General features: G+C 43.9%; 1 protein-coding gene across 3 annotated transcripts; it reads right to left on the bottom strand.

Annotated features, from left to right (window-relative positions):
• Positions 1-27,756: 27,756 nt before the first annotated feature.
• Positions 27,757-54,142, bottom strand: LOC105485062 (iduronate 2-sulfatase). 3 transcript variants are annotated; one of them, XM_011747243.3, is made up of 9 exons: positions 53,863-54,140; positions 53,009-53,145; positions 52,165-52,342; positions 49,760-49,848; positions 46,953-47,153; positions 45,190-45,360; positions 39,259-39,385; positions 35,928-36,101; positions 27,757-32,218 (listed from the first exon to the last, which is right to left on the bottom strand). In XM_011747243.3, the coding sequence occupies exons 1-9, from the start codon at positions 53,963-53,965 to the stop codon at positions 31,746-31,748; spliced, it is 1,653 nt and encodes a 550-aa protein (XP_011745545.2). In that variant the 5' UTR covers positions 53,966-54,140; the 3' UTR covers positions 27,757-31,745. The 3 variants fall into 3 exon arrangements, with proteins under 3 accessions (XP_011745545.2, XP_011745546.2, XP_011745547.2); XM_011747244.3 differs by lacking the exon at positions 35,928-36,101 and having other exon boundaries at positions 53,863-54,142; XM_011747245.3 differs by lacking the exon at positions 46,953-47,153 and having other exon boundaries at positions 53,863-54,142.
• Between the last annotated feature and the right edge of the window lie 17,947 nt (positions 54,143-72,089).

The raw sequence follows: 72,089 nt of genomic DNA, 5'->3' as shown, positions 1-72,089 counted from the left end.
GATGGCAGCCTGCCCCTTCCCCTGGAAGCTTCATCCCAGCGGGGATGAAGGAGGTGGCTGGAGACCCTGGTTGGGAGGTCTCAGCCATTCAGGAGGAATGGGATCAGGCATCTGCTTAAAGAAGTAGTCTGGCTGCTTTTTGGTAGAGCAGCTCTGTTGTGTTGGAGATCCCTTCGGTCCTTGAATTGGGCTTTCCAAGGCCCACAGGTTGGAGCAGCTGAGAAGCTCAAATGGTCAAGGTAGTGGCCTGCTCTGCCCTCAACCACTCCGTCCCAGGGAGGACACTAGCCGAGGTAACCGGTGGCCCCCACTAGGAGGGCCCCCCCACCCGCCCCACAAGGAGGAGTGAAATGGGGATCCCACTTAAAGAAGCAGTCTGGCCATGCCTCCACGAAACAGCTGCATCGTGGTGGGGAACCACCTCTGCCCCTATTGGCTTGGACTCTCCAAAGCCTGCAGGCTGGAACGGCTGAGTTGTCCAACCAGCCCAGGTGGCAGCCCTCCCCTTCCCCAGGCAGTCCGTTCCATCTATTTAATAAATATTTATCAGATGCCTATTGTGTGGCAAGCACTCTGATAGGCTCTAGGGATACATGCTATCTTAGTCTGTTTGTGCTGCTACAACAGTGCACTACAGACAGTAATTTATAAAGAACAGAAATTTTATTTTCTCACAGGCCAAGAAGTCCAAGATCAAGGTGCCAGCATCTGGCACAAGAACACAAACTTCTCTTCATGGTATTTACATTCTAGTGCAGCAGATATATCAAACATATAAATACACAAATAAATACTGTTTAAAATTACCGACTTAAGTACTTTGAAGAAATATTACAGGTTTACTACTACAGTACAAAATGGGCTACTGATTTGTTGGGAGGGTGAGAGTGATAGGCAGAACATACAGAAAGTATTAAAAGTTATTTTCCAAATTTTAAAAGTGGTTGTTATTTTAATATGATAATTAATGATTATTAGTGATTCTTCCTTTTTATCATTTTTGCTATATTTTCCAAAATTTTAACAATTAACATATGCTATGGTTTAAATGTGTCTCCCACAATTTATGTGTTAGAAACTTATTCCTCAATGCAACAATGTCTGAATATGAGACCCAATGGAAGATATTTAAGTCATGAGGGCTCTGCCCTCATGAATAGATCAATGCCATTATTAAAGGGCAAGTTTGGCTCCCTTTTGCCTCTTTGCCCTTCTACCACATGAGTACACAGTGTTATGGAGCATACAGCAGGGAGATTCTCAAAAGATGCCAGCACCTTGATCTTGGACTTTCTAGCCTCCAGAATTGTGAGAAAATACGTTTCTTTTCTTTATAAATTACGCAGTCTGTGGTACTCTGGCACAAACAGATTAAGACAACATGTATTACTTTTATAATCTTAGAAATAAACAGTAAATGTAAAAGAAGAACATAACAAAAATAAAGTAGATATTTCAAATATTACTGAATAGTTTGCCAAGGCCCCAAAAGTCATACTGTCTAACAAGGCCAAGCTGACCTTTGGGTCCTTGAGTACACTCACCCTAGTGGCCTGATGAAGTGGCCACCAACATGAAGGAACACCTAAACAATAGCCTCGTCCAAATTATTCTTCAAGTTCTCTTGTAAAGTTGATGTCAAGACATAAATACTTTCATCACTGATTTACCTCAAATGCAAAAATAAAGTCTATTTTGAATATAATAGGAACCTGTTAAAAACAAAAATTTTAAAACATAATTGAAATACTATGACATAGACCAAAAGGAAAATTCAGTTATATTATACACCTGAAATCATCTTTGGAGTAACCTCCAATTGGATGAAAAAGATATTGGGATGATTTTTGTACACCAGTATCTTCCTATGTTTATAGAACATAGATTCAAAAGAGAAATGTGACAGATGCTAGATAGAAAGAAGTCTGGTTCAAATCACGTGTGATTCTTAAAGATCAATTAATGCCATGAGACAAAAATATATTGTAGCCCAGGCAATGCAAAAGTATGGTGTAGGACCATTTATCATAATCTGAAATTGAAAAATCCACAGTGAACAAAGGACCAGAAATCAGATGGCTTTTAATCAACTGATCTAGTTGCAGAAATCAGATGGCTTTTAATCAACTGATCTAGTTGCTGCAGTAACTAGGGGTAGGCCCATATATTGTGGTTCTCCTGCTGGATGCACATATAGAATTGAAATTTCCTAGCCCATTTAGAAAAATTAACTTTAATCTTCCAATTTGGATTGATCAAGTCCTTGCTTTGGCCAATGAAATGTGTGAGGAGGTGAGGAGTTGCCAGTGCCATTGTGATCATGGAAGCCTGGGTAGGGATGGAGGCTCCCACAATGAGTCATCACAATGAGCAGAGTTCCCGTGACCTGAGTCAGGCATGCTGCATGGGCAAAACATACGGTTTTTTGTTGTTGTTATTTTCTGCTTTTTTTTTTTTCTTTTTTGGTAAGCCATTGAGATTTAGGGGTTATTTGTAACTACAGCAAAACCTAACCCACACTGTTATTAATGCAAACCACCAGCTGTCCTTGATCAAAATTATTTAAACCTTTATTTCTAGTGATAGGAAGTTTAGTAGCTGGTATCCAGCTAGTTGCAAAAGACAGACTGTTCCAAGTTTCACAGGACAGTGAGAAAGAATAACTCATATAGAATAGCACAGGCTTTGAAGTCAGAAAAAAAATTTAAAAAAGAAAAGAAAACTGTGTTCATGTGCTGGCTACCACCACCTCGGTGCAGGGACATGTCATTAACCTCTCTGAGCACCAATCCTTTTTCATCTGTAGACAGTATAATATTGGCAAGTATTTATCAGGGTCATTGTAAAAATAAACTAAGACAATGCATTTGGCACATTAGTTGGAAGATAGCAAGTGGTCAATACATGACTATCAATATCATTATTATTATTATTACTTCTCAGTATGTATTTATAACCTTACTTTTTAAGATACCATAAGGCCAATAACTTGTTAACTTTATGGCTCTCCACATGGTAGGGATACACATTTTTGCATACAAATATATATTTCTTGATTCCTCTGTCCCTCCTCAATGGAAGAAAATAGTGTTGGTAGAAACAAAATATCAGCCTCAATTTGTACATATACTCAAGTTCATGTAAGTCATTACAATGTGTTTTTGAGAGTTGCCACTTCACTGCTCTATAAAAAGCTTCCTGGAAAAAGTATTAACAGATGGCCTCTTACTCTCCGAGACTGTTAGTAGCACACCAGATGGCAACCCAAATGAGAAGATTCAACTTAAATTCTCCAAACTGGAGGAAATGTGACACTAGCTTTTTAATAGGTGTGCAGCATTAGAGGTAGCAAAGAAATTATCGGTTAAAATAGAAACTCATTTTCTTGCCTTATTTCAAGAATCCAGGCTGGAATCCAGCCTTCATTGTCTTATCAGTTTGCCAGATAGTTCATGTGAAACACTGGAAATAGTTTTCACAACATAAACAGAAATTTTATTTGAAATGACTGAGAGATTTATGAGGTGTAAGGCTAGTCTAAAGAATGAGAATGCAAGGCAGTGCCCCAGCGATGAGTGCTCTATGCTGTGGACACTCCTTTCTCTCCAGGATCAGTCATTAGTTTGTAACATTTTGCTATTATTGTTAGAAATATTAGGTTTCAGCTCAACTGTCAAACTTTTGACAGGGAAGTAATAACTGTTCTAAGATACTTATCATCCTTCCAGATGTCCAACTCACCCACTGATGAATAAAAGCCTGGACTGGATGTGGGTCCCTTCCCAGGCATTGGTACAATACAAATTCTACCAGATGCCTTTGCATTCTGAAATAATCTTGCCCCATTAGGGTTTAAGAAAGGCCAACAGTTTTCATATTAGGGTAGAGATGTGTCCTTCTGCCATATGTGATGTGTCCTTCTGCCATATTAGATTACACGAGCCAATGAGGATGTTTTGGCCATCAGAGAACTCCTAAATATAAACATTTTAAGAGGATTATGAACCAACTTTGGGGACAAAGTTGACATTCAAGTATTCCATTCAAACCCCCTTGGATCTTCAGACATTTACACCAACGGGGGCACATTGTAAAGAGAGTTTTTTGGCAAAGAGGCTGGAAATATGGTCTAATACATGAATACACAACCTTAAAATATGCATATATACTCTGAACCAATCTTTTGGGAAATGTAAATCACAGCCTCCCTGACTACACAAAACTTTAACCGGGAGTTAAACCTGGGAATTCTTCAGCCTGGACCACTGCTGCCTTCTCCTGTCCAAGTTCTAGCTCAGGGCTGAGGTAGACACAAACAAAACATGACTGCCACAAACCACATCAAATTTACAGGAACTCCTTCAACTTTTCATGTGAGTTCCTGGTACAACTAGAGTCAATGAAAAGCACAGATTGAGTCCATCTCTGTTCTAATGAATCCTCCTTACCTCTGGAGCTAAGATTGTGGGCATCTTAAAATTAGAAGAAACACACATGGCTCTAGAGCTTAAGGGAACAGGTACTGTCTAAAGAAAGAACATATCGATCGAGGGGGCTAACCAGCATGGAAAACTGAATTCAAAGAAGCACAAGTTGCCATGTGTATATCCAGTACTGTCTAAGGGAGAGAGATCCTGGATCTGGAGGCCCCTGAGGAGAGGATCTTTATTCTAGGACAGGGACAGGTCACTGAGTTCCCTCATTGATGGAGTAAAAAGTTCACCCTCAGGCCACTCACCTCTGCAAGTAATATTTGGCTAAATGATTCTATTTCCCATATCTCTGGATATTGAGAAGTGAACACAAAAGCATTCTGGTTATTGAAAAGAGGGAAGCCCTGTTATAAATTATTTTGTCTTATTCATTACTGTCTGGCATTTCAGTTAGCATGAGTCATCCTCATTTCTGGCACCCCAAGACAGTTTAAAACTAAGAACCAGGCCTGAGAACTGGAGTTTTTAACCTGGAGTTCATGGTCCTTTAGGACAAGTCTTTGGAAGCTCAGTGGACCCCCCGGAAATTATATGTATAAATGTGTGTAGATGAGCATATAAGCATGTGGGAGTGTGGGGCAAACCATAGGATTCTCAAATTTCCAAATTGGTCCAAGACTCAAGAAAGATTAAACCTACTTCTCTAGAACGTGGTGACCTAACCAAGAAGGTTACTCAAGAAAGGTTAAACCCACATTCTCTAGAATGTGTTGATCTAACCAAGAAGCTGCTCTTAAGAAACCTTTCTTACCACCAACCATAACCCTTAGATGGCACCTAGGTGTCTAAATGGCATCATCATTGCATGCCCCAAATTGCAACAATGCAGTACCTAAACCAAGCCAGTCATTATAATTTCGATCATATCTAAACATTGTCATAAAAGATTTTACCACTTTCCTCAGTTATTCATCCTCAAAGTCAAATAATTATCCTTTTATATGCTACCAATTCCTCACCTTACAGATGAGTTTGTGGGTTTTGTACTGCGAAGTCTTGGTATAATTGGCTGATATTTCAGGAATTAGAAGAGAGGTCTGGTGGCAGGCTAGTTCTGTTCAACCCAAAAATGTCTGAGTTTTATTTGTCATGTGATGAATTAGGGCTTAAAAAGAGGTTACATTAATCTCATAGTAATTAAATAAAAACATGATTGCCAATTAACAGCATAGGATAATGTATAAACATGCAAACGGATGTCCTCTTAGACAAAGAAAGCATTTCATTAGAGCCAAATATACTGATGGCAACATCACGTGCTTACCATGGTGGTCGATGCAGGCAACATCCCACAGAGACAGCCTTCCTCTTGGCTTCAACATTGGCTGCCGTCCAAAATTCACAGACCATAAACAATAAAAAAATATTTCCATAGAGAAAAGTTAGGGACAGAACTCACTTGGGGTCCCCAACTTTCTGAGGAAGTGCTCATGCCATAACTCAAAGCAACATTTTCATCAGCCCAAGGTGGCAGGCAGGATAAATGACCTGGCCGTGAATGCACACGTTGAGAGGGAACAGTGAAAAGGGCCCTCAGGAAATACCTGTCGAATCCTGACTCCTACCCCAACAGGGCTGGGCTGGAGAGGAAGGCCCCATTGAAGGTGTTAAACCACAGTGGGAAGCTTAGCTCCTCCAATCCTGTCTCACTCCAATGAAACACAACGGCTTCATTGTTGACTTTCTGTTGAAACAAGTCTCTGGTTTTACCAGCAGCCTAGTTCGGGGAATGTGCTGGCTGGAATTTTATGTTATATAGAACTAAGATGGTTGAGGATGGCCCTAAGTCAGGTCCTAGGCACTAAAGCCTAATGCTGGTCTAGTCCAGGGGATTACAATTTTCTCTGTGATTACTGCTGCTTCAGGTGAGCAGATGTCCACATATTTTGCACCATATTTTTCTGAGGTGTTGATATTTTCTAGCTTTTGAAGATGTAAATTTGTGATGTGTGAAATGAAAAGTACAGTACCAGCTTCTTTGAAAACCTGAAAAAAAAAATCTTTTAAAAAATTCTTTCCTCTTGAGGTCACTGGGTTGAATCCACCTCAGTCTGGTTGTTACCAAACCGCATTACTAAGGTTTAATTTCTAAATACCAAAGTTTCAGGGCATCGAGAGAAGAGAGGAGAAAGTGGTACTGAGGCACTGAATGGAGACTGAGGGGAGATGGGTTGACCAGAACTCTCAGCAGTTAGGCCAATTGGGGTCTAGATTCCAAAGAAAGCGGTCCATTACTGCTGGGAGGCCCAGAATTATTGTCCCAAATCCACTAGAAGCTTGTGGGAATGAACACCCTTTATTCTTTTATTAAGCTGCGAAATAGCTGCAGTGTGTTCTTGGGATAAAGAAGGAGAAAGAGTCACCTCCTCCTACCCAGTGAATCAGTCACATCCTGCGCAAGAGCCTATTCACAGGTCTGGTCTCTGGGAGCAGAGTGGAGAGTGGAGAGTTAGAGGTAATGATGGGAACCTATTCGTAGAGTTAGGGATTAAAGTAGACTATACATAATACAAATCTCCCCATGAAACGAAGTATTTCTGGAAAATTTCATGGGCACTTTTGGATCCCAAATTAGTGCTTCTTCTGTGGCAGTGATGGATGGAGATCAAAACCACATGAACCTGAAGATACTGGGTATTGGACTATAGACTTCTTCCCACACACCAACCTCCCAGTGCCTCCATCAGTTACAAATGGCTACATGTTATTAAACAGTCACTGAAACCACATATTAAATAAATACATATGCAAAGAACAAAGGGCTACTGAATATGTAAAGTGGCTGGCACAGTATAAAGAGTCAACACATGGTTGATCGATATTGCTATTATTGCATAGTTGATTGAAACTGTGAACGCGTTCTAACACTGCACTGAGCTCCCTGAGAGCAGAAACCTCTTGGTATCTCCTACAGTACAGAGCACAGTTCCTGAAAGATCGCATTAATATTGTCACTGTTCAGTGAATGTATTACAGTGAATACATGGATCGACAAGAAAGAATGAATAAATGAATAAAAGAAAAAACACTGCACCAGCATAACATGAAAAGAACATTCATCTCCCTTATTGAATCAATGTTGTTGATTTTACCTCCTGAAATTTTAAAAGACATTCTTCCACTTTTCTCTAACATCACTGCCACCATCTTATCATCAAGTCTAGCCTGGCCTCTTCAAAAATTTCTTAACTGGTCTCTCTTCCACCTGTCTCAATTATCCTTCCAAATTATGCCCCACTCTGAAGCTGAAGAGATATATTTAAAATTTATCTGATCATCCTGTCACCCTCATTCTTAAAACACCACAATAAGTCCATTGCACTTGGGACAAATACAAAACTCTTTATCATGGTGTGACAGAATAAAGATGGATGCAAGTTCTTTGCAACCCCACCCCCACCCAACCTCATTGAGAGGTGAAATCTACTTTCCCTCCCCTTGAATCTGGCCTGGACTTATTGACTTGCTGAATTAATAGAATGTGGCAGAAGTGATGTTCTGGGACTTCTGAAGCTGTGTCACTGTCTGCCCAGCTTTCTTAGAGAGCTCACTCTGGAGAAAGCCAACTGTCATATAAAAAGCCCGAATGTCCTGAGATGGCCACCACAGGGTAAAATGCAGTGTGGAGAGAGAGGTCAAAGAATCCTGAAATTTCAGATATGTGAGTAAAGAAGCCAACTGAAAAGTGGATTCTCCAGCCCTATCCACCACAAGGTGATGCCATGTGGGTCACAGGCAAACAAACCAGCCACTCTTCCCAGATTTCTGACTCATAAAATTATGAGCAAAATAAAATGGCTGCTTTAAGCCACCAAGTTTGGGGGTAGTTTTTTATGCAGTGATAGATAACTAGAACAAATGTCTTAAAAGATCACACATGACCCAGCCCCTGTTCTTTTTCCCCAGACTTGTTGCACGCCATTATTCCCTCACTCCGCATCCACCCATACTGGTTATCCATGATATCTTCTGTTGCAAGGCTTTGCACACACAATGTCTCACTGCCACATAACCACCGTTGGCCTCCACCATTTGTCTGACTTTTTCTTCCAGGTCTTAATATTATTTCAGGGAAGCCCTCCCTAAACCCCAAGACTATGTCAGGTCCCACTGTTCTACCCCCATAATAGCACCTGCCACACTATCTTGTCATCATTTATAGGTCTGCCTTCCTCTCTCAGATGAAAGTTCTTCAAGAACAAAAATTGTCTTCTTCATTAACCCAGCACTGAGCATATTGCCTAACACACATAGCTGCTCAACAAATGTTGATTAGTTAGCTGATTTGAGGAATGAATTAACGTATAGATGCATGATGTAATTCCTGGAGAAACAGAGGAACAAATGCCAGAAAATGCCAGAATCTAATCTGAGCTCAGTGATCCCTTTCTCACGGACCTGTGGGAAATTATAAGCCTCTTCATGTGCACAGCACTTTAATGTTTGTAAGTCACTATTCCATCCATCATTTAATTTCCTTTAAATTAGCCTCTTTGGCCTGTTTATCTCTCAAATGGAAATAATATTTACAAATTATCTGTCATATGGGAGGAATGTTATAGAATAGGCATCAGAATGAAGATTATGAAAATGACCATGATTTTCTTTAAAAATACAATATTTTCTAATGGATGTGAAATATCTCCACAGATATATCCCATAGGCACCTCAAACTCAATGTATCCAAAACATCATCTTCCCACTAAACCTCCTCCTTCTTTCTCCTCTGTCTCAGAGATTGGCCCCACCATGTACCTAGTCACCTGAACCAAAAAGATGAGCATAATCTTAGAATCTTCTCCCTATTCTTCAGGCTGGGAAAAATCAATAAACTGCATCCATAATTGAAAAACTCCAGCAGATAGCTCTCCATAATGGGATCTATACAAAGGCATATCATCTAAGGTTGAAGTCTTTGTTGTATTTGAATCGTAAGCAAAATGTACTTTGAAGATTCACCTATTCTAAAAGTTCTCTAGAGCAGGCAGAATTTGTAGTGTCTCCATGAGCAAAGTCTGGCTATCAAAGGTTTTTTTGTTTGTTGGTTGGTTGGTTTGTTTTTGTAAATATCAGGCCAACCCCTAGAAGACTAGGACTACAGAGACTTTCCAAGATCAGCCGGTGCAACCCCTTCTCCATTTTACATATGGCAAATGAGGGCCAAAGAGGTGGAATGACTCGTTCAGGATCATTGCACAAGTCAGTGGCTGCCAATCCAGTGGCTTTCTTCCCATTGCACTAACATAGAAACAATAGCATTAAGCTACCACTTTAGTCGTTTAAAATGGGAGTCTGGCCGAACAAGAGAAGGCAAAGGTGTATTTAGCAGAAACAGGATAATAAAGCATATTGAAGGGGAGAAATGGATCATCTAGGAATGTTATTAGTCCTTCGTCCTTAAAAAGGGACTCACTGGCCATCTCTTCTAGAGAGTCAGTCACCTGAAGGCAGGCCCTCACTGGATGAACACTGATATGCCTTCTATCTATGTGATTTTAGTGAAGACTTGGAATACCTGAGTCGTCAGTGCCAAGTCTCCCTTCTCACAAGAAGTAAACCAACTAATGTTTCCAAATGTGTAATACAATTTGGGGTCTGTTTTTCAGGTTCTGTTTCTGTGGTTGTTCTGGAATCTGATATCTGTATGTGGGGTGGCGGTGGGTCTGAGGGGTGAACAGTTGTTGGCAGGGCAGGGAACCATCCTCCTCATCTGTGCGATGCTGGTGTCATTTGCTTAAATAAGGGCTGAGAAGTGTCCATTGTATATTGTGACAAGGTCATTTGGAGTGGAGCAGAGTGCAGTGATAGGAGTTGATGGCAATGGTCCAAAGGCTGAGTCTCAGCTGTGGGGAAGTAGAACACCGGCATAGCCACATGAGAGACAACCCAGGCAGTTGCTGCTGAAGAAGGCCACACTCCACTCAGACATTGAGAATCCCTGTGGCTAAGACAGAGCGGAATACAGCATTATAATACATTTTGGACTTTAATTTCTTTGGACATAGAAATTCTAAGCTTTTGACTTTCACTTACAAGGAGAAGATATTTCGGTTTTGGACCTTAACATCTTTAGGTCTTAACTCTAAAAAATAGGAAGATTTAATTGTAAGCTTTAATTTCCCTCCATGAACTAGATCTTGGGGGAGGAGGATTGCATCCAAATTCAGGACCTCTCAATGTTGCCAGCACTTCATTGTTACAGAATCTTTACTTTGCCCTTTGACATCAATAAAGAATCTCTAAAGAGCTCTCCTAGATAAGATGAATGAACATAATTTGTAATGGAAAATAGGGAGTTAATTTTCATCCTTGACTATCCAGCAGTCTTGAAGTGAAGTTAATCTGCCTATTGTTCTGACCCATTCCAGAGCCTTCTGAAAGCAAAAATCTGCATTGCTCCCCAAGAATCGTAGGAGGTTACTCAAAGGACCAATGGTTGTTACTGGGGGAGTGTGAGCTCAGGACTGCTGAGAGACTACTAATCTGCCCTTCCTGACTGAGGAGGACAGCTGCACCTCATACGACCTCAACAATAACACACACTTGTTAAAAGAGCAAAAGCCAGGAAGGATTAACCGGGAATAAGAAGGAGTAAGAAACGGCGACAAGTAACTCAGTCTGTCAAGGAGATGAAACTGAGGGTTAAGGAATCATCAAGAGGTGAGAAAGGGCAGTTATTATCCTAGTTTCTCCTGCTTTGCAACGTCTGTAACAGTCCCTCTCTCCTTCCTACCTCCAGACACCCCATGCACTGGAATACTCTTTGTAACAGACAAGACTTGGGGATAGTGGAAGGGAATTACTGCACAGAACAGAAAAGGGAACAATGCAGAATTGAAGATTAGACATCTCAGAGCTCCTTGGTTTACCTACCACAATATTTGTCTTTGGGTATCTTTCTTCTTAGACTCCAATCTCCTCTCTTGTTGCTTGTGTCTGTTCTCTCCATAGAAATCGTTTTCCTACCTCTCCTCTTGTACAAATTTCAGAGCCCCATCTCATCCACTCTCTAGGACATTTGTCAGCAAACTTTTTCTGTAAAGGGCAAAGGAGTAAATATTTTATGTTTTGCACACCACAAGATCTTTGTCATCACTGCTGAACTCTGCTTTTATGGAGCAAAAGCAGCCAAAGATAATGCATAAATGAATTGACATGGCTGTGTTCCAATAAAGCTTCATTTACAAAAGCAAGTGGTGGGCTACATTTGGCCCTTGGGCCATAGTTTACCAACCCGTGCTCCAGGAGAAAATTGAAAATTGAAAATTCTCCTCAAGTTCCACAGTTCCTTTATTACATGTAGTGATCGAACTCTTCTTTATCTCAACTCCTCTCATTACGTTCTTCCTTCTGGGGCCTCCCTGTGCATACTACAGGGGAGTATTAAAAGCTTTCCTAGACCAAAGATCCTTTTATTTTTCGTTGAGGTGCCATCATTCCTTAGTGTGTTGGTCAGCTTTTCTGCAGTAACAAACAACCCCAAAACCTCAGTGGCTTACAAAGCAAACATTTATTTCTCATATACAGTATAGGTCACTGGTTAGGGTCAATTCTGCTCCATGTGTATTCTCATTCCAGGACCCAGCCTGAATGATGCAGTCTGCCTTTGGGAGATGATGTTCTTATTTCTGGCAGAGGGAAAGAGAAAGAATTCTGGCAGAAACCCACAATGGCTCTTAAAGCTTCTACTGGGATGTAGTGGGTTATATTCACTCACATTCTTTAGCTAAAGGAATGCATATGGCAGGTTAAACCTCCATGGGACAGGAGTTTATGGTCCTTCCATGTGGGGAGGAGTTTACTGCAGGTAACATGACAACCACAGATGATGTTTCATCCTCTTACAAGTAATTAAGAAGAGAGAATAATACAGTGTCTCCTAATACCAGAGGTGTGTTAGAGTGTATTATTCTCTCAATTACCTGTAAAAGGATGAAATGCAGAAGTTGCTTCACTCGTTCCATTTATAAAATAATTTTTTTAATATAATGAGGCACTGAGGAAAAACTCTTGTCACCCTCATTATACCCAGTGCTTTCTGAAACCTTTATCTGCAGCACATTTACAGGTCCTGTGAGAGGATGGGACACTTCTGCAGATGGCTCAGTTCCTCCAACATGCGTCGATTCTTATGACCTCTACTTACAGCAAGAGATCTTATCTCTGATTGGGAGACTCTGATATACTGATGAAATCAGCCAAACCTCATTTGTGTATATTCTATGATTTTGGAGCTTGTGATATAAGACACAGCCTAGCCTGGAATTTACCTTTGGAGTCTATGCCATTAAGGCTATTTACTAAATATTTCTGGTACTCCTTCTGGGAACCTGACCTCCAGAAGTTAAGTATGGATAATAGCATGACCATATCACTTTCTGGCAGAAACTTGAAAAGGCAGCACATAATTCTCCATGTTCCTTGTTCCCACCATGGTGATTGTGCAAGCCAATTTTGACAAGAGGGCCTCTACCAGCCTGAATTCCTGAATGAGTATGAGGAATGAAGCCCCCTGCTGATCTGCTTTGGAGAAATCATGTGAATAAGAAGTAGAACTTTGTCATGTTACACCACTAAGATGTGTAGGGTTGTTTGTTACCACAGCATAATGTAACTCATACCAACTAATAGACTATGATGAAAGGGTTTCCCACTGAAATTAGTAGTATAAACATAATTTCAGGGGTCAGACAATCTACTTAAGAAAGTACTTTTCCTCAAGTGCTTTAAAAGCACCAATTTACTTATGAATAATTGCCATATTGATAAAAAGTCATTCTTTTCTCTTCATTAAGGCACTTAGTTTCCTAAAGATACTTTCTGATTGTAGTATGAGTCATGTTTTGAATTTATTTTACAGTAGTAAGTAATTCATTATGGATTTCAAGAAAGGTTTCCTGCCACATTTCTTTAATTTTTTAATCAAATATTTATTGAGCACCTACTATGTTCTAGGTACTCTGCTAGGTGTTGGGGAATTATTAATAAACAAGAAATATATAGTCATTTCCTTCAGAGAGCTGGGAAATGTTCTGAAGGAAAATAAAAGAACAGGGGGCTTTGAGAAAATAAAAGAACACCAGTCTAGATGTTACCGTGAAAGTTTGAGAGAGTATAACATAGAACCTGACATGGCTAGAGGTGACAGAGAAAGCTTCCTGGAAAATATGACATCCTCACTAAGATTGGAAAGATGAATAGAAATTAGCCTCACATGGCATTTGTCAGCAAAATCTTGATTAAATGGAATATTCATGAAATAGGGTATTTTTGTTAATTTGAAATTCTAGCTTTTGAAATAGTCTTTTTTACTTAAATGGTTAATATCTCATTTATAAAAAGTAAAATTCCAGTATTTTCACGTCTATTTTTCTCATCTTACTGTTAGAAATCAAATACTCAATAAGGAAGTTTGAGAATACATGTTTTTCTCTATTTTGTAGACACTTTCTGTGTCCCACCCATGTCCCTTAGCCCTTGCCATTTCCATATACATTGGCCCAATTTCTGACTGTCAGTATGTGAGTCTCTGCCTAGACACTGTCTCTGATCACTAGTGTTGGCTTCACCTGCTCACATAGCATCCCTGTAGGATGAGGAATTGACCTCCACACTGTAAGCAGCTCTGGAACACTGAGTAATGGAACTTAGTGGATTAATGGCCCAATTCCTTCATACTGTGGGCAGGGTGACTCTGAGGCATGTATTCTACCCTGGTATTGTATTTGTCCATTTTCATGCTGCTGATAAAGACATACCCGAGACTGGGCAACTTACAAAAGAAAGAGGTTTATTGGACTTACAGTTCCATGTGGAACAATTCCCTCCCCTGTAATTCAATCACCTCCCACTGGGTTCCTCCCATGACATGTGGGAATTGTCGGAATTACAATTCAAGATGAGATTTGGGTGGGGAAACAGCCAAATTATATCAGGTATCCAGAGTTCTCCACAAGGATTCAGCTCTATTTGTCCACAGTGATAACTCACTTGACAACACACCCTTTATTGTCTACTTTCCCTTCCCTGTATCACTTCTTCATTCTTCTACCAGTGTTTCCTGAGGTCACCTCTGTAAGGGTTGTTTTTATGTTTCAACTTGGTTAGGCAAACACCAGTATAGATGCTTTTGGTCAAACACCAGTCTAGATGTTACCGTGAAAATTTATTTTGAATGCAATTAACATTTAAATCAGTAGGCTTTCTTTGAGTAAAGCAGATTCCCCTCAATAATGTAGGTGAGCCTCATCCAATCAAAGGCCTTAAGAGAAAAAGACTGAGGTCCCCCAAGAAAGTAGGAATTCTGCCTCCTAGCTGCCTTTGGACTTGAGCTGCAACATCATTTCTTCTCTGGGTTTCCAGCTGACCTGCACTTCAGATTTTCGACTTTCCAGCCCCAAAACCTGGCATAAGTTAATTCCTTAAAATAAATCTCATACTCTCTCTCTCTCACATATACACACATGTATATACATATACATATATACACACACACATATATACACACATATATGTATGTGTGTGTATGTGCGTGTGTATAGATATAGTTGTATATATACCATGTGGTGTGTATGATTGTGTGTGCATATATAGATGCACACACACAGTTTACTCTCGAATAACATGGGTTTCGAGTGCACAGGTCCACTTATATAAGGATAAATTGACACCAATAAAATTTACATCAATAAAATTTACACCAAGTGTGCCTGCCTCCCTTTCCACCTTTTCTACCTCTTTTGCCCCTGAGACAGCAAAGTCAACTCTTCCTCTTCCTCCTCTTTCTCAGCCTACTCAGCATGAAGACAATAAGGATGAAAATCTTTGACAATTCACTTCCACTTAATGAATAGTAAATTAATTTTATCTTCCATATGATTTCCTTAATAAGATTTTCTTTTCTCTAGCTTACTTTGTTGTAAGAATACAGTATATAATATATATAACATATAAAGTATGTGTTAATTGACTGTTTATGTTACCCATAAAGCTTCCAGTTAACAGTAGGCTATTGGTAGTTAAGTTGTTGAGGAGTCAAAAGTTATACATGGATTTCTGACTGTATGCAAGGTCAGTGCCCCTAACTGCATCATTGTTCAAAGGTCAACTATATATACATATATATAGTGTATATATATACATACACATATATGTTTGTGTGTTTATATATATTTTTTTCCTATTGGTTCTGTTTCTCTGGAGAATCCTGACTAATAAAACCTCCCAAATAAACTGCTTGTATCTGAATCCTTGTTTCAGGGTCTGCTGCTAGGGGAGCTGAACTAAGACATCATCTTATAGATAAAGATTCATATTCCACAGCAGAGAACAGGTAGGTGACTTGCTAAGGTCACAAGACTACTTAGATGTAAATTTCAGACTAGAAACCCTATCTCTTGACCTGCACTGCTTCCACCTATAAAGATTAGGCCAACACTTGCCTACCAATCCCCCACCGGGGTCCATGACAGCCTTTGTGGAGTGGCCTTTTTCTCTGGACCCAGTTGCATCCTCTGAATACACTCTCAGCAGCCGTTTCCAGTCAACAGGGCTTGGCATGCAAGTAGAAATCTATTTGCCATCCCACTTCTGGACTGTATTCCAGTCCAGACTGAATTCAATTATGCTTTCCAAGTCTGCTCCACCTTACCCTACCCCACACACACTTACGTGCTGATTGAAGCCTATTCCATTTCCTGATAGAGGCCCCCCTCCCCCACCCCATCAAAAAAAAAAAAAAAAAAAAAAAAAACCTACACACACCAAAGGGACTGGAGCTTGAAATTAAGTATCACTCCAAGGGCCCAGATCTGATGATCCATTCACAGCTGAGGATCTTGCCCCAGGCTCCTTTGAAGCCTTTCAGCCCAGCGTGTGCATGGCCAAGAGTAGGTGGTACTCTGTGTTGATAGATTAAGAAAAAGAGCAAATGAATTAATGTACACCTTTAGGTAAAGTGAATTATTTTGAAGTCTCTTATTCCAGTAGCCTTTAGGGGAACTGGCCAAGAAAGAACAAAAAAATCACAATATTGGTTATTCCTGAGTCCTCACACGTGAACTCCGAGCTCATTCAAATATTTGCCAAAGTGCTTACAGATGCTGCAACTTCTCTTGTTACAGAATCTAACTAAAGCCATTGATTTAGGAAAGTGGATTGGCAAGATAAACTTGGCAAAGATGGCAAACCCTAGCAGGTTAGTAGCAGCAAAACTAGCTGGTGCAGGGACCTCTGGCCCAGCCAGGTTTCTTTGGACTGTCTCCTGGGACAAAGCTGTCTACATTGGTCTGGGCACCTCCTAGAAGAGAGAGCCTTGGACAGGGTCTGCATTTAGCCTTAGCAAAAGTGGACCCCATCCCCATGAATGCTGCAGGTCTTCAGCATACACAGCTGCAGCCCATCAAGAGAAGGATGAAAACCAAAGGGGCCTGGGCTGCATGTTGAGTGGGAAATGATGAAAGAGACAGTGGAGCCTTCAACAGAGGAAATGTTTTAGCAAACAAGTCTTGGCCTCTGCTCCCTCACCCCCACCTTTGACCCATCATCCTGTGAGAAGAGTGGCTCAGGGCCAGCTGGGAAAGCAAGGATGCTGGGAACTAGGAAATCTAAGTCCAGTTTTTCTTCTACATGAGTACAGTTTGCCAAGGTCACTCAGATGGGGTCATTAACTGTGAATCAAAAGTCGTCTGGGCCAGGGATGAGGGGACCAGATTCCTAGTGTCAGCATCACCACTGACCCCTAAGTGCCTCGCCCAAGGTCAAGGGCTGTCCAAATGCGTGACAATATTGCAGTAGCATAACCGTTCTAATGCCTTGGGTTTAATCTGAAGAGTTCACATAGTCTGATCATATTCTAACGACAACTCAGTGAGATAGATAGTATTATCATGCCCTTTTACACATGAGGAAACTAATTAAGGCTCAGAGAGCTTTACCTAAAGCCACACAGCCAGTCAGGGATGGAGTCAGAATTCACACTCCAAATTCAGGGCACATTCTCATATGCCACCATTTCTCTTACAAGCTTTCAAATAAACTTTAAAAAGTGATGAAATACATATTTTCACACATTTGTCAGGACCTATTCTAAGTGTTGAGAATACAGTGGTAAATAAGATGCCACAAGGTCCTTGCTCTCTGGACTTGACATTCTAGCAGGGAAATATACAATGACCCATTAACAAGAACGGCACTCAAGTTCAGAAAATGGTGTATGCCATGAAGGAAATGAAGCAAGGTAATCAGAGGCAGATGTGGCAGGTCTAAAGACTTGGTGGCCAGGGAATGAGGCAAATTGTGCTTTCTACAACCCAGCATCTTTGGAGGAAATCCTGCTCCCCTAGGCTGTGTTTGTGTGAGTGTAAGGGCAGGTCCAGGTGTCCAGATCAAGGTCTGGCCACTGAAAGTGATAACCTGTGGGGCGATCCCACATCTCCATACTTTCTGCCAGGAGGTGTTTCCCAGGCCTGGTCCTCATCACCCTGGAAGTGGCTGTCAAGCTACAGGCAGCCCTGGTACCATATAAGTCTGGGATTCTCTGCTTTTGAGGACGTTAGGAAATGTATATGTGTACGAGGTTGGAGGTGGAAGATCCTTCAAAGCCTAGTGTCTACAAAAAGAAGGAAAGTAAATGCATAAGATGTATATTGCCGCTCACAATGAACACAGCTCCTATGTCCAGAACAGCTGGCTTCTTACAGGACTGTAGAGTATGACAGCTGGGAAGGATGGCCCCTAGATGGGAAGACCCAAGCCCCGAAAGGAGGATTATCCAGGGTCACCCACGTGGCAGGGTCAGGATCAGGGTCACTTTCAGGTGGATCCCACCCTTCTCCACGGCTCATGAACAAGGAAAAAGAGGAGGAGGCACACTTATGGAACAGATGCCAGACGCTGCTCAGGCATCGTATGTTCTCAATACCTGCTCACTGAGGGCTCAAAAACCCACTCAAGAGGAGCAGCTACTTTCCCCAATCCACTGAACAAACAGGCCCAGAGAAGGGAAGTGGCTTGCACAATGTTGTCCAGCTCTCAAGTGGCAGAACAGGATCAATCTGGGGCCACGAAGGCTCTTCCCTTGCTGTTGCTCTTGAGATCCCCCAGCATTTTTTTCCGGGCTGCCTGGATTGCCAAGCAGACCCCCAAAAAGGGGGCCAGAGATTGAAGGCTCTTCAGTTGCTCTTGTTTATCCACCAAGTCACAAAATAAAAATTCCAGGGATGCATGTCACCACTGACTCATGGAGATCTGCACCCAGAGGGGAGAGCCTTGTGAGGAGTTGGAGGAGGTGAACATTAATATATCGGGACCTCGGAAATTTAAGGAGCCCCAGGTTCAAAATGCTTGATGTGCCACCTATAATACAAGGCAAATTCCCCTCTGCTGCCTTCTCCTTCCTTCTCTGGCTGCCCAGAATGAAGTCTACTGCTGGCCCAGTAGTCCATGAAGTCTACCTGCAGACCCAGGTTCACTCTGGGACCTGGAGTGATCACACCAGGGGCAAGGTCTATATGACCACAGTGTGTGTGTGCTCAGCCTTCCAGAACCAGGGCATGATGGCCCTTGGTTGAACTCAGGGGAAGTGAACTCTGCCTTTCAGTGGGGCTTGGACTAATGCTACTCGAAGCTGGTGTGCCTATGTCGGTATTAGGGTGAAGGCAATAACCAAAAAGTGAAAAATGGAACATTACCGCCAGTTACTGTACAAATCTCTTCCTCTGAGACCCCTTCCCAACAGGCAGGTCTAAGAGCTTATTTGTTCTGTGAGAACATGTGACACATATTACCACCCACATTGGAACAGAACTCTGTGCTCAGCTTCAGTTCTGACCACCTCCCAGCTCTGAGTGCCCTCAGGGCGCCAGGGTACCTCCTTGCTACCTCACCTGAGTCACCCTTTCTGTGAAAGAAGGCCAGATTTTACAGATAAAAAACACAGGGCTCCCAATTAAATTGGAATTTGAGATAAACAATGAATAATTATGCCGTATAAATATGATCCATGTACTACGTGGAACATACGTATATTAAGCAATTATTTATTGTTCATCAGAAATTCATATTTAACTGGGCATCCTGCATTTTATCCAGCAGCTGTATTCCTGCGGCCTACGTGGTGGTTGGCACCTGCCACCAACACTGCTTGATGGAGAAAATAGCATAATATTTTGCAATAGTATTTGGGGATGAATACTATAGGCTGCAAGGGTAACATTTGTGCATTTGTGTCATTTTTGGAAGACGTTTCCACCGTATATAAAGCCTGTGCCTCGTGGATTGCAAATGAGACCCAGTTCCAGAGGGGGCTGGGAATGAGAAAGCAGTTAGAAAACAACCCCAGGGCATCTGAGACCCAAGCTTCATCTGCCGAGTATTTTACTCTCGTTAATTCATAACAGTGTCTTTAAAATCCTGGACTAGAATTTGAGAACAGTCAGTGTGCGCGACAGTCATTACTCCTTGGAGACACTCACTCCTCCAGCCGGGCGCCCTTCGTGCGTTCTTGGTGCCACAGCGGCCTCCAGTGGTTCTCTGAGGAACCACACGCTGTCTCCACCGCCAGGCTCCAGCTTGTCCCTAAAGCCAGGGCGGAAGGCGGCGGCGCCCTGTGGCTGCCTAGGGGCCTGGGCTGTGTGGCCGGATCAGAGCTGTAAGGCACAAATCCAAGTGCGCGCCGCCGTAGAAACAAAGCCCTTCCCTGTTGCTGTGAAGTTCAGACCAGACAGGGTTCTATTTCATCTTCCACGCCAACGTGTAACGTATCTGCTGACCCAATTTTACAGATGTTCTCTTCAAAACGGACTCGGCTTTGTGAATATTTTTCTCTATCAAGCTGTGGTGATAGAAATGTCAAAAAGCGGGTGGGGGAGCGGGGAGGCTTGAAATAGAATGAGACACTGTTCTGCTCAGAATTGATTCTTATTCTACCAATTGGTTGGACTGGAATGAATAGTGGGAAAGGTGAAACCACTGGAATTAGGACCCCCTACCCCTGCCCAGTGCCTCTTACCGCCAACCTAGCAACAGTCTTGCTTCATTTCCTAGAAAGGGCGGCACCAGCGATCCATTATTGAAAACACGCGACTCCCATAACCTTGTTCATTTTCATATGTGTAGCTCAGGGCAAGAGGTTCTCTGCTACGGCTTCCCTTTGACTTGAAAGCAATACAAAGAATAAAGGAAAATCAAAACTGTGGACATAGCAAGGCTGACGCTTGATCCTTCCACACACATGTGTGCCCTCCAGTTACTACAAAGGCAATTTTCCAAACGGGTGGTCGCCAGCGTTCTTCCTTTCACAAAGTGATTTTCTGGCGGTTTCATAGCTTTGCCGTGGCTCCTTTGCACATCATTTCAGCTGAAATCTACTCCCTGGATCGGGAGACCCAAGAACAGAAACGTTGTGGAAGCAGCAGTCCTTGCAAAGGACTGGACTTGGAGGTGAGCTGAAAATAGATTTGGTGGACTTGGATCTGAGGCTGCTTCCACTTGGCTAGCTGTGTTTCCTTGGTGGAGCTGCTTGCCATCTCTGGGCTTTTAGCTCCCACCTCAGAATAAGGAGCTGCAGTGGTGCATGCCTGTAGTCCCAGCTACTTGGGAGGCTGAGGTAGGAGAATCGCTTGAGTCCAGGAAATCAAGGCTAGGCTGGGCAACATAGGGAGATCCTGTCTATAAAAAAAAAAAACAAAAGGAAAATAAACAAATAAGGAGCTGGATGGGTGCCCTTCCAATTCCCAGTCTCTGATTCAAGCTACAGTACCTTTGGTCTTTCTCAAACTTTAAAAACAATTCTTTTCATTCATTCATTTAGCATACATGTAAGTGCCTAAATTTGTCAGGCCCTAGGTTAGAGGCTTAGTCTAGAAAAATGAATAAGAAATGTCCCCTTCCTTAGAAATAGGTCATTGCAAAGCAACGTAAAAAGTACTAGAGGGAAGATAGGAACTCGGGTTCTGTGCACTCTGCTGATGGGAGTGTGAATTTGTGCTACCTCTCTGGAGGAAATTTGGCACTAGCTTCCAGATTTTCAAATGCAGACACTACACCAGTCAGGAGCCCTGGTTGTTTTACTGACTAGTTAATTTAAGCAGAAAAAAAGGATTTTTGTTTTTTGTCTGTTTGTTTTTGAAAGGCTTGAGTAGCTCATAGAATCCCAGGGGAGGCCAAAGTCAAAAACCTAAAAAACAGGTAAGGACAAAGGTGACCAGGCAAGCTGCCATAACCACACAAAAACAGTCTGGTAACCATAGTGACACTGCCAGTGCTGGACACTGGTGGTTACCATCACCGCAGAGCCTTCCTCTGGGGGAAGATGAATTCACACTGGTCCCTGCTTTACCAACTCAAGGAGGAAAGCATCTTGCTGAGTTGAGTCAAAGTCATATGCCTGCTCTCTAGCCACAAGGAAGTCATGGGAAAATGAGCTTCTGGCACTTTGCACCTCTGCAGTGGCAAGTGGGCTCCCCCTGCCTGCCACTCAAAATAATTGAGTGCAGAATTTCCCGAGTTGAGAAAGGCACTTATGATGCTGGTGTCCAACATCATGTCAAATGTCCTCTACACATACCTTTGACCCAAGGATTCTATTTCTACAATTTTATCCTTTAGAGATACATTAATACACAAGTGCGCAAAGATGGCTGCATGGTGATGTCTGCATCATAGTTTGTAATAGAAATGACGCTGGAAACAACCTAAAGAGTCAGCAATAGGAGCTTAGGGAAATGACAGAAAACAATGCAGCCATTATAAACACTGTACTCATTCATTCCACAAACATTTGCTGTGGGTGTTACTGTGTACCGGGCACTAGGCGACAATGATGCAAAAATAGACACCATCTGCCCCCATGGAGCTTACTGGGGAAACAGATATAAATGAAATAATTACACAAACCAATGTCAAAGTACAACCAAGCTGAGGACTATGAAGAAGCGGTATGAGTGTGATGCAAGCTGCTACGCGACCAAGTCAAAGGCATCAGGGAAGGATGACCCTGGGAAGAAAGGGTTAAGTTGGCCCTGAAGATGGAGTAGAAGTTAAAACAAGGAGGTGTGGCAGGTCAGCAGGGGCCAAACCCTGAATGGTCTACGCAAAGGGCAGGTTCAGGAGTTTTCTGCTTGTCCTCGTAGTAATGGGAAGCCATTGGGAGGGAGGGAGAGCAGGGAGGTACAAGTGATAGGCCGTGACACAATCAGGTTTGCATTTTGCAAAGATCATATTCAGAACTGTGTGAACTTGTTTGCAGTGCAGCAAGAGTAGGAAACCAGTTATGAAGTGGTTGCATGTCCAAGTGATAGGAGATGGCTTCAGAATGATACCTGGTGGAGGTAGAAACCTGGATGGATACACCGATACACAAAGTATCAGTGGATGCATGTATCAGATGGATACATGGATACACAAAGGAGTAAAAGCCTATGGCCTGGTGGTGGATGTCTCTATCCCATAGAGTTTCTGGGCTATCCAGGGCACGCTGTGAGCAAACAGAGTCGTGAAACTCAAGGCTGTGAAAAGCAGCAGCCTCAGTATTTTCTTTTGTGGAAACACTCACATTTATTAGACGTCATGGGAGAGGAAGGAAACTCAGAAGTTTCTACTTTTGTCCTCCAGGAAATGGCCTCACATGTTCATATGGAAATTCTGCCAATTTGTGTGTCATAGAAATTTGAATTTGGGGAAGCCCTTAGAAATCATGCAGTGTGAAAAGGAGACTACAGGTGCCATGCCACCACACACCCAGGTTGTAAAACACGGTGTAGAAAAACCAATGGGAGATAGAGTATGATCCATTTTTTATATATTATTCAGGGGAAGGACTATGCCAACCAAGTAAACAGTGGTGTTAGATTATTTTCTTTGCTTTTATATATTTTTCTAATTTTTCTGTGATGAATATGTAATACTTTTTCAACTGAGGAAAAATGCAGTATTATTTTTTTAAAAGAAATCACCTACTTAACATATTTTCTATGGGAGAGGAAACTCAGATGGGAGGGTCTCTCCACTGAAGAGGAAGAAAGAGAAATCCAATCTACTACTACTAATACATAAAATGGTTTGTTTTTAAATCTTCATCTTGATTTGAAAGCTCCTTACAATCTTTAAAAATGTTTTCAAGGCTATATGCAAAGGGCCAATCACCTTATATAGTCAGCATGCTATTTTAATAATTAAACATGCATTCTCCAATCATAGAAGTCTCAGAGAAAGAAGGGATTTTAGTAGTTTTTCTTTCTGTAGCAAATGTGTGCCTATGTTAGAGTTTCTCGGCCTTGGAACTATTGCCATTTGGGCCAGATAGTTCTTTATTGTTGTTGGGGAGGGGGTGCTGTCTGCGTGTGATTCCTATCATCCCTGGCCTCTACACACTAGATGCTAGTAGCAGCCTTTCCCCAGTTGTGATAACCAAATATGACGCTAGACACTGACAAATGTCCCAAGAGGAGAATTGCTCTCTATTGAGAACCTCTTGCCTACATGATACTTACATACCTCAGATGACAACTCACCACACCTAGGAGCAGGCTCATCCAATGGTAAGCTGCTATGTTAGAAAGTTCAACCTCTGTTGTTTTTTCTTTTTCTTTTTCTTTTTTTTTTTTTTCTTTTGAGACGGAGTCTCACTCTGTCACCAGGCTGGAGTGTAGTGGCACGATCTCGGCTCACTGTACCCTCTGCCTCCCGGGTTCAAGCAATTCCTCTGCCTCAGCCACCCGAGTAGCTGGGACTACAGGTGCACGCCACCAGGCCTGGCTAATTTTTTTTTTTTTTTTTTTTTTTTTTTTTTTTTTTGTATTTTAGTAGAGACGGGGTTTCACCATGCTGCCCAGGCTGGTCTCGAACTCCTGAGCTCAGGCAATCCACCCACCTTGGCCTCCCAAAGTGCTAGGATTACAAGTGTGAGCCACCATGCCCAGCCAAAAGTTCAACCTCTGGATGGCCATCTGTCTCCCTGCAGGGTCCAGTGCTGGATCTTCCCTTGGGGCTTTAGATAGTGTGTTTAATCTCTCTTGCCTCTGATGGTTCTTCAGAAATTTCAAGATAGTGCCATGCTCTCCCCCCAACCCCTACATTTACCCACCCCAGAGTCTTTTCTTTCCCCATTTGAACACTTCTTCAACTGTTCCTCACATGACATGCTGGGTCTCACCCATCTTAGGGCTGTCCTCTGAACAGGCTCCTGTTCGTCCACATTTACATGACAGCTCCGTGTTCGCCACTAAACACGGTTCTCCAGGTGCTGGCTGACCGTGGCACATAGGCAGAGCAGCTTACCTCCTCCTTCCTCCTGGATATCCATTTATGTAGCCTGAGATGCCTTTCACTTCCTGGCAGCCACACCACCCCGCACCCCCATTCTCAGCTGTTGGCCACAATGTGAAAGGGTTGCATGTGCAATACTGCTCCCTTGGGTCATCCCTCACTAGCACCTTGGTTCTGGGGCCTTCCTGTTAGGTCTCCATGTATCCTTTTCAAACTTCAGCAGTTTCCAAGAACTGGTAAGCATGCTTGCCTCTGAGGATAATAGGGTAACTGGGGAACAGGATGGAAGAGGAAATGACCCTTCATTGTATACATGTTTGTGCCTTTTTTTGTTTGAGACAAGGTCTCGCTCTGTCACTCAGGCCAGAGTGCAGTGACATGATCAGAGCTCACTGCAGTCTTGAACTCCCAGACTTAAGTGATCCTCCTGCCTCTGCCTCCCAATAGCTGGGACTAGAGGTGCCATGCCACCACACCCAGCTAATTTAAAAAAAAAAAATTGTGTGTAAAGATGGGTGTCTTGTTATGTTGCCCTGGCTAGCCTTGAGCTTCTGGCCTCAAACAATCCTCCCTCATGTTTGTGCTTTTTAAACTTCACACCATGCCCAATAAACAAGCCAGTAAATGAATACATTGAAGTTACTTCACCTGCTGAGATTTACTCAATCCTTCCAACCTGCCCTTATCTATTTGGAAATGTATGTCTTCCAGTGTCCTCACCAATATAAGCAGCACTGCCTGCCAAATTTTTAGTCAAAACCAGTAGGATAGGTAGAAAAAGATAAACTAAGGCTCATCAAGACACTAAGCCAAGACCAGTAAACAGGCAAATTTCCAGTTGGGAACCCCAAGAACCCATTAATTTACTTCCTCTACCTTGTTGCTATTGCATATATGGTTTCCCTAAGCCTACCTAATTGGTCAGCCCACTTCCTCTTTCTTTCTGGTGAGTCTCTGTACTATAACTGCAGGGCAAGCTGAGAGGCATACCACTGCCCAGAAAAGTGTGTCTACAGTCAAGTGCAACTCACTGTCTACCTTCAAGAATTCAACTTCTTAACAAAACCCATGCCACAGCTGCCTTGGCCTCACATGGGGAGGAACAGGCTGGATACTTTAAGGGGGCAAACCTGTACCACGGTCTCAAGATCTGTTAAATGGCCTCTCTAAGGCAGCACCAAGCAGTCCCAAAACAGCAGCAAGAATTGCACACATGATAATGGCAAATTTAATGTGATTTATTCATATAATAACTCATGCTGCACTTAACATAAATACCAAGATATGTTTTTCAATAGTGTAGAAGATGTGAATCCATAAAATCTGCGAGTTAATGAGTACTGAATAAAAATCACCTGTGAAAGGTTCTTTCGGAAACACACCCAAAACTACAATAAATTAGGGCAAGGGTTTTGTAAATGGCAGCTTCAGTCCTACTCCAAACCTTCTTACCCACGTAAATCATAGTCCCTGACTTTTATAGAGGAAAAGCCAAAAGCAGTTAACCCCTGGACTTTGCTCCTCGTCCACGTCCCAATTCTTGTTTCCTAGCATGTGCTGAATACACTACTAGACCTCAAGCTTTTGTTCCTCATTGGCAGTGGGAGCCCTCTTGCCTGGGCCGTCACATTACTCGGAGCCAGGTACCTGAGGGTTGGCTCCCAGCCACCTCACCTGAAGCCAACTTGTCACATTTGTTCTCTCCCACCCAAACTCTTTCCCCATCTGGGGATAAGGACTATCACCTGGAATCCAGAATCAAACAAGGGCATCCTTTGGTGATTAGCACCATAGATGACAGTGATCTCAAGCAGGGCATGGACTAATAGCCGGGAAACTCTGATCCCAAAGAAAATCCTTGAGTGTGGGCTCCCCACAACAGATTGTGTTTTATCATTCAGAGGAAAGGGGCATCTGCCCCATCAGGTGAGTTAGTGGACAGGGACACCAACAGGAGCTTTCAGTAACATGTGGAAAGGCAAGACCCAAGCGCAGTGAGGGCTCTTGGCCATTATGGCCAAACGATGGGTGATGTGAAGGCACCAATTAATGACAGTCCTCTCTGCTTGAAGTTCTCATGTGCAGAAGAGAGAAACTGTCCTGGAGTACAAGGGGACCACTGAGTGCAGTGGGGCTGATGGCAGGTTCCACCACAACGGACTATCCCTAAGGCCCCAAGGGACAACCCGGGTTCTACTTTAATCCCAGATCCCAGGCCAGAACTCAAGAGATTCCTCTGAAGAGCTATAATCTCCAGGATGAACTTGGGAAAGGAAAAGGGGCTGAGCCTCTCTTTGGGAGTTTATACCCAAAGCCCTTCACACAGTGAGGTATGGACAGCTTGGGAACCTGACAGGTGGTGAAAGATTGGGCAGAGAGGGAAGAGTCAGTTTCCCTCTGTAGCCAGGGTTAGGCTGCTCCAGAGTTACCCTGGTTACCTCCCAGCACAAAGCCCAACATTTTAAGTGATTAAAGATTAATGTAGGTTGGGTGTATACCCAAAACAATTAAGAGCAGGGACTCGAACAGATACTTGTACATCCTTGTTGACAGCAACATTATTGCAATAGCCAAAAGGCAGAAATGACCCAAGTGGCCATTGGTGGATGAATGGATAAGCAGAAAGTGGTACATACATTTCAGTACAAAAAATAGTAATAATGAAGCAGGGCTGTGCAGCCATTACAGCTGCTAACCAAGAACTGTCAATGACATAAAAAACCAAGCAAACATTTTATTAGATCAAAAAAACAAGATATAGATTATACATGGTAGACTGCAGCTATGTAAAGCTAAATATGTCCACATCTGCATATATGTCTTTAGGCAGGTAAAAGAGTGAAGGGAAATATACAAATGTCAGCAGTGGCTATGTCTCAAATGGTGGGCTTCTTTTCATCTCCAGTCTTCACATATTCCAGATTTTATGTAATGAGCATATATTACTCTGATAATGGGGTGGAGAGACACAGTAAGCATAAAACCAAACCACAAACAATGCAAAGGAAAATGAGTATTTATTCAATCTCCATATTGGGGAGGGGTCTATGTGTTTAACAGGAAAAGACACAGAAAAAAACTATCACACAGGAAAAGATAAATATGTTTGATTACTTTAAAAGGTGAAACCCATAACCAAAATTTAAAGGCAAATTAACACAAGTAGAAATACAAATGCCCAACTATCGCACAAAGAGAACCACGATCAAGGTCACTAACAAGCAAAGAATTTTAAGCTTTTTGTTTGTTTGTTTGTTTTGAGACGGAGTCTCGCTCTGTCACCCGGGCTGGAGTGTAGTGGCGCGATCTTGGCTCACTACAAGCTCTGCCTCCCGGGTTCATTTCATTCTCCTGCCTCAGCCTCCCGAGTAGCTGGGACTACAGGTGCCCGCTACCACACCCGGCTAATTTTTGTATTTTTAGTAGAGACGGGATGTCACCATCTTGGCCAGGCTGGTCTTGAACTCCTGACCTCGTGATCCACCCGCCTCGGCCTCCCAAAGTGCTGGGATTACAGGCGTGAGCCACCGCGCCCGGCCAGAATTCAAAGTTAAAACAGGTTACCACTTTCACCTGTTACCATCAGGCTGCTTATTTTTATGTTTTTTATTTGTATGCATGTTTACTTTATGTTTCAGTTTACTACCCCCTAAGGCAGCAGGAGAGCAGGAAGAGAAGCAAAAGAGAGATGTTTTTGACAACTTGGCACTGACAGACTATCCTAAGGGAATAATCTGAAATACATAAAAACATTTTATTCACAAAATTGGTCATCACAGCATTATTTACAATACTGAAAATCTGGAAATAACCTAAATTTCTAACAACTGAAAGAAGGTTAAGTAAATTATAAGACTATGCAATAAAATATATTACCAACAATACAAAGTATCTTTGTGAAAATCTGTAATAACCACACATAATACTTAGTAAAAAAAAAAGAACATAAATTGCATGATAAAGAACACAATATGACCACAACAATGCAAAAAATTCACACCCCCAAAAAAGACAAGATATTATCTGGCAATTTTGCAGTAAAATACTCATGTATTTGTGCTGCATTTCTAATTTTTCCATAACTGACACATCAATTTTATAATTAGGAAAAAAATACCTTTTTAAAGTAAAGCAAACACAAGATTCTTTAGCAATGTTCATTCCATCCCACAATAGAGTCTAGAGAGTCACAAAAACCTCAGCCTCCTTCAGGAGAGGGGGGGAGCTTAGTAGTGAAAAATGGTCATGAATGAATGGGTGAAGAGAGGGAGGGGACAACCTAGTAGGAGGGAGGTAGGGATAGGCAAGGGAAAGGTGGGGACCAGTAGTCATACTGGTCAGCCAAGGAAAGGGGCATTGTGGAGTCAGGGAAGACTCTGACTGCTCAACAGAGGTCTGTCTAGACCCAGTAGTAGGCACTGACGGTGTTATCAAAGGACAGGATCAAAGAGAGATTTTAGGAAGACACATGGATTATTTTAGGGACAGGGGAGGAAGGAGGAGGGGTGGGTAAACTACTTGGAAAGAAAGGGAGAAGGACTGAGAAGATGGCAATGGGAGTGGGGAAGAAGGGGCTGATTGCATTTGTGACCTCACTACCAAACATACTTTGCTCATCTCCAGATAAGTCTTTGTGGGGTAATGCAGGGCAAAGAAACAGCTCATAAGAGGGACCTGCCAACATCCAACAAATTCAGTTCAAATCCACAGAAAATCTAGGAGTCTCCAAAGAAAATCACAGTCTCGCTGTGTCGCCGAGGCTGGAGTACAGTGGCACGATCTTCGTTCACTGCAACCTCCGTCTCCCAGTTCAAGCAATTCTCGTGCCTTGGCTTCCTGAGAAGCTGGGATTACAGGCATGTGCCACCACACCTGGCTAACTTTTGTATTTTTAGTAGAGACAGGGTTTCACCATGTTGGCCAGGCTGGTCTTGAACTCCTGGCCTCAAGTGATCCACCTGTCTCGGCCTCCCAAAGTGCTGGGATTACAGGCGTGAGCCACCATGCCCAGCCTCTAACGCACTGGGTTTTAACAGGCCCCTCAGGTAGTTGTGATGTTCCCTCGTGTTTGTGAGCCACTGAATGAGAGTCATTCAAAATGTCTAGAATCACTAGTTCTGTTGTCAGCTAAACCATATGAAAGAACCCCTGCTCAAGTGAAATAAGAGATTTCTACAAATAAAGTGACTGGAGGACCACTAATAAGTCATGTCCAGCTTAGTGGGGTTGGGGAAAGGTTATATGAAGCAACAAAGATATGGTTTCTCTAAGCCAAGTCAAGGTAAAGAACTGTGGAGTAGGCGATAAAGCCAAATGCACTGAACTATGTCATAAGGAATTTACAGGCTGTATTGTAAAAGTCACAGTGAACGTGATGACAGCAACAATGAGGATGAAGAACAGTGAAGAAAAAGCTGAGGGAAACCATTGACCAAAGAAAGCCGAGGCTCAAGAGAGAGACGAGCTTCAGGATCAGGAGATGAACAGGGCTCTTCAGTCACAGAGAAATCGTTGTTGCCAGAACAGTCAGTAACTTAACTGCTTAAAAGATCATCATGCTACCATATATACCTCTATTGTAGGCTAATTAATTTTAAAAATCTGTCTAAAATTTACTGATTTTAATATAATATCTTGTCATTTTTGGTAACAATACACTGCAGTAACTTAATGTACTTTGCTGTATTTTGTTTCACAAACATTTACCTTGAAACACTGGAGACTTTGTAAAGAGACAATTACTAAAAATTACTCCTTCACTACAGGACATTAGATATTTAATATTTATTTAGAAAGCTGCTGACACTTCTGATGACTACTGATAACTGATAAGATTCAACATGTTATAAATATGAGTTGTAAATATTCCATCCCTTTTGAGATTATATACACTAAGCTTTTTACTGCCACTGGCCTTTCTGGATACTTTCATATTTAAAGAATACAGAACCACATTCTGAGAGATTGACAATGACCTAATATTACACTAATGAAGTCTTCACAGTCCTCAAAATAATTTAGAATTTAATAAAATAATTTAGAATTTAATTAATAAGCAATTAAAATGGAATATTTTGTGCCTCCTGAATAAACACATGTCTGCAACCAACCGTCCCTAAAGAAGGATACTAATATATTTTGAGTGATTCAATCCATCCATGGATATAATTACATCTTTAAATGTTTTCCAGTGTGAATAACAGTCTTCCAATAGATGGCCATTGAGTTCAAGGGTCATATTATTTGTTAACAAATTATTATTTGGGCCAGAAAGTATCTGAAAAAAGTTTAACCAAATTTCCTACACACCTCATATCTCTAGTTTGTTGAGCATTATTTATTATTTGATGTAAAAAGTCTACATTAATTACTTCATACATATTTTATCTTGAGATTTTGAAATCCCATGGTCTTAGAAACAAAAATAAAAGATCTTAAGACACCGGCTTCTGGTATTTTTTTTAACTTTAGATTTGAAAAAGAAACATGGATTACATGTTAACATAATATTTTGAATATATAGGGCTACATAAGATACATTATTAAATTATAAACAAAATAATCAGGAATTTAGTGTGGTGCCTAGTTTGATATATGGTTACTTTTTAAAATGCACTAAATTCCACAAATAATGAAAGTATTCTTTGTGTATAATGTTATGTTTGGTTATTATGTATGGTCTTCGTATCCGAAGGTATGACATAATTTGTGTTTGTTTGCTTTGTATTTATTCAGTAAATAAGCTGTAACTGTTTTAAAAAGAGGGAAATTTTTTTTAAACTGGTCCAATTACCAATTATAATAAAGACTAAACGAAAAGGGTTGGCTCTTACATATTCTCAGGCCAAATTGTTGATGCATGTTTGGATTAACTAGCCCTCAGGCTGCTTCCAATATTATGGGTAATCACAAAACAACCAGGTCTAACTCCTCCTCTCACCAGCTGGAAGGGAGCACATTACATTTGCCATCCACGGTTGGCAAAACTCAAGGCATCAACAACTGGAAAAGATCTCCACCTTGGGAATCATTATACATATTATGATCCTGCAATGGGTCAGAATCCACAAAATACAGTTCCCCTGCATGGATGTCAGAAAAGTTAGCCAGAAATTCATCAGGATTGAAGCCAACCCACACAGTATACCTATAGTCTATGGTGCGTATGGAATAGCCCATGATCTTTATATCTTTTAAACTCGGCTTGTCAGAATTCCACTGAGGGAAATCTGCAGGCCGGGGATACTGGCTATAGGCAATCAGTTCACGGGGATTACCAGGGAGGTATGGATCCTCTTCCAAGTCACGGAATCGAAAATGCTTCAGAAGGTTCTTGCCTTCTCTGCACAGCTCAACGTGAAATGAAGGAACGGGGCAGCGAGGTGGAACCTGCAGTCCTGCAAGTCCAGCCAGCGTGGGAAAAAGAGACACCAGTTCCACAAGGTCCATGGATTGCCTGCCTGAAACAGGAAGCAACAGAGCAGAATGGGTTACATTATAAAAGCCTGCCATGGCCAGGCAGGATCAGTAAAGGAACCTGTCTGGGCTCCATGTTTTCTTTTTTTAATTTACAACATTTATCTTTAACAACAGACGTTTAGAAACACCACCTCAGCACCTCACCCTGCATTAATTACTCATCCAATCAAATAGCAGGATGCAAAATTAAGAGTCCCACCAGCCTGTTGGCACTTTTTAAAACAACCTGAATTTTGGAACCACCAATGTAATAACTGACTCAGACAAGGATCATCAATTAAGGCTAAAACCACCAGGTAAAAAAAGTCTGTTGAGGAACAGGATATTCTGAGTTCCACAGGATCACCCCACACATTACCCCCTTCTGGATGTCTGCATTAGAGTTATATTTTCACTTTATTACTGTCATATACACACACCATAACATTTACCATCGTAACAACTTTTTAGTGTACAGTTCAGTGGAATTAAGTACATTTACACTGTTGGGCCATCATTACCACCATCCATCTCCAGAACTCCTCTTAATTTACACAACTGAAACTCTGTCCCCATTAAATAACAACTCCCCTTTCTCCATCTTCACCCAGCAAGTGGAAACCACCATTCTACTTTCTATGTCTATGAACTGGACTACTCTAGATACCTCATAGGAGTGGGATCATACAGTATTTGTTCTTTTGTGACTGGCTTATTTCACTTAGCATAATGTCCTCAAGGTTCATCCATGATGTAGCATGTGTCAGTTTCCTTCCTTTTTAAGGCTGAATAATATTCCATTGTATGGACAGACCACATTTTGTCTATTCTTCTGTCAATAGACATCTGAGTTGCTTCCACTTTCTGGTTACTGTGAATAGTGCTGCTATGAACATTAATGTACAACCTTTGATTGAATACCTGTTTTCAGCTCTGTGGATATATACCTAGGAGTGGAACTTCTGGGCCATAGAGTAATTCTATGTTTAACTCTGAGGATCCACCAAATTATTTTCCACAGTGGCTGTACCATTTTACATTCTTACCAGCAATGCACAAGTGTTCCAATTTCTCCATATAATCACTAACAGTCTTAACACTTGTTTCGTTTGTTTGTTTGTTTGTTTGTTTAGACGGAGTCTAGCTCTGTCTCCAGGATGGAGTTCAGTGGCGCAATCTCGGCTCACTGCAACCTCTGCCTCCTAGGTTCAAGCGATTCTCCTGCCTCAGCCTCCCAAGGCATGTGCCACCACACCCAGCTAATTTTTGTATTTTTAGTAGAGATCGGGTTTCACCTTGTTAGCCAGGATGGTCTTGATCTCCTGACCTCGTGATCCACCCACCTTGGCCTCCCAAAGTGCTGGGATTACAGGCGTGAGTCACCACACCCGGCCTTTCACAGCTCTTTGTTGTTGTTGTTTTTTATTAATAGCCATCCTAGTGGGTATGAAGTAGTATTTCATTGTGGTTCACCCATATTTAAAGTCTAAATATTGTACTTTATATTGATTCCTGTTAAAATTGATCTTGGATTTGCACTATCATGCTGGCCCTTCTGGATCTTTAAGATAGTGCTTTATCATGCTTGATTTCATTTTCTAGACACTTAATTTGTAAGCAAAATAAAAAGAAAACAAGTAAAGAAAGTTGAAAAGGGTACCTTTACAATGGCAAGATCTGGCTGATGCCTAGCTCTTTAACTGAGTGATCAAACTTACAATACTAGTAACATTGGCCATGAAGTGCACCCCCCTACCCCCAAATGTGACACAATGGGAGAATACAACAGCCCATGTAGCACACGTGTCAAGAATATTACCCTGAATGTAGTCATGTGGAAACAATCAGACAAATCCAGGCTGTGGGACACTGTATAGGACAACTGGCCTGGATACTTATAAAAAGATGAGGTCAGGGAGATAATGGGGCCAGAACATGTAAGGCCACTGTGACGACTTTTACTCAGATCAAGAAGGGTACATAAGAGCCTCCTGTGCCGGGCTGTGACATGACTTGACTTGGGTTTTAGTGAGATCACTGTGGCTACTCTGAGGAGGAAAACCTCCAAGGGATCCAGGGCACAAGCAAGGAGACCATTTAGCAAGCTGTTGCAGTACTTCAGCACAAGATAGCAGCAGTCTGGGGGTCCAAGGCAGTGGCAGGGGAAGTGGTGGGAAGTGGTACACAGAGTCTGAATGGAGTGTGACAGGCTTGCTCATAGACTGAGTATTGCATATGGAGTAAGAGGAAAAACCGGGGTTGAGATTATTCCATGATTTTTTGGCATGAGTGACTATTTTCATTTCTTGAGGACAAGAAGAGTGCTGAAGGAAAAGCTGAAGATGAAAGATGTGAAGTCCAGCTTTGGATATGTTAGGCTGGCTAAGTGGGAAAGACTGTTGGAAACAAAAGCCTAAAGTTCAGGGAAAAGACACAACTAGAGATAAAATTTGGAAATAAACTGAAAGGCAGTGCAATTACATCCATTTCTAAATTGCTGAACACTTCCCAACGAAAGTTTCAGAAAAGATTCTCAACCAATCAGAAGATCTTTCCCAGCAAACAAAGGGCTAAAATCATGCCTTGAAACTGTTTAACCTTTCTATCAATGACATGAAAAAAGACAGGGCATGCAGTGCACAAAAATCAAATGTGTAAAAAATAAAATTGGGTAGTATAAAGCAAACTCGGAAAGATCCAGAAAGGCCAGAATGATGGTCCAGAACCAGACAAATTTAAACAGGAATCAACATACAGTACAAGATTTAGATGTCAAGGATGGATTAAATGCATAAGTCCAGAAAGGGGGCAATCTGGTTTAGCATAGTTCATAGAAGAGGTGCTCCAAAAACAGCGAACATCATACGCCATTTCAGAGACAGTATACAACCTGTCTCTGAAATGCACTGGGCAGATCGAGTCAGGATAGAACTCACAAGAACCCACACAGGTTGCCCACACATCCAGGAGGGGTATCTGGTCCAACTGGTATTCTGGAAGTGCTTTCTCAAACTGAAACATTTTGGAAGACAGAGACCAGAACAACCACAGGTCTAAACACTACCTTGTGACGAATGGTTGAAGGACTGGGGATTTCAGCCTAGAGAAGAGAAGGTATTGGTGGAGGGATAGGGTGGGAGGCATCACTGCTGTTTTCAAAGTTTTGAAGGACTAGTACATGGAAGTCAAAGTAAACTTGCTCTTCACTGCTGGGGAGGGCAGAGTAGAATCACCTGGTAGATTTTACAGATCTAGTGGTTCACTAGATTGATGAGCTGTCAAAATGGAAAATGTACCCCCTACAAAGGAGGCTGAGTCCCTACCAAAAGGGTGCATTGAGGGAAAGGATTCTACTCATCTGTTATGGGGGCAGCCCCTTCCTCTAAGCTCTGGAGCAGGCTCTTGTAGAATGTACCACAGCCCTCCTCATCTTGGGGATGCATCTGTTCCTTTGTCCATCATCACCCCACAAGGCTCCTTGTGGACAGGGACCATACTTGTGAGTTCAGGTGCTGTCACTCTTTCCCTGCCCAGAGTATGGGAGATGCTCAGGAAGCATGTGCTGACCACAGAATGCTGAGAAGAAATTCCAACACAAGGCAGGAAGCAGGGTCTGTGTAACCTCCAAAGCCTATGATTCAATAAAGTGGTTCACATATAAACTAAAGGTGATCTTATTGTCAAGCAATATCATTTCAGCATATTTTATACCTGGTTCCATCAACTCTGAGGCGGAATCAAAAGGGTCAAGGTAAGGGAAAAGCTTCTCGCCTGCCTCCGGAAGTGAAGCCGTCCTTCCAGGAACATAGAACATCAGGGGAACATGGGTAGCAACATCAAAATTGCTGTATTTGGCCCATTCTCCATGTTCACCTAGAGCCCACCCTAGTTCATAAAAAGCACAGAATGACAGAAAATGAATAATCATCATACCACAGCTTGTTTAGTTTAGACACCATTTCATTTCCTGTTGTAAAAACCAGAGAAAGTAGAAACTCATCACCTAGAAGAAAAATTTTCACTTGGAATTACCACAGAAAGGGTGATTTCAACTGAATGCTGCTGTACTCAAAATCAGTTATCTGTCCTCATGAGGAAACCTTTAAAAAAGAAAAAATAATGAAATTTCCAAACTCAAATATCTTAACAAACTACTAGCAACATATACCTAACGTAGGGCTCTGTGGTGGTTCCCACATATGCATTCCTCCCCTGCTAAGACACGCTCCTCCTTGACAGAGTGGGAACCCTGAAAGCTGTAGTGTCACCACTGCCCTGTCCTGTACCTACCTATCTTTTGACTCATTTCCTCCAAGCTCAGGTTTTCAGTTTTGGGTGTGTGCCACCTAAAACTGAGCTGTGGAACTGCAGCACAATCATCAAATTCAAAAAAGGCAAGGACATCTGGCTCAGATTTTAAGATACACCATAGATGGAGTAAACTAAAACCTTTGATTCCAGATCCTTAACCCCGATTAAAAACAACACAACCCTTCATGCCTATTTAAAACGTCCCTTGCAAAAGATGGTTTGAATATTCCAAGTTGGAAATACCCAGCCTTTTTAAGTTACAGCACCCTTTTTGATACAAAAAATGGGCATGACAGAAATTGTATAGTGAGTAGTGTTATAAAAATAACCAAACACACCAAAAGCTGCCACGGGTAAATTTGAGAAAGTGCTGAAATACACCACACAGCGTGAGACCTTGCTGGCTCTGTCTAACAGATGACGCTGGGGCTGCAAATGGTGTCCCAGCCTTCCAGCGTCTGTGGTCTCCAGAACAGGGCTGAAACCTGTTCTGCGCTGACACTGCTCTCCTAAGACGACCCCAAGTTGAGAGGAGCCTCTTACCCACTCATCTATAATCAAAGCAGACTTGATGCCCATCAGAGTTGCCCAGTGATTCTGGTGAGCCCTTCCTCCCTCTGGCTGTGAGTACTGGGGAGCATGGTGGGGACTTTCAGATAGCTCGGTGGAGCGCAGAAAGAGAGGGAGTTCCCCCTGACTCCTGCCCCAGTCGGTCAGCCCCGTGGGCCGAGGGGTAGCCCCACTGCTCAACCTCTCCACTCTCTTGGGGAGGACGAGGCAGCCTTGACCCACGAGGGCTGATGAATGGGTCGGTTATCGGCAGGCTCCTAGGCCACCAGCTTGGAGATCCCGTTGTCCCTTTTAGATTCAGTGTGGCGGGAATCTAAAAGGTTGAGGATGGAGAAGCCTGCAGGATGGCAAAGTGAGGGACCCCGGCAGTGGGACCTCAGGAATCCACCCCTGAAACTCTGACTGGGGTGCCCGTGGAGGCCCTGAAGGTACAGCAGTCAGGCGCTCTGTGGCATTCTGAATACTGGCACGCAGCCTTCGGCCTCTGCCAGCTTTTGTGAGCTGCCCTGCACCAGGCAGAGGTGGCCCCCAGGCCTGGCACAGGGTCTGACACATGGCACATGCTATAGAAATAACTGTGGACTGCCTGACTGCAAGATCTCATTGAACGTCTGGTGCCGGGCCTCAGCCTGTGCTGCTGCAGCCAGGAGCAAATACAGGGAAGTCCGGCTAAGGAGAACGCATGCCTGTGTGGGCCCCAAGGATCCGTCTCAAGATCAGGAGGAACAAGAGGCCAGTGACCTTGACAGGCAGCTCAGGAGGTTTCTGGCTCCTGCTCCAGAGGCCCAAGATGAGGACGTGGCAACACAGGGAGGCCCAGGGAATGATGAGCTCAGGGACACCTGTTAAACTGCACTTTCCCATGCCCAGACCTGCAAGTTCCTGAGACCAGTTGCAGAAACCAGCATGTTTTACTAGCTCCCAGACGGTTCTAATGGAGAATGTCCCAGGAGGGTACTCTTAGATGGGCTATTTGTAATCTACGGCAGCTGCCTCACAACAAAGAGTGTGTTCATGGAGAAAAGGAAACTGGGCACTGAGGGGTCAGAAGCAGATGGCAGATCATCGGGAATATGTGAAAAATTATGGCACCTCCATATATAATATTACAGACCTTTCTAAGGGAAAAAGCAGGCTTCTGAGAAATGACCCAGAGATTGTCTATGATATTAAGTGTACAAAACCAGGGAACGTTAACAGTACACACAGAACAAGCAATCACATCTTGTGACATACATGTTACAAACATACACATGTATATCCCTTTGTGCATACGTGCACAACTGATGGCTGGCAGATGGATCCCTAATCCATTAGCACCTGTTAGCCCTGAGCAGGTGGGAGAAAAGGGCAGGATGTTCTGGCCCTGAATTATATGCTCTGTATCCTTTTTTCTCTTTATGATAAGCACAGGTTATGATTTACTATTATCCTATTTCATATTTGATGATATAAATTACTTTCCTTTTTCTAAGTATATCAGTATTATGGTTATACTTCAAAAGAGGCAATATTTTTCAGAGATAGTGATCAGAAAACAGAACCATCTGGGATTTGCTTCAAAACAATTCAGAGATGGGGGAGTGGGTGAGTGGGAAACGGGGGGAGCTGCTGTTTTATTCCCTGCTCTTGGAATGTTGAAGAATTAAAAAAGTGCTTTTAAAAAGATAGTTTCATTTTTGGAAAAGTAGGAACCAGCCTTAAAGGAGATAAAGACTTGAAAATCCCAGGCTCTCAGCAGAGAAGACAGCGGGGATGGGGTGGGAGGGCTGGAGCCAGGCCTGAAGAGCTTGCTGGGCTCTGCCAGGATTGTTCTGGATCCTCTCCACCCAAACTAAAAGACCTCCAACCCTCCAGTTAAAAATGGGGGTTACAAGAGCTCTGCCACACAAATGGAGGGTTCCTGCTGCATTCACCAAGAAAAAAAAAAAGTTGCTACAAGACCCTCCCCCATCCACCCACACCTATCCGTCAAGCATCTAAGATAGAGGTCTCAGGACTAACAAGTTGATCATAAAAATACCCCAGGATCCCAGACTCAAGGCACCACTGGTTCACAAAAGAGAACAAACCCATGTTTATGTCAATGGCAATTTTGCAAAGCATATTTCACAGGAAAGTTCAGATGTTTTGACTCACCAGGGAATTTCAAAATGCTTACCATGATCCGAGGTAAATGCAACAATGGTGCTGTTGGCCAGCTGAAGATCGTCCAAAGCACTCAAGAGGCGGCCAACCTGTGTATCCAAATATGACACAGAGGCGAAGTAGCTCTGGCGGATTTTCCGCTGCAAATTAAAAAACATAATAATGAGAGTGACTGCAATTTAAATTGCCATGGTATACAGAGATAATGCTTGCCTGAGTATCTCTCCCAATCCCAACCCCTTAGTTGATGCCCTTAATGATTTTCTCAGCCAAAATGTAACACTCCTTTTCCTACCGTCTGCATCGCTTCACCCACAGAGTCACAGCAAAATCTGTAGGTCTACGAATAAGATACATTTCTAAGCAAATCAGATTTCACTTTAGGGCACAGATCACAGTGGATGAATGTGTCACCTACTGCTCCTTTCTGTCTCCCTCACATATTCTGATGGGTTCCAAGAGATGAACATGTACACAGAAACTGATCCTACAGTCCCTTGAAACACAGGCCCACACACACTCTGATAAAGGTCACAAAGATACAATTCAGTTCTGTTAATTTCCTGTGGCTGCCATAACAAAATATCACAAATTGGGTGGCTTAAAACAACAGATATGTATTGTCTCCTAGCTCTGGAGGCTAGAAGTCCAAGATCAAGGTGTTGGGAGGGCCATTCTCTCCCTGAAGGCTCTAAGTAGAAGAATCTTGCGTCTCCCTAGCTGCTGATGGTGGCGGTCAGTCCCTGGCATCCCTGTTTGCAGCTGCATCACTGTGTCTCCATCTTCATGTGTTCTTCCAGTGTATCTCTCTCCCCTCTTCTTAAAGGACACTGATCATATTGGATCAGGAGCCCACCTTACTCCAATATGACCTGATCTTAACTAATTACATCTGCAATACACCTATTTCCAAATATGGTTACATTCTGTGGTACTAGGGGGTTAGGACTTCAACAGCTCTTTTCAGGGAAAAAAATTCATAACTTAACACATAACAACAACCCTGACTGAGCCTTTCCCTCTGATCACTTTCTAACCCAACAGCAGATTACAACTGCGTATTTTCATGGACCATGGCTGTTACATGGAGCTCATTTCTAACAAACTGTCAGCAGGCAGAAGAGCAAGGGAGAGACCAGAGAGCAGCACGTCCTTCACAGTCCCTGAACCCAAGAGGGGCTTTGGGAACAGCCAGATAATACCCTGAAGTAAATGAGCCACCGGCCCCTCCTGGGCTCTCATCCCCAGCCTGGTTCACAAATGCTAAGAACAAAGATTAATCCTCCACCCCAAAGAGGGGTGAGAAGAAAGCCATGACTTCTCAGACCAGTCCCTGACTTATCATCTGGACCCACCAGCTTCTTCTTATCACTGCCAGGGTGAGGACAATCATAAGATTCACCCGTTCTCACTTGCAGTCAAGAGAAAAGATATACATCTAACTTTCTAGCAGGATTATGTTGAACCCTGGCCTACTTATACTTTCTGGTAGATGAAGTCTTCAGCCTGAAACGTGTGGAACTTTGGTCCTCCTGGGGAAGAAAGACACCTGTCAGGATGGCTGTGTCCTATACAAAAGTATTCCTTCCTTCCTATGCTAGCCCCTGGATGTAAGGCAATAAGCAGACAAGGTCCTCAACCTTGATGAACCACCCCATCCAGTGAGGACACAATCACGGAGACAAGAAAATGTTTAATTATCAGTGAGGCCTGCCGGGTCTGTCCTGCAGACCCTGGCCTATGGAGGAAATGAGTACTCAGACACAGGTATGCAGTGTAAGAGCAGCTAGGTGACTGCCTAGCTCTAGTGGCGAGACAGCAGCCCCGAGAAGCTGGAGCTGCTTGCTTTTACTCAGTGCAGGCACAATGCCAAAAACCTGGAGCCAACCTGTAGGTAATTAACATTTATTGTTCTCCTTCCAGGGAACCTCACATGCACAGATGATCAAAGGTCAGCTCCTGGTCAACATAAGTAAACAAGACTGTTTAAGATAAATTCCCCCACACTTCCTTGTACCTACTCCTTGCCCTCTGCCTCAGGGTTATAGAATAGCTGCCTTCAGCTATTCTCCCCTGGGGCTCTGCAGAACCTTCTGACCTTTCAGAAGGTTTGTATCCTTTCCCTATAGTTTTTCCCACCACTCTGACCGATCCCCCACAGAGGCCCAGGGGTGACACAGGGGAATAAGCCCTCAAATCTGCCTGGGAGATTCAGGGAAGGCTTCACAGAGGAGTTAGAACTTGACAAGAAGCGCCTGCAGTCAGACAAATGGGGCTCGGATGCTCCAAGCAGGGGCTGCAGGGCATGGAACAGTGTGGAGTTGTGACGGAGTAGGTTGTGTGTGGGGCCAATAAAAGGCTCATGTGACTGGAGAATCAAATGGGAGGGCAGAGGGGTGACTGGAAAGTTAGGTCTGGGCCAGATAATATGGACCTGGTGGGTCTATCCAGGGAGTGGAGACTCCAAGTTCTAGGTCAATGGAGTCACTGAGGTCTTTCAAGGCGAGAAATTGACATGATCCGGGCTGCAAGTTATTAAGAGTCATGTTGCAACAGGACACAGACACAGATTCCAGAGGCTTTAGACAAAATGGTACTAGGCCACTGCTGGGTACGTAAGAGGTGCTCACCACACTTGCTGAATGAACAAAACAAAGCAAGGCCCACTAAAGTGGTCCAGAACAATGTGATGAAGGATCTAGAGGACCATGTGGATGTGAGAGGAATTTAGGGGCATCAAGTAGACATGGGGGCAGGGAGAGCAGAGCAGGAGGAGGTGTTGAGGAACCCCAGGGTGACTCCAGGTTTCACATTCAGCTGGTGGCATAATTCGCTGGCATGTAGGGGCAGGCGGTGCAAGAGGAGGAGGAGGAGGAAGGAGTTCCAGAAGGGGTGGAGCTGGCCAGTAAGGAAGTGACACGGAGCTCAAGGAAGGTCAGGACCCACACAGATGGATTTTATTGGCCACCAAGGTCAGTGCTGAGGTGAAAGTTTAGTGGGTTGGGGAGGTGGAAGCCTGCGTAGAGGACAGAGAAGAACAAATAGACAATGAGGCCACAGACATAGCCAGAACAGCCCAGTGTGCAGTCGTTCTGCCTTGGAGGTCAGGTGAGGGAGTGGAAAGCAGAAACAGGCAGGGGCAAGGGGGCTGGCACTTTTGCAGCTGAGAGGGATGAGAGCAGATGGAGAGGCTGCAGGGAAGGTGAGTGAGAAGGAAGACCTTGCTCTTTTTGCTTGCAGACGTGGGAAGCAGGGACAGTGGTGGGGAGTCGAGGGAAGAGGCCTCGAGCCCAGAACATGCAAACACAAAATTCCAGATCTCAGTGACGGAGATTATTAATAGAGCCCATTCAACAAGTACACACTAGGTGGCATCTGATCCTCTGAATGGCACATTAAGGACTCCAAGACTCAGAAGGGTTAGTTAACTTGCCCAGAGTCACACAGTTGATAAGGGGCACAGCCAGAATGTGTACCCACATCCACCCCATCCGATCCCCTACCTCCGCCTATCCACCAGCCTCCATTTCTACAAGAGGAAAGGTGCTGTCCACTGAGAAATGGGGCACAGGGGTGGCAAAGGCCTGGAGGGGAGCAGTGAAGGGGAGTAGGGAAGAGGTCATACAAACAGAGCAGCTGCAGAGGACAAGTGAGGTGAGCTGAGCAGAGAGCTTGCCTGGGCTGCTGGGGCTGGAGGCGGGGTATCTGAGGGCCTCCTGCTTCGTGGGGGCGTGGATTTTCTCCAGCAGCTTTCAGGACTTGGACTGGAGAGCAGAGGGTGTGGTTGGACTGTCTGACGATAAGGGTATTGCAGGAGGGGCAAGGATAAATGGACAAGTATGGTGAGCTAAGCAGCTGGGAAGAACAGTAGTCACCTACCACCAGGCCTTAGCTATTTAGGAAAGCAACAAAGCCAACAGGCCCTGGACACAAGGGGGAGATAGAAATGCATATTCTGGCAATCCCCGTGAGGTGGAGCAAGGGAGGTGCTAGAAGAGGTTGTGGTCAGTGTGGTGACTCAGAAGCAGCAGGCAACAAACTCCTGAGTGTGGCCCCTGAGGTCACTGGCTCATGTGGAGCTGAGTTAGAGGGCTGGAGCTGAAGAGAGCCCAGAGCTCAAGAGTGCAGTGAGATGGGCGTGGATGCGGACATCCAAAGCTGCAAGAGGACAGTGAACAGGCCCGAGTTCAAGCGGAATACAGGGCTGGGACCAGCATGTGCATGCATCAGGGAGGCCCTCTGAGTCATGCTGTCCACTGTGTCTAAGGAGAGGACTAACAGAACTTGAAGGAGACTGCTCTGTGCAGCCGAAACGGTCCTAGATACTTCTACATGCTCTCTTTGATTCTTGCTGAAAATCTCTAAAGTAGGTGTTATCATGGAAAAATTTTACCTACCTTGTTTCAATTTTATAGAGAAGAAAACTCAGGGAGGCTCAGGGAGGTAACATGACTTGACAGAGGTTAGGCAGCTGGTATGGGGTAGAACATGAATTTGAACCCACACTGCTGGGAACCAACAGATCCAACCATGGGGCTTTGGAGTTACAGTCCCTGGGGATGAATCGGCTCCACCTAGCACTAATTTTGTGCTGTCAGACAAGTCAGCACACCTCTCATGCCTTGAGTTTCCTCACCTAGACAACAGAGAGCAGGTACCTCACTAAGTCCCCATGAGGACTAAAGGTAATACCACACATGAATCAGCGCCCTTCCTGGCACACAGTCCATTTTGAAGGGTCGTTTTAAGTGACCGTCACTAATAAAGCATCCAGGTGCAGCCTCAGGGCCAGTTCAAGCCACTTCATCATCAGTAGCCCAGAAACACAAAATTAGAAAAAAAACAGATGGATGCATTGCTTTCCAAACTCTCAGTGAAACCAGAATCAAATGGATTTGAGGAATGCACACCTCTCACCACCCACACTCTTGTTGTGCAATCTCAGGGGCCAAGTAAGTTTGGATAGCAAGGGATATCTGTATACGGTGGTTTTATTGTGTTTGTTTTAAACAATACACTACAGCAGAGACTCTCAAACTTCTGATGAATCAGAATCACCTGGTGTGTGTTTTTTTTTTGTTTTTTTTTTTTTTAAAGAAATATCGGTTGTCAGGTCAGGTTCCACCTCCAGCTTCCAACTGTGTAAATCTGAGTGGGCCAAGACTTTGCATTCCCAACAAGCCCTCCCAGAAATTCTAAGGCAGGTAGTCCAGGACGCATACTTTGAAAACCCTGCCATCTTCCATTCACTATAGCTTGCCTGCCACAGCATTCATGTGGTAAGAGAAGGGCACGGTTCTGTGTGGAATATTCCAGAAAGAGCATTAGTCAATGTGTATTCTGCTCTCCAGGGAGAAAAGGTGATTGATGAGTCAGTGTGAGGATTCTAATTATGTGGTTGCTCTGCCCCTAAATCATGGCAAAGGAATGCCAGACATCACAACTGGATGGCACTGGCCATGATGGTGTCCCAGTTCCCTCTGCACCAAGGTCCTGCTCACCAAGCCACCCCCTGAGAGTGACAGCTAGCCAGGATGGGCTTTTCCCACAAAGGGAACCTGCAAGTACCAGCAAACCAAGCATTCTGGGCTGCTCGGGAGTTGCTCATCACTCTACAACTAATGAGCTATCACCTAAATTAAACAGTATCCCCCTTGGTTAGGAATGGTCACCCAGGCTGCTTCCCCACCCGTGTCCACAAGCAACAGATATTCCCTTCTTTAGAAGGTAAGACACTGGCTGGGAGAGTTCTGATCCATGCAACACTGCCTGTGTCCTAAATACCTATAGGACACCTCCACCCCAGCTCTTTGCCCGATAACTCACACAAAGAAAGCTCTTAATAAGACATTATAGATGGAGTTGTGTCTACTGAGAAGAGTGGTTTCACCTATGACACTATGTCATCAGTGTCCAATACATCCTCCAACTATGTCCTTGATACCTGAAACTCCACAGGAATTGGGCCATATGGCACACTGATGTTTAAGGCTTGGACATCTTCCCGTTGCCTGATGTCCATCCAGGGGTTGTACGCCACAGGGGGTAGGCCATCAGGGACCTCGGAATCGGGGGCCAAGGTGATGTTCTCCAAGGGATACAACTTCTGAAATTCCTTGGGGAAAAACACAAAGCCACAAAGTTGTCACTGTTTTAGCAAAAGCACAAAGTTGTGGCTCTATTAGTATCTATGCTGCCTTTTCTCTAAGCCTGTGATGCATTTACATGGTGGCTCACTAGCATTTCCCATGTGCTCATCCCTGACCTGGAAGTCCAGCCTTAAGTTACTCTCATGAGATGCCAATGGCAATGAAATCATACGACTTCTGTTTCCTACAAACTGAGCAGCAACAGCTCTCTTCCTTCATACAAACAGATGCCCTTCTGTTCCTGTCCCCACCTCCTGCCTGGCTAGAAAAGTGTCATGAGGTGTTGGGTTCCCAAAATCACCCTCAGGTTCAGTAATTCACTAGGGGAACTCATAGGATTCAGCATTTAGTCTCACTCACAGCTATGATTTATTACAGTAAAACACACTCAGCAAAGAAAAAAGGACATGAGACAATGTCTAGAGGAAACTAGGCACAAGCTTCAAGTCCTCTTCCAGGGAAGTCACATAGGATACACTTACTTCTCCCAGCAATGAGTTGTGTGATAATACATGTGAAATGCTGCTAACTAGGCAAGCTCATTAAAGCCTCATTATCCAGTTTTTATTTGGGGCTGGTCAGGTAGGCATTGTCTGTCTGAAACATACCAAAATGCCAGACTCCCAGAAAAAAAAAAAAAAAAAAACAAGGGTTCATCATCAACCACAATGTTTGTCTAAACAGTTTAAGCATAGTAAGTCAATTCTGGGAGTAGTGGGAACACTCTGGAAATCAAAGTTCCCAGATGCCAGCCAAGGGCTAGACTTATAAGCAGGCCTTTCAAAGAATCACAGCCAGGTCAGCTTTGTTAACTGTTGTCTGCAAAGAGGCAGGAGAGGTGAACCTCACAGCCTTCTTCTATCAAGGGGGCTGACAGCTCCTACTAGGAAGGCAAGATCCCCTGGGCCAATCAAAGCAAGATACCTGCAGCATCAAAAAGCATACCGCTGGTCTCTACTCTCATTACATGTGAGGGGCATTCTCTGCAAAGTCAAAAGGATGGGATACTCAGGCCCTCATAAAACATGATAGGGAAAAATGGAAAAGGATTCTAAAACAGAAAAGACTACATGCTCTAAATGACATACAAGCAAGTACAGGATTTGAGGTTCCAAGAAGCAATGCAGTGCTTTGTGTTTACACGATCTAACCTGACAGGCTCGGGGGAACAGGTAGTTTTTAAAGAGGGCTTCATATTCCCTGGGGCTGTTCTGCAAGGGCCATCCCTTATTACAGGCCTTGGCAGCCAGCTCTGATTCACTTCTCTGTGGTGATCTCGCCATCCAACTCAACATGTGCTTGATAAGTTCAAGGAAAGGAAATCAAATCCTCCAGTGGAGGGAAGTGGAAAGCCAAGCATTTCTTACAAGACTCTTACATGTTCTTGGCCTTGGCCTCTAAATCCCATCTTCACTCCACTGAGGACACTAGTGCCCATCAGGCATCCATGATGCCTGGGGATGGCAGGATGTGGCCACCTTCCCTGTGCAAATCCCTCTCTCAACAAACAACACAGCTGTGGTGGCTGTGCTGGATCAGCCTTCAACCAGCTCTTCACCTTGGGGTATCTGAAGGGGATGTGTGGCTTATGATACCCAACGGCCAGGAAGAAAGGACTGGCTGACGTTTTCATCTTTTCCAACAACTGTATGGCTTGCTCAGTGCTCTGTTTGTCAGGCAAGGTGCCCTCGGGCACATCCACCACATCCACAGGGCAAAGCAGGTTGGCATGGAGTTCTCCGTCTGGCCCTCGACATGTCTTTCAAAACAAAATATATAACATCAGCTTTTTAAGTGTAAGAAATGGAAGCCATGAAGGCTACACACACAGATTTAATGTTCACATAATCAGCCCTTCATGTGTTATTCAGACTGAACAGACACATCAGAAGTAGAATTAAAACAGAAAAGTGTTTCTTGTTTTCCAGGCAGGGGCCAGAAATCCACTAGCACTTAGTTTCTTGCCACTAATACTCTTTCTCCATATCATAACTAATTAAAAGAAACCCCAGTAGACTATTAAAAAAAATCCATCTCTAATTCAACAATAAAAAAATGCCAATTAAAAATGGGCAAAGGATTTGGATAGACATTTCTCCAAAGATGATATACAAATGGCCAACTGAACATGGAAATGTGGTTAACATCATTAGTCATTACGGAAATGCAAATCAAAACCACTTCACACCCAATAGGGTGGTTATAATTTTTTAAGATGGAAAATAACAAGTGTTGATGAGGATGCAGAAAAATTAGAACCCTCTCACATTGCTGGTGGGAATGTAAAATAGTGCAGTCACTTTGAAAACCAGTCTGGCAATTCCTTAAACAGTTAAACATAGTTATTATACTGAAGAAAACGAAAAATATATGCCCATAAGAACACTTGTACAAAAATGTCAAAGGCAGCACTATTTCTAATAGTCAAAAGTAGAAACAACCAAATATCCATCAAGTGATGAATTGATAAACAAAATGTGGTACAACAGACAATTATGTGGCCATAAAAAGGAATGAAAGGCTGGGTGCGGTGGCTCACACCTCTAATCCCAGCACTTTAGGAGGTGAGTGGATTGCCTGAGGTCAGGAGTTCGAGACCAGCCTGGCCAACCTGGTGAAACCCCGTCTCTACTGAAAATACAAGCATTAGCTGGGTGTCGTGGCGGGCACCTGTAATCCCAGCTCTCGCAAGGTTGAGGCAGGAGAATCATCGCTTGAACCTGGGAGGTGGAGGTTGCAGTGAGCTGAGATAGCGCCATTGCACTCCAGCCTGGGTGACAAGCGTGAAACTCTGTCTCAAAAAAAAAAAAAGAGGAATGAAGTACTAATTTATACTGTTATGTGGTTGAACCTCAAAAACAGAATTCTAAGTGAAAGAAGCCAGAAACAAATGGCTACATAGTGTATGACTCTATTTATACCAAATGGACAAAATACACAAATCCATGGAGACCAAAAATAGTTCAGTTGTTGTCCCAGGCTGGGTGCTGAGACAAAATGAGGAACAACTGGTAATGGGTACATGGTTTCTTTTGAGAGTGATAAAAATGGTCTAAGATCGATTTGGTGTAGCTGCACAACTCTGTGAGTATACTAAAAACCATTAAATTGTATACTTTAAAAGAGAGAGCATTATGGTATATGAACTCTATTTTAATTAAAAAATTAAAAAGAAAAAAAAACATTTCAAATTACAAAGACAGGTTAAGGCTTGTAAATGACAGGGTCCCAGTCAACTTGATAAGGTGACAGTCCATGGAATTTCCAGATCTTCAGCTATGCTAGGCACAGAATGAAACCTCCTGCTTTATTTCCCAAAGTAGACATGTTGGCCGTGAGACCAAAGTTAGTTTTGACCATGATGTGTATATCACAAAGACCAAGGGGCTGTGTTAGCTGCTGTTCCATCTCAAAGAGTGTTGCTGCCTTTTCACAGCCCTGCCTTGCTCACCCCACCCTTGGGCAGGACAGCCCAGCACCCGCCTCAGACCACTTGTTCATCATCTATATATACGCAATTTGCAGCACTCGAGGGAGATTTAGTGTTGTCAGACCCGCCACTTTGAGAAGACATGGGTAGGGGGGCAGTTAGGGCAGGGACCTGGCCTTCGTAAGTGAGGCCACTAAAAAGGAGCAAGATGGCTTCAGGGAATTAAGATGGGATCTTCCCTATTCAAGCCACAAGCCAAAGGCCAGAGCTCACAGTTTTCACTGTATTCTGAAATGGAAAGCTGTCAGGAATTTAGAACAATACCTTCCACCTCACCTCCAAACCCTCACCCTTCCCAACATGTTTACTAAAACCTCAGAGGTACATTTCATTTCTCAGTTCCCCAGTTGGTTTTCTGAGTTTCTTTAAATGTGGGTTTTAGTTTCATTTATACATTTGGGTTTCCTCTAAACCAAGATTTTCTTTGTAGGTTACTTTTTTTCATAATGCTCTAAAAATTTAAAACCCCTATCAGATGTCTCAGCTGCTGAACATACACATTAGGTCTGAGACAGATACACGGCATGCCTCTCTCCCATTCTGGGCTAAGGCTCCTGGAGCTCAGCCTCTTTTCTCCCTCCCATGTCTCAGCATCTCCTAGTCTCATCCAGAGTGAGCATTGGGGAGCTATTCAATGATTCTGATACATTAGAGCCCAAGGTTTTAGAACAAGTAGCACCCACCAGCTTCTAGAATGAAGCCACTGCTCCTGTCGGGCCTAATGCTGAACTTACTTCTGTCAAGACATTATCACAAATGAAACCCACAACTTTGCGGTGTATAACCAGCTTCACAGAACATGCAGTATACCCAGTAGTTTATGTGACAAAGGAAAAAGTGGTTCCTCTTCAGAAATGTCCCTTTCACAGCCTTACCTTAGTGTTTTCATACTTCTCAGAGGAAGGATGATAAGGTGGAAAAGACCAGCTATATGGAGAATCATCGGTATGGTTAGAAGTTATCCCTTGGAAAAAAAAAAAAAAAGTTGTTAAAACATGACAAAAAAGTTGTTAAAACATGACATAAAAAAAAAGTTGTTAAAACACTCCCCATAACTAAAACTCTGTAAACAAAAGGGCAAGTGGAACCTCTCTTCTTCGGGGCTGTTTCCTCATCTATAAAAGTCCCCTCTAAAGCCAAACTCTCTAGTTTCTATTTGAGAACTGAGCATCTGACTTCCTGGTCCCTAAGCCCTAATGATTTGTGATAGGCTCTGTGGAAGGGACCCACAAGGACAAGAACAGTCAGCTCCTTAGAGCCCATGCTGAAACCTATCTCTCACCCTATGAAGGAGGCAGCAGAGGCATCAGCACCACCAGGGAGTTGATGGGGGCAGGAAGGGGAGGCTCAGGGAAGGTATGTGCCTTATCCGATGCTAACCAGATATTAGATAAGGCAGCCAGGACTCAAAACCATGTTTTAGAACTCCAAGTTCAAGTGCTCATTCATGAAGCAGAAACCCACCCTTAAGCTTAGTAGTTTATAGTTTATTTGGGAAGACAATATAGTAGTACTGGAAACCAAGGAAGGACTGCCAGCTTTCAGAAGCATCGAAGAGCCAAGTGGGGGATCCTCCAAGCACAGAGGTTATTGTGAGTCAGGTGAGGACTAGCAGGGAGGACTTCTAGAAGCCAGTAAGGCCTGTGAGGGATCTGAAGGGAAGCGCTGCCTATAGTGGTTAGCCAGGAGTGGAGGGGATCACAGGCAGAACCTCGAGAGAAAGCATCAGCAACAGTCACACAGTAGGACTCCAATAGGGAGCACCAGAAGAGGCAGGAATGCAGAGAAAGAGGGCAGCGGGTGGAGGACCTATGAACACAGCAAGCACTGTGGAAAGAGCACACAGGAGGCCAACCACCACAGGTCCAAATCCGGATGCTGCCTCTTAGCATCCCTGCAACCTCTGGCAAGCTACTTGACTCCCATGAGCCGCCATGTCTTCCTTGGGAAATGATGATGATGATAAAAACCCACCTCGCTTGCTGTTGGGAGGATTAAAGGAGTGGCCAGCATGGTAAACGGTACATACCTGGCACTCAGTGGTGGCTACTGTCATCTTGAAGCAGGCCCAGTGCTAACAGAAAAAGGTCTTGAGAACACAGACTCAGCTGAAAAATGTGTTCCCACAAGGGCTGCCAGAAAAGGTTTATTCTCTGGGAAGGACATGGCGCTTAGAGCCTGATGCCAAAATCGAATCATCAGGAGGGAGGAAGTCAAGCAACATCACTCAGTCCTTGCCTGGCTTCCCCTCCCAAAGCACAATCTCCACCCTCTGCTGTGTTTCCTCCTCTCTCCAAAATCATCACTTCCCTGCAGCTGCATTCAGGCAAGGGGTGTGGTAATGAGAACAACAAACTGCAGAAAGTTCTCCTGACACTGGGCTTTTGGCTGTGCAATATGATTCGCGACAGGTTCACCTCTGAAACTGGCCTGACTTAGTAGAGCTGAATGTTACTCTCAACCTGGGCTGACCAGCCTGACCAGCTGGGTTCCTGCAGAAGGCTGCCAGGCCTGCCAGTGTAACCACTGAGCAAAGGGAAAGAGACTGAAAACATTCAAGCCGTCATTCCCAAATGATAAGCATTATTGTCCCTATGGTGCTCTTGTCTTCCAATACTTTTTTCTCCGTTTTTCTCAAATACTCATGCATTACTTCTATAAATAAAAAGTTTTAAAGTTTGTTTGCTTTTCACTATCCCCATATTGGCATTAAAGACAGCCAGTTTATCAGGCAGCATTTGAGGTAAGGAATGTCTCATCTCTGGCACCCTATAGTTCCTGGGTACCAGATTATACTCATCTTTCTGACTTAATTTCCAGAGTGGGTAGCAGCCCCCACCTAAGCACAGCCCCCTCACTGGGCAACAAGTTAGCAACAGCAATGCTGGCCACATGGGAGGCCCTCAGGTGTCCTCAACCCACCCCTACGTTTACTGACAGGTACCCTGCAGGGAGGAGGGTGGGGCCCCGAGCTGGACTTCACCCAACATTGCCACCTCCTCAACCCGTGTCCTGCCTACCACCCAAGGAGCTGAAGGACCCAACGGCACACCCTCAGTGGTTTCTGAAAGGTAGCAAAGCTCTTTCTACCCTTTTCCACTTTGGGTGAGAACATGTAGCTGGGTTGACAAGTTGGTTTTTTAGAAAGGAAGCACTGAATAGTGAGGCACTCGCCCAGCCAGAAGAGCGATCTGCAAAGACAGCCCCATCCCCAGGACGGGATTGCTGGATTCAGATACCACAAACCAAGAGAACCCAGACTCTGAACATGGAGCAGTACCAGGGTGAAAGACTTTTCCCACCGACATGGTCACATAGCCATTCTCCTTGAAGTACTGGGGGATGGTGGAGAAGTTTCCAGCGTGCACCCTCCAGTAGGAGTTGAAGTCGTACAGGCGGGTGGTGTCAGGTCTCCTGCCAGTGAGGAAAGAAACGCGGCTCGGGGCGCACACTGCTTGCTGTTAGGGAGCAGAAGCAGAGGTAAATGTCCTCACAGCAAAACATGTCTGCTATCTCTTACGTAACCAAGCAACTGCCCTCTTGACGCCCCTAGCAAACAGCTTGGTAGCTGAGTCATGCAGAGCTCAAACCAGACACTGGGATTTGGGCATCACCTAGGCAACAGACAGCTTCCCGGAGAGAGAAAGGGAAGCAATCAGCCCCTGAAATCAGCAGATGCTTATCTCCTCCTACGCAATGGCCTCCCCAGGCACGCAGACCTGCCAGTGTTGCTGGGGGCAGAGCCATGAGGGGGTTCAGGGAACAGAGCCACCCTGACTAGCTCTTACCTGAGGCCCAGTCTGCAGACCTGTGGGTGCCCTTCTGCAGTACCCCTTCCTTCTGAGCAGCAGGCAAGCCCCCGTTCTGGGAGAAAGCTGCCCAGGGCTGCCGTGAGCACATTAGGTCCAGGGCAGACCTTCCACCCAAGGAGAAGGCCACCCTTGAAGGTCAAGCTTTCCCATCAGTGGAAAGCCAGATTTTCTCCACTACCATTTTCTAGACTGCTTCCTCCTAACAAGATGTCCCGCACAATCTGCGCCATCTGACAATAGCTGAAGCTCCCCGCCCCCAACCCTCAGTGCCCGAGGAGGCACACACCCACAGCTAGAGGTTCCCAGACATACCTGCGCAAAGGCATTCTGGAAGAGGAGGCTGTGGGATGCCAATTGGTCAATATTTGGGGACCTCACCAGCTTATCCCCATAACAGCCCAGGGAGGGGCGCAGGTCATCCACGATGATGAGAAGAATGTTCAGAGCATCTACACAGGAGGGAGGGGCTTTGGTGAGGTAACCTGCACTGACACTGAACCCTCCCTCATAGTAGGTGCTAGATTACTAAGAGGCCCAAGGCTGGACCCTGCACCTTAGCAGCCCAGGCAGGGAGGGGGCTGTGCCTCGGCAAGGGTGGGAGTGGGGCTCAAGGAGGAAGCCTGAATCCTGGGTGGCAGGGTTAGGCTTTGGTAATGGCCTCAAACCTGGGTGAGGAAGCGAGATAGTGAGTGAAAGACGGTGGAAAGGAAAGATGAATTTAGGAAAAAAAGAGAATGATGTATGGAGGAAAGGACAGATGGTTGGATGGAGGAAGATAAGGAGGAAAAGATGCATAGTTGAAGGGAAGAAAGGATAGAGAGAAGGAAGGAAGGAGAGAGGCAGAAATATGAATAGATAGAAGGTAAAAGGGACGGATGGACTAATGGAGGGAGGAAAGGAAGGGTGAAGATGGATGGAGATGGGAAAGATGGGAGAAAAGAGGAAGAGAAGCAGAGGGATAGGAGGAGGATGGATGAATAGAAGGAAGGAGGGAAGGGAGGGATGAAGGGAGGGTAGGAAGGAGTAAAAAATGGAGGAAGGGAACGAATGATGGATGGATGAAAGAAAGAATGGTAGGAGAGAGGGAGAATAAAAACAATGGATATAAACAAAGGAGGAAGGAGAGGAGAGAGGAGGGGAGACGGCAGGGAGGGCGTGGGCGGCACCTGTGGTCGAGTTGGCCTGCGTCTCGCATCCGAGAGCGACGCAGACGGAGCTCAGGACCAGACCCAGCCAGATAAAGCCTCGGCCGGACCCGGGCGTCGGCATTTCGGCTTCGACGCGGCCGCTCCGGAGCGGCGGTGACAGGCTGCAGCAGGTGGCGCAGTTAGCAGCAGCCGCCGCAGCCACAGAGGCCTCCTCGTCGGGAACCCATGAAGACTGCGCAACACAGCCGCCGCCCGGGCCCGGAGGCCCGGGCGCTGGCCACGGCGCGAGTGCGTCTGTGCGACTCTTCCCTGCGTCCCTCCCTTTGGGGGCGGGTTCTAGAGGTGCGCGTCATCCTGCGGCAGTAGGCGTGGCCGAGAAACAGGCGCAGAGCCGGGGCGGGCCAGCTGCTTTGCAAGCTTCGCAGACCCAGCGGCCCGCAGGCCCCTAGGTGTAGAACTGCTAGGGGTATTGCGATTCAACCACTGCCCTTAACAACTAGCAGTTACCCGTCTATTTTGCCTTTGCTTGTGCTATGCCTTTCACCTGGAAGCCCTGCCCCTCCTTGTTATCTTTATAAAAGACACGCTTCTTGTAATCCAGCCTCAATGCCATTCTCCTTCCATGAGGACTTTTGAGAAAGTCCCTTCCTCCATCTAAAAGGACTCCCTTTCCTATTCATTTCTTCAACTAATTCTTAAGTATCGCAAATATGTATGCCAGGCGCTGTTGTTGGTACTGGGGCTCTATGTCCCTGCCTTGGTGGAGCTTAAAACTATAGACAGACAGACAGACAGACAGATAGATTAGATAGATAGATAGATAGATAGATAGATAGATAGATAGATAGATAGATAGATAGTCAGTCAGTTGGTGGGCATACCCGGTCTGGAGAAAAATAAAGCGTGGGGCATGCTTGTTATTTTCTATGGGGTGGCCAGGCAGGGCCTCACTAGTGAAGGGGCATTTGAAAATTTTGAAATTTTGAAAATTTTGAAAATTTGAAAATTTTGAAGGAAGTGAGGGAGCAAGCCGCATTGAGGTCTGCAAGAAGGGTGCGCCAAGCAGAGAGAGCAGCAATTGTGGGGAGATGGAATCTTAGCCCTACACTGTACTGTACTGAATACTATTATACCGTCCTAATACTGCAAACACAGTTGGATTTTCAACTTTGAGAATCAATCTATAACAAAGCCCAGATGACTTAATTATGACTAAACGACAATGGACAATGGGAAGGTACAAATATAGCTGTGATGGTGCTGTGATGCACTGCTCAGATCTCCCTTGAAGACCAAAAATTTTACTTCCCTAGCTGGCTTGAGAGCTGTTAGCTGTCGTGAGCCCTCATCAGAAAGTGTCTTAGAAAAAGATAGGCACCTCAGCCAAGATCATCCCCTGTCCTCAGGAAGCCCACATCAATGATTCAACTTGAAGGTATAAAGGTCCAGCCCCAGGCCGGGCGCGGTGGCTCAAGCCTGTAATCCCAGCACTTTGGGAGGCCGAGACGGGCAGATCACGAGGTCAGGAGATCGAGACCATCCTGGCGAACATGGTGAAACCCCGTCTCTACTAAAAAAAAAAAAAATACAAAAAACTAGCCGGGCGAGGTGGCAGGTGCCTGTAGTCCCAGCTACTCGGGAGGCTGAGGCAGGAGAATGGTGTGAACCCGGGAGGCAGAGCTTGCAGTGAGCTGAGATCTGGCCACTGCACTCCAGCTCGGGAGAGAGAGCGAGACTCCGTCTCAAAAAAAAAAAAAAAAAAAAAAAAAGGTCCAGCCCCTTACCCCAACTTGGGACATCTCTGAAAGGCCATCTCAGCTTCAGAGCTCCCTGTGGGGTTAACTGAAACCTTATTTGAAACTGCCCACTTTCTCAGTCTGTTGAATTTTGATTTCTTCCCGCCCCTCCCCTTCCACAGGTGTTGATCCTAAGAGTACTCCCTAAGAAACTTCCTGCACATTACTCTCCATCTTAGTCGGCTTCCTTGGGAACCTGGCCTGCAGTAACTAACAGCTGGCAAAAAGCTGGGAGGAGGAGGAAGGCAGATGGCAGGAAATGTAGGCACATTAACTTAGGGTTAGCAATTTAGGATTGTGTCCTTTGCCCCGGCCTATCGCAAAAAATAAAATAAAATAAAATAAGAAAAATCAATAGTTGTCCCCAGTTCATAGAAAGAGAAATACAGATTTAGGGATATTTAAGGATACAAAAGTAAACAATAGAAAACTTAAAAGTGGCAATAAATCTATATAGTAAAAGGAGAAGGGAAAATGGCAGGGAGAGATGAAACAAAATTTGTCATGAGTTGATAACCAATGAAGTTCATTGATGAACACCTGGGGTTTATTACACTATTTTCTGTAATCTTGTATAGGTTTGATCAATTTCCAAAATCCAAGGTTAAAAATATGTACATAAAAAGGGGAATGGATAAGTGATCTCATCTATCATAGGAAGAAGTCAGCAATGTCTAAGGTTGAAAACATTAGAAAGTTGATATAGCAGTAACATAGTATTTAGAAAGACAGGGACAATCTACTAGAAGAAATGAAAATAGAAATATTTAAAATGAGAACAGAAGAGGGAAGGTGCAGGGCAGAGGGCCTTTGCTTTGTGTGACATGTATTTTGGTCTTTTTTGACTTATATGTTAGTGTCCTCCCCCAAAAATTGTATGTCCTAACACCCAGTACCTCAGAATGTGATCTTATTTAGAAACAGGGTCTTTAACAGGGTAATCAAGTTAAAAGGAGGTAACTGGGTTGGGCCCTAATCCAATATGATTGGGGTCCTTATCAAAAGAAAAAATTTGGACACACACACAAACACACAGAGAGAAGACACTCATGTGAAGACAGTGGATTGAAGTGATACATCTACAAGCCAGTGGATGCCAACAATTGCCAGCAAACCACAAGCTAGGAAGAGGCAAGGAAGCATTCTTCTATAGGTTTCAGAGGGTGCATGGTCCTGCTGGCACTTTCATTTAAGACTTCCGGTCTCCAGAACTGTAAGACAATGCATTTCTGTTGTTCTAAGCCACATAATTTATAGTACTTTGTTACAGCAGCCCTAGTAAACTAACACTACCTATAAACAATTCAAAATTTAACAAGATTGATGGGCTCAGCTGGGATAGAAAATTATATACACCACTTGGCACAATTGTGTGTGTTTGTTTTTGTTGTCTGTTTGCTCTGGTGTAAGCTTGAGGTTTTGCTGGGGCTCATAGCAGCAGAAAGACAAGAGTAGGAGCAAGTGGAGAGAGCCAGTAAGAGAGCAGTTCAGGTGGCTGACAGTGGTTAAGAAGACTAGTGGACTGGGGACAAAGAGAGATCTAGGAGATGGTTGAGGATGTAGACAGGCAGCAAGGGTGTGAGAGTACTGGTTTTAGTCCCAGAATGAGATCCTGAAATTTAAGATTTCTGAGGTAAAACAGATCTGGTGATTTAAAGGTCAAGGATGTGGCCTTGAAGCTGGGAGGCTGAGGCAGGGAGGAAGAGACTGCTAGAGGTTAGAGATGAGGAAGAAGTCAAGGGTCTGTGAGTGGCACAAGCTGCTGATGAATACACTGCAGTCCCCCAGAATGATGACAGGACACAGGGTACCAAGGTCATCTGTGAGCCTGGTACCTGAGTCTTCAGTGAATGAGGGATAAGGGCCAATCAATGCTATGTAACAAATGACCACAAGCTTAGCGGCTGTAAACACCACTCATTTATCACCTCCTAGTTTCTGTGGGTCAGAAATCCAGGCACAGCTAAGCTGGGTCTTAAGTTCAGGATCTCAAAAGGTTGCACTGAAGGACTGCATTCTCACTTAAAGCTCAGGATTGTGGATAGCACAATCCACAGGTGCTTAAGTCCTTTATATAAGATGGTGCAGTATTTACATATAACATACACGCATCCTCCCATATACTTTACATTACCCCTAGATTACTTATAATTCCTAGTACAATGTAAGTGCCATGAAAATAGTTGTTACACTGCATTATTTATGAAATAATGACAAGGAAAAAAAGTCTGTACATGTTCACTACAGAGACAACCATCCATCTTTTTCAAATTCAACAGTTGGCTGAATCCACAGATGTGGAACACATTGATAAGGAGGCTGATTGTAGTACATTCTACCCGTACGCAAGGGGTCACATACACTAGGGGGCAGGAAACTTGGGGGCCACCTAGAATGGCATCTACCACAAAAGAGCCCTATCGTGAGTCTCAATTCCAACAGATAACAGAAAATTTAGTCAATTCCACATTTTCCCAGTTACTTCAGGATTGTCTTACTAATTACCAATTATTGTTATCAAGTGATTTAGGATTGTCTCTTTTGCCCCAGCCTATCACCTAAAGTCTGTAAGGCTCTTAAATTCAGAGAGAGAGAGCAAGAGAGAAGAGAATCTGCTCGTTGTCAACGGCAACCTGTCCTTGCCAGCATCCACTCCAATGTACAATCCCATCCAGTGCTCAGAGATAGCATACCTTCATGCTGTCTTCCAATGTGGTGGTGTCATTCTAACCTGGTTCCTAGCTGCACAGTCCATGCCATTTTCTATTGTGACATTTTTTGGAGGTGCGCTCTCCCTCTCACTCTCTCGGTCTCTCTCCCCCTCTCCCTCTCGCTCCCTCCCTCTTTCTCTTTCCCTCTTTCTCTCTCCCTCCCTCTCTTACCTCCTTGGAGGCACAGGAAAATTCAGCTGCTTTCTCATGCCACTTTAGTGTCACAGGAAGCAAAGGGGACTGCCCCAGATACTTCTGTAGCTAAGATATGTGGATTTGGTGTGAGAGGAGTTCTAGGACTCTGGACCTTCTCTTGCCTCCCCTCGCTCTTGGACTTCTACCCCCACCTTTGATCCTAACTCCAGGAGGAGGGGACGATGCACATTGGCAAACTGGTACATAGTCCCACACAGTGGTAGGATGAGGATTCAGGGGAGAATTCAAGATCTGTCTCTCATTCCAGATCCAGGGATCCTTGGATGGGCACTCCTCAAGGGCAGGCTCTGCCCAGTCCATTTACTACTTTTTCACCGGGGCTAGTACCTTCGTGGGGTTTCAACGGTTCGGGATGAGAACCATGATGAGAACTACCTGGATGAGGAAAGGGAATGTCCCAGGCTGTCCTCAGCCCAATGCCAGTGAGGGCTCTCTCCCCTGCAGAGTCACAGGCAGGGCCCTGGACTCTGTGGGCACATGAAATGGTGTTCCAAGGAGGAGCCTAACGTCAGCTGTTACCCAAATACGCTGGGCACGGAGGGCACTGTTCCCAGAAGAGACTATCTCAAGGTGCGTGAGGCAATGTGCGAGAACTCTGCTCTCAATCTGAACTCTGGAGAGTACAGATGGTCATCCATAAGCATCTAGTTCCATAGCCAGGTCTGTGCTGCCCTGAGGACTGAGGTGCAGCAGTAGCAGCTCTAGGCTCCCTGGGGTTCCAGAGGAGTGAAAGTGAATGGCAACACAACCAGAATCTGATTCTGTTTTACTTCCCAGGAAGAAGTGAAGTCCCATGGAGCATGACAGGGCAGCCAAGGGGCTGGGCATCACAGAAGCCCTGACGTTTGCTGGGCTCCTACCCTGGGTCACACACTATGTCAAGAACTTCAGGAGCTGAGACATTCTCTCATGATGGAAGAGGTTAGTCCCAGTCCCATTTGCCTGTGGACATCTTGCATCATCCTCTGAACAATCTTTCCCTTGCTTCCTCTTCTTTCCAGTTCTCGTCCCACCCTCTTCCCTCTCTTCTTTTCTTTTTCTTCTCCCCTCAAGCCCAAGACTTTCCTGTCATGCCAGGCAATGATTCAGCCACTTCAGTTCTGGGTGGGTGGATAGGCAGGGCTTAGAGCAGGCAACCCTCGTGCTGTCAGAGCCAAAAAGTAGAGGAATTGTAAAAGCCTCCACCAGGGGTTGCCTAAGCTCTGGTGTTTTGCCCCCACTACTTTAAAGGCAATTCATTTAAAACAAAACAAAACAAAACAAAAAACAACCAACTTACTTTGTAAAGCATAAGCTTAAAATAAGAAAAACAGAAGTGCCTAACCAGATCTTTGGAAGTACTGCATTGCACTGTCACTGAGTGATGTATGACTGGCTCTCTTTCCGTTTGGACTGCATTCATCTGAATGGAATGGGTACATTGGTTACCTGCTTCTCTCCTGGCTTTGGCTGTTTCTCTTTGATCTAGAAAGGATTTATTCTTACTCTCCCAGATCTCTTTACAAAGAGCCTCAGGGAAGGGAAACAATGATGGCTGTTTGGGAATAAAGGGGGGCTCTCACAGTTGAAGTTTTCCCCATCTGGGCTTGGGTAAGGAGAAAGGCTTCTGGTCCCTCAGGCCTGTCAGTCGCATACCTGGGACCTGTCCCATAGTCATATAGACCTCAGGTTCTGACAAGAAGATATCTTGCAAAGCAGAGCCCACAGCTGGAATTCAAGGCAGAGCCCACTCCCTCTTGCCAGCAAAGCAGGACTGTCCCTTCTGAAGTAAGAGCCAGAAGACAAGATGGACTGGGAAACACTGCAAAGACATTGCTCCTCAGCCTTTGGTGACGTTCCTCCAAGGTCCCCTCTCAAAGGTGTGTTATGAGACATACCTCAGGCATGAATGGATGCATCAACAAAAAGAATAGCTAAATACAGCCTGAAATATGACACCTTTAAGGGTACAAACAGAAGTGTAGGAGGAAGGATCTTCAAAGATATGCCAAATTACCATGACTTCAGATCAGTGCTTAGAAGTAGTCAGTAGTTTATGCCAAACAAGTATAGTGAGAAGAGCAACCTTGCTGGGTGGGTGAGGAAAATCAGTCCTCTTTTCTATCATATGAGACTAATTATTAAAAGAATTTCAATTTTGTCTTTATTAAGACATGAGTTCCTTATGTATTACATGCTATCTTCTGCTTTTTATTTGAAGAAATGTGGCATTTGGGAAGCAGCAGATGTCCCCCCTGTGGAATCAGTATGAAATGATATTTTTGTAACATCATTAAAAAGTCTATCAAAACGGGAAACTTCTCTAACACTCTCTAAGTGACCGATAAAAACACTCAAGAGGAGGAAGGCTTATCAGCGGAGATTCCTGCTAAAGGGCAAGTGTATTCACATATGAAACACAGTTTTCAAAGTCCTCAGAGCCCACAGCTGGATTTCTTTCCATTGAATCTTGGAGCCTAAGCATTGCAGTTAAATCCTGGGCAGGAGCAAGGCCTTGAGGCCCACGGTCTTAACCCTTACTTTGTATCCCAATGCAGAAACCACCAGCTTGCCCCCAGCTGGCTGCCTGGTTCCCACCTTTCTGATTGATGGTGGCTAAGCAGTCACATGATAGGGCAGTCTAAAGAGGATAAACTCTGTTGCAGCAATGTCTCATGCCTGTAATCCCAGCAGGCAAGGGAGGGCGAGGCAGGTGGATCACCTGAGGTCAGGAATTCGAGACCAGCCTGACCAACGTGGTGAAACTCCAGCTCTACTAAATACAAAAAAATTAGCATGGCATGGTGGCAGGCACCTGTAATTCCAGCTACTTAGGAGGCTGAAGCAGGAGAACTGCTTGAACCCGGGAGGCAGAGGTTGCAGTGAACCGAGATTGCGCCACTGAACTCCAGCCTGGGCAACAAGAGCGAAATTCTGTCTCAAAGAAAAAAAGAAAAAGTATGAACTCTGGAATCAGACAGGCCTTATTTCAACCCCAGCTCCTGTGTGACCCTGAGCCACTGCTAAACTTCCCTGGGCCCCATCAGGAAATGTGAATCCCACAAACAGCCAGCGGAGGGACCCACTTCCAGCCTCCAGTAAGTACTCAATCAACTGGGCCTTTATGAAGCAGGCTCTGCCTGCCTGACCAGAGGCTAGCTTGTGGAGTTCCAGATCCCAGCCTTCTCAGCCTGCTTCAGCTCCAGCCCAGTTGGGGCAAAGCTGCAGCAATTGCTGGCTCTCCTGAGCCCCACATGGCTCATATCATGGCTTGTGAACTTCAGAGAGATGCATAAGGGCCAGCGAAATATTTTCAGTTCTGAAGCCACAGCCTGTGCCATGTGGGGGTTTTCAGCCTGCACTGAGGTGATGCATCTGACTAGGCTCCAGGGCTTCGTGAGCATTTTCCTGAGGGCCCCATCTATGGCGACTATCATGCAGTGTAACTTGTTTTCAATATCAACAATGAGCTGCTTAAAGAATAAGTTCTCTTTCGAGACCAGCTGGCCAACATGGTGAAATCCCGTCTCTACGAAATATACAAAAATTAGCCAGGCGTGGTGGTACAAGCTTGTAATCCCAGCTACTCAGGAGGCTGAGAAGGAAGAATCGCTTGAACCTCAGAGGCAGAGGTTGCAGTGAGCTGAGATCACACCACTGCACTCCAGACTGGGTTACCGAGTGAGACCCTGTCTAAAATAAAATAAAATAAAATAAAAATAAAATAAAATAAAGATTAAGTTCTCACTGGGATACAATTAGCACTCTTCATACCACCGTCAGTCCACAGTGCGGTCCAAAGTCAAACAAAAGACCCCAACCCCAGGAGTGTTTTGCTATTCTTTTCCAATAACATCTTTGTGGATCAAATTCATCCCAGACTTTTCAACTCATTGAATCCTCACTGCTGCCCGAGGGCTGTGCACTATTTTTCTCTCCAGAGTACCAATGCACAAACTGAGGCTTGAAGAGGGTCATCACTGGCCCAAGGTCTCATAGCCAACAGAGCTGGAACTTAGCCCCTGGCTTCTTAATCACTATGCAACACTGCCACAGGCCAGGGCACTGGGCTGGACTGCTAGGCCCTGTGCTTTAAGGGTAACCATGATCTGCTCTCATAGGCAACTAGAGCACATGGAAGGTCACAAGGCTGAGAGCAGGGGTGGATAGGCAAGAGTTTCCAGATCATAAGCTGTCAGAAAACCCCAATTTTACATGTGGGAAAAGTACATTTTACAATTCAGGGTCCAGATTAGTTCTAAGTTATTACTGTTAGCTACCAAGTCTGAGTGAGTAAGCCCTGAACACCACTGTCTAAAGGACTTTATGGCCCCACAATGCTGGGATGTGGGTTCTACCATCCTCATGTTACGTGATGAGAAAGTGGACATAAGCTGTCTAAGGTCACACAGCTAGTAAGTGACAAAGGCAGGACTCAAACCCAGTTTCAGCTAGTGAAAAGCCACCTCACTTATCCCCCTGTGCTCTACACAGATTTGGTGAAGAAGGAAACGATAGAATGTGTGACCACAATAAGCACCATGCTACAAGGAGATCCTGTGCTAACTATTTCAGCTTTGTGGCCAACTGTCCTAGGAAGGGCGCCCTCATGAGGTCAAGGCTGGAGAAAAAGCACATATCCAGGAACTCTAGCCCTCTGCAAGGCCTCAACAAATGGTGGCTCTTACTGGTGTTAGTATCACATATGCAGAGATAATTTTCAGAATTCAGAAAGGGGATGAGGTGTGTAGATCAGTTACACCTCTCAGAGTCTAGCAAACACCTTGACATTTAAACAGTGAGATGTATGAATACAAAATATGATAAATGAAGAAAATTCAGTATTTTATAAACAGTTTCGTATCATCCATTTTAGGTTTTACTACCAAGAGAATTTAGAGCAGGCCTGTGAAAAACCTTTTGCTTGCCAGAGCTTTATGGATTAGGGTTTTGTGAATAATAGATCATGGGTCTGTACTGCCCTAGGCATCAATTTCCACACAGATCAAAAAAGAGGCTTCCCGCCTTACAGATTCCTGGTACTGAAATAGCCCTCAATTTTCAAACCTGTCAGTTCACCCAAGTCGATTCTCACTGCCTCCCTATTGGCCCAGAGCCACTACACATAATCCATGGATGGAATCTAAGTCCCCAAACAGGCCATATCCTGTAGGACCTTCAGGACTGGAAACCTACAGTCTCACAGCTCTTCTTCCTTCTCCCCAAGCTGGAGGCTTTTCCCTATCTGCCCATCTCCCATCTACAGGCTTCCAGGCTCAGACCAGCATCCCCACACACTTATTCAAAAGGTCATTCCTGGGAAAACAGAAATGTGTCTTCACCACTATTAGTAATACTGTGCTTTATAGTTTACAGATCACTCCCACAGGAATCTCATCCCCCAGGAGATAGACTGAGAAGTTTTATTACTCCTGCAGGTGGATGGTTAATATTGTACCCATCTTCCGGATGAGATAATTATAACGTAGAGAGGTATAGTGACTTTCTGAGTCACACATCCATTGAATGATGGAGACGGGTTCAATTCCAGGTTTATAACTACAAAGTTTGTGCTTCCTGCCCTGCTTGCCCTGTGGAGGACAGAAGCCTGACTATCTTTATCTGGGTAGCTTTCTCTCTCTCTCTCTCTCTCTCACACACACACACACACACACACACACACACACACACACCCCTTTCCTTTACAGGCAATGGACGAAATCTTATAGTTTACCAAAATCTCTAAAGCTCGCTTGCCAGCAATCCCCCAGTGGACTTGAACTGATGGTGCCAGGTTTGGGTCATGGGGTAACAGAAAAGCAGGCAACTCGATCAAAGCAGAGCCCCTCTTCCATCTGCTTTCCTTTCCATCATGAGGATGATTTTATCTCATCTGTCAGAGTGACCACTGCCTTTCATGGAGATGGCAGGAGGCAAGTTGCTAAAGAACCTGACAAAGACTTAGAGAAGCCTAGAAACTCGGTCCCAGAGACCATCCCTCCTCTACCTCCACACAGAAACACACACACACACCTATACTCACACACACTCCCAACAGATTGGGAGCCTACATCTCCCAGGCAGTTTCCACAGCAAAACTGTGCTGAGAGCCCATGTCTCCCAACTCCCAGGACAGACTCAGACATAGGATCCAAATTCTTCTTGCAGCCACATAAAGGCTGTGGTGATAAAAGACAGATGTTTGGCAAGACACAGCATGAAGCAAATACATCCTTTAACCAGGTTCTGGCCTTACCCTTTGCAGAAAGATGTGGAAACAAATAATCATTTGATTACAAGAATTGGCTTTGTGGGTTCTAAGGTGGGAAGTGGTGGGAGGAAGCCAAGAACAGGGAAGTGCAACAGTGACACTTAGACCCTTCTTCCCTTCTCATAGGTAAAGTACTCTGTTGATTCTGTTTTGTCCATGTATCCCTCAAGCAGGGGTTGATATCTGAGTCCTCACCATTTTCTTAGGCGGGCTTGTAAGTGTCCAAACAGCAGGTGCCCACAGGGCATGAGACAGCTAGGGACAGGCAGACGTGTCGAAGCTTGTCCTTGGAGTCTATCCCACTTGGCCCCTAATACATGCCATGTCAAGCTCTAGTTCTCCTTCCCATTCCAAGGATTCCTTATCCTTTGGACCCTTTTCTTTCTCCTGGCCAAGTCACTTCTCTCCCACCTCTCCCTGCTTCCCCAAGGTCTGGGCTTATCTGGTCTCTTGCAGGAGCAATTTCAAGAGCAGGCATCAGAACTTTTGGTGTTGGGTCAGCAGTTTCCTTCAATCTTTTTTTTTTTTTTTTGTCATAGTGGGGGCTGGAGGCATGATATTCAGGATAAAAGTAAGAGCAACATGTTGGGGAAGAATACACAGTAAAACAACCAGATCAAGTCTTCATGTGTGACCTTCCAAGAGTCCTCCCACAAGGGCAGCTTTGTAACCTCCAGAAGAAGATAGCCTCTTCTATCTTAGGTCTTCTATCCTAACAAATAGGGGCCACATAGGCTCAAAGTAAAGGGATGAAGAAAGAACTATCACACAAACAGAAAACAAAAAAAAAAAACAGCAGGGGTTGTTATTCTAATATTAGATAAAACAGACTTTAAACCAGCAACAGTAAAAAAAGACAAAGAAGGGCATTATATAATGATAAATTATATAAGTCCTCAATTCAAGAAGACTTAACTATCTATACATATGAACCCAACACAGAGCATACGGATTCATAAAACAAGTACTTCTAGACCTACAAAAAGATTTAGACAGCTACACAATAATAGTGGGGGAGTCTGACACCTCACTGACAGCATTGAACAGATCATTGAAGCAGAAAACTAACAAAGAGATTCTGGACTTAAATTTGACACAAACAATTGGATCTAATGGACATCTACAGAATACTCTACCCAACCACCATAGAATATCTATTTTTTCATCTGTACATACTCTAAGATTTATCACATGATCAGCCATAAAGCAAGTCAATAATTCAAAAAAACTGAAATCATATGAAGCAGGTTCTTGGACCACAGTGAAACAAAAATAGAAATCAAAATCAAGAGAAACTCTCAAAACCACACAATTACCTGGAAACCAAACTTGCTCCTGAATGACTTTTGTGTAAAAAATGAAATTAAAGCAGAAATCAAAAAAATTACTTTAAATAAATGAAAACAGAGATACAACATACCAAAATCTCTGGGCTGCAGCAAAAGCAGTGTTAGGAGGAACGTTTATAGCACTAAATGCTTACATCAAGAAAACAGAAAGATCTCAAATTAACAATCTAATATTGCAGCTAGAGGAACTAGAAAAACAAGAACAAACTAACCCCAAAGCTAGAAGAAAAGAAATAACTAAAATCAGAACAGAACTAAATGTAATTGAGGCTCAAAATCCGGACAAAGAATCAATGAAACAAAAAGTTTATTATTTGAAAAGATAAACAAGATTAATAGTCTGCCAGCTAGATTAACAAACAAAAAAAGAAAAGATTCAAATAAGTACAATCAGACATAACAAAGGTGACATTATAACTAATCCCACAGAAATACAAAAGATCCTCAGAAAAGATTCTTTTTTTTTTTTCAATAGAGACAGGGTCTCACTATGTTGCCCAGGCTGGTCTCAAACTCAAGCAATCCACCTGCCTCAGTGTTGCAAAGTGCTGGGATTACAGACATGAGACACCGTGCCCAGCTGTTCAGAGATTATTAAGAACACCTCATTGAACACAAACTAGAAAATCTAGAGGAAATGGATAAATTCCTAGAAACAGAGGAAATGGATAAATTCCTAGGAACAGAGGAAATGGATAAATTCCTAGGAATAGAGGAAATGGATAAATTCCTAGAAAAACACAACCACACAAGATTAAATCAGTAAGAAATTAAAAGCCTACACAGACCAATAACAAGTTATAAAATTGAATTCGTAATGTAAAAAAACCTACCAAGGCTGGGCACAATGACTCACGCCTGTAATCTTAGCACTTTGGGAGGCCAAGGCGGGCAGATAAGTTGAGCTCAGGAGTTCATGACCAGCCTGGGCAACATAGTGAGACCCTGTCTCTACTAAAAAGACAAAAAAATAGCCAGGCATTGTGGTGTACACCTGTGGTCCCAGTTACTCGGGAGGCTGAGGTAGGAGGATGGCTTGAGGCTGTGAGGCAGAGGTTACGGTAAGCTGTGTTTGTACTACTGCACCTCAGCCTGGGTGACAAGTGAGACCCTGTCAGAAAACAAACAAACAAACAAAACAAACAAAACCTACCAACAAAAAAAGTACTGGACCAAATACATTCACAACCAAATTCTACCAGACATATATAAAACAGAGCTGGTATTCATCCTACTAAAACTATTCCAAAAAATTGAGAGAGACTCCTCTTTAACTCATTCTACAAAACCAGCATCATCCTGATACCAAAATCTGGCAAAGTCATGAAAGAAAAAAAAAAGAAGGCCGGGCACAATGGCTTATGCCTGTAATCCCAGCTACTTGGGAGACTAAGGCATGAGAATCGCTTGAACCCAGGATGCAGAGGTTGCAGTGAGCCAAGATTGCACCTTGCGCTACTGCACTCCAGCCTGGGTGACAGAGTGAGACTCTGTATCAAAAAAAAAAAAAAAAAAGAAAAGAAAAAGAAAAGAAAGGAGAGAGAGAGAGAAAAGAAAGAGACAGAGAGAGAGAGAGAGAGAAAGAAAGAAAGAAAGAAAGAAAGAGAGAGAGAAAGAGAAAGAAAGAGAGAAAGAAAGAGAAAAGAAAAGAAAAGAAAAAGAAAACTACAAGCCAATATCCCTAATGAACATAGACACAAATACCCTCAGAAAAAAAAAAAACTAGCAAACTGAATCCAGCAGCACATCAAAAAATTAATTGCCCATAATCAAGTAGGCTTTATTCCTGGGATGCAAGATTGGTTCCACATACACGAATCAATAACTGTGATTCACCACATAAACAGAAGTAAAAGCAAAAACCATTATCATCTCACCAGATGTAGAAAAAGCTTTTGATAAAAATCCACCATCTCTTCATGATGGGCAAAAGCTGAAAGCATTCCCCTTAAGAACTGGAACAAGACAACGACACCCACTCTCACCACTCCTATTCAACATAGTACTGGTAGTCCTAGCCAGCAATCAGGCAAGATAAAGAAATTAAAGGCATCTAATTAGGAAAAGAAGGGCCAGAATGGCCAGGTGTGGTGACTCATGCCTGTAATCCCAACACTTCGGGAGGCCGAGGTGGGAGGATCACCTGAGATCAGGAGTTCATGATCACCCAGGCCAACATGGCGAAATCTAAAAATTAGCTGGGCGTGGTGGTGGGTACCTGTAATCCCAGCTACTCTGGAGGCTAAGGCAGGAGAACTGCTTGAACCCAGGAGGCAGAGGCTACAGTGAGCCGAGATCGTACCACTGCACTCTAGCCTGGGCGACAGAGCGAGACTCCATCTCAAAAACAAAAAAACAAAACAAAACAAAAAAAAAGGAAAAGAAATCACATTGTCTCTCTTTGTTGATGATTCTATGCCTAGACTCAGCCAAAAGGCACCTAGAACTGAAAGTGATTTCAGTAAAGTTTCAGCATACAAAATCAACATACAAAAATCAGTAGCATTTTTATACACCAAAAATGTTCAAGCTGGGAGCCAAATCATGAACACAATCTCATTTATAATAGCCACAAAAAATTAAAATACCTAGGAACACATCTAACCAAGGAGGTGAAAGATCTCTCCAAGAGAACTCCAAAACAGAGCTGAAAGAAACTATAGATGACTTAAACAAATGAAAAATCATTTCATGCTCATAGATTGGAAGAATCAGTATTATTAAAATGTGCATATATCCACAATCTACAGATTCAAAATTATTTCTATCAAAATGCCAATATCATTTTTCACAGAATTAGATAAAACTAGCCTAAAATTCGTATGGAACCAAAAAAAAAAAGTCCAAATAGCCAAAAGAATCCGAAGTAAAAAGAATAAAGCCAGAATCAACACATTATCCAACTTCAGGCTATACTACAAGGCGTCAGTAACCAAAACAGCATAGTACTAGTACAAAAACAGATACACACACCAATGGAACAGAATAGAGAGCCCAGGAACAATGAAGCACACCTACAACAAAGTCTTCGACAAAGTCAACAAAAATACGCAATAGAGAAAGGAATTACTATTCAATAAATGGTTCTGGGAAAGCTGGTTAACCATATGCAGAAAAATGAAACGGGATCCTTACCTATCACCATATACAAAAATTAACTCAAGATGGATTAAATATTTAAGTGTAACACCTAAAACTACAAAAATCCTAGAAGAAAATTCTAGACATCGGCCTTGGCAGATAATTCATGACTAAGTCCTCAAAAGCAATTGCAACACAAACAAAAATTGACAAGTGGGACCTAGTTAAACTGAAGAGTTTCTGCACAGCAAAAGAAACTATCAACAGAGTAAACAGACAACCTACAGAACAAGAGAAAATACTTACAAACTATGCATCCACAAATGTCTAATATGCTGAATCTATAAGGAACTTAAATCCACAAGCTAAAAACAAATAACCCCATTAAAAACCAGGCAAAGGACATGAACAGATGCTTCTCAAAAGACGACATACAAGCAGCCAACAAACATGATAAAATGCTCAACATCACATCAGAGAAATGCAGATCAAAACCACAATGAGATACCATCTCACACCAGTCAGAATGGCTATTATTTAAAAGTCAAAAAACAGCAGATGCTGGTGATGCTGTGGAGAAAAGAAAACACTTATACACTGTTGGTGGGAGTGTAAATTAGTTCAGCCACTGTGAAAAGCAGTTTGGAGATTTCTCAAAGAACTTAAAACAGAACTACCATTTAACTCAGCAATCCCATTATTGGATATATATCCCAAAGAAAATAAATGGTTCTACCAAAAAGACCATGCACTGGTATGTTCATTGTAGCACTATTCACAATAGCAAAGACATGGAATCAACCTAAGGTTCCATCACTGGTGTACCGGATAAAGAAAATGTGGCGCATCTGTATCACCAGTACTTCACAGTCATAAAAAGATGATATCATGTCCTTTGCAGCAACACAGATAGAGCTGGAGGCCGTTATCCTAAGCAAATTAACACAGGATCAGATACCACATGTTCTTGCTTGTAAGTGGGAGCTAAACATTGGGTACACATGGACATAAAGACGGGAACAACAGATACTGGGAACCGCAAGAGAGGAGAGGGAGGGAGGATGTGGGTTAAAAAACTACCTATTAGGTACTATGCTCACTACCTGGGTGACAGGTTCAATCCAACCCCAAACCTCAGCATCATGCAATACACCCTTATAACAAACCCACACATGTACCCCCTAAATCTAAAATATTAATAAAAGTTTAAAGTTTTTAAAAAGAATAGAGGCTAGTGGGGCAATGATTGTACAATGATGTGAAGGCACTGAATGCCACCGAACTGGACACTTAAAAATGTTTAACATGGTAACTTTTATATGATATATATTTTAACACAGTTTTAAAAAGAACAGGAGCTGGGGACACTGTTCAAGCTCTGTTTGGTGGTATAATCCCCAGTGCCCCACAGGCACCACAGCTGCACATGGAGCCATGTGTTATCTTTCCTGGATGCTTCCACCAGCTGAGAATATGTCAGTTTTGAGGCAGATGTGTTTGTTGGAGGACTAGGGGTAGGGATCATCTGTATGTCTTCTCCCAGGCCTGTCCTGGGGCACGGGCCTTTTTGCAGAAATTGAGTACTTAGCTCTTCTGGCCCTCCCTGCACCCCACGGGTGTTCCCCTGGGTCAGGGACTGAGGACCAAGTCATACATAGGCCCGTTTCTCAGCACTGCAGGTCATCATTCTGTCCTCTGTTCACTGCCTGTCTCCCTATTCTGACTCACAGCTGGACTCGCACCTTCCATGAAATCAAAGTTAGCTGCTGTTACTTTTTGCTTGGGAACATATCCTTCCTGCCTCTGCCAATCTCTTTGACATCTGGGTACTCAAGGAAAGCTTCCCCTGTAAGCTCTCTGAGGAGCCATAGGTTATTTCTGCAGAGTCCCTGAACTGCTCCTGTTCCACCCACTCTGTTCTGTTCCACCCACTCTTGTTCCACCTTATTTTGTCCCCAACCATGCTAACATGGGCAGTGTCTGGGCCTCCAGCTGTCAGTTTATATGTCCTATCCCTCGCTTTCCATCCCATAGCTCTGACCACCACTGCCTAGCTTGATTTTGGCAGTTTGTCCCTAAGACTAGCAGTCCCCAAGGAAGGTTCCAATACATGTGTCATCTCTTTCACCCCCAAACTAGAATCAATGACTGCCAAACATCAAAAGTACGAGGTAAAAATCCAATGGTCTTGTTTCTGGCCCACTGTGGGTATGCAACAGGAAATTCACGTGCACCTTCACTGCTCTTTTTCTCAGGGACGTTCTCCCGGCATGTTAGCAGGGTCCAGTTAAATTTCTCAGGGTGAGGGTCCCCTTGGAGAAGGGAGTGAGTTGGTGTGGATTTCTGTACTCAAGGTAGAGCACTTCCAACAACCAGGAGCTCTGGGCATCCCACCCCTGATCTGGGCAAATCTGGCATGAAGTCTACACACTAAAAATAGCTTTCCCAGTACATCAAAGTGATGGTAGAGGCTTCCTGATCTGGCTTGCACACCACAGGTGAAGTCATTGGTCACTTACCAGTGTCTGCCCACTTAGGTTCTAAAGTCCACTGTATCAATGACATCATGCTAACAACTGGATGAGCAAGACATGGCAGGGATTTTAGAGGCCTTTGAAAGACATAAGCACTTCAGAGAGTGGTAGCTTAAGCCTACAAAGATTCAGAGCCCTGCCATATCAACGAAGTATTTAAGGGGCTACTGATCAGGGGCATGCTAGGACCACCCCTCCAAAGTCAGAGGCAAATGACTGTATCTCACACCTCCTACCACTAAGAAGGAAGCACGATGCCATGTAGGCCTCTTTGGGTCTGGAAGCAGGGGACCAAGCAGTGGAATGAC

Source organism: Macaca nemestrina, chromosome X (genome assembly GCF_043159975.1).
Source record: "Macaca nemestrina isolate mMacNem1 chromosome X, mMacNem.hap1, whole genome shotgun sequence".
Taxonomy (NCBI): Eukaryota; Metazoa; Chordata; class Mammalia; order Primates; family Cercopithecidae; genus Macaca; species Macaca nemestrina.
The sequence above is the reverse complement of the archived record's forward strand: the minus strand, read 5'-3'. Positions and strand labels throughout refer to the sequence as shown.

Coding starts and splice junctions, on each gene's coding strand:
- LOC105485062 (XM_011747243.3), bottom strand. CDS start 53,965: ATGCCGACGCCCGGGTCCGGCCGAGGCTTTATCTGGCTGGGTCTGGTC. Junction 39,386..45,189: donor CAATTCCTGTGGAGTTTCAG/GTATCAAGGACA, acceptor TTTAATTTGCAG/CGGAAAATCCGCCAGAGCTA. Junction 36,102..39,258: donor TGCATTTACCTCGGATCATG/GTAAGCATTTTG, acceptor TTTATGAACTAG/GGTGGGCTCTAGGTGAACAT.